The sequence below is a fragment of the Coregonus clupeaformis genome, unplaced genomic scaffold, assembly GCF_020615455.1.
Source record: "Coregonus clupeaformis isolate EN_2021a unplaced genomic scaffold, ASM2061545v1 scaf1697, whole genome shotgun sequence".
Taxonomy (NCBI): Eukaryota; Metazoa; Chordata; class Actinopteri; order Salmoniformes; family Salmonidae; genus Coregonus; species Coregonus clupeaformis.
In genome coordinates, this window is record NW_025535151.1 from 7,516 (window position 1) to 79,324 (window position 71,809).

The 71,809-nt window shown below is 45.3% G+C and overlaps 1 protein-coding gene and 2 long non-coding RNA genes across 4 annotated transcripts; all 3 read right to left on the reverse strand.

Moving 5' to 3' along the window:
* Window positions 1–2,151: 2,151 nt before the first annotated feature.
* LOC121562573 lies at window positions 2,152–4,973 on the reverse strand. Its single transcript, XR_005999571.2, has 4 exons — window positions 4,882–4,973; window positions 4,533–4,669; window positions 4,258–4,367; window positions 2,152–2,238 (listed from the first exon to the last, which is right to left on the reverse strand). It is a non-coding gene; the product is annotated as an uncharacterized LOC121562573 (long non-coding RNA).
* A 2,179-nt stretch (window positions 4,974–7,152) lies between these two features.
* On the reverse strand, window positions 7,153–12,976 carry LOC121562572. The gene is made up of 3 exons (XR_005999570.2): window positions 12,541–12,976; window positions 7,531–7,632; window positions 7,153–7,247 (listed from the first exon to the last, which is right to left on the reverse strand). It is a non-coding gene; the product is annotated as an uncharacterized LOC121562572 (long non-coding RNA).
* Window positions 12,977–26,048: 13,072 nt separating this feature from the next.
* Window positions 26,049–40,389, reverse strand: LOC121561212 (C-type lectin domain family 4 member E). Of its 2 annotated transcripts, none has more exons than XR_006659757.1 (4): window positions 28,051–28,134; window positions 27,711–27,847; window positions 27,348–27,457; window positions 26,049–26,342 (listed from the first exon to the last, which is right to left on the reverse strand). XR_006659757.1 is itself a non-coding variant. In XM_045218628.1 (4 exons), exons 1-4 carry the CDS (start codon window positions 39,910–39,912, stop codon window positions 26,210–26,212), a joined length of 528 nt encoding a protein of 175 aa, XP_045074563.1. In that variant the 5' UTR covers window positions 39,913–40,389; the 3' UTR covers window positions 26,049–26,209. The 2 variants fall into 2 exon arrangements, 1 of the variants encoding a protein (XP_045074563.1); XM_045218628.1 differs by lacking the exon at window positions 28,051–28,134 and adding an exon at window positions 39,765–40,389.
* Window positions 40,390–71,809: the final 31,420 nt, after the last annotated feature.

Consider the following 71,809-nt stretch of genomic DNA (forward strand, 5'->3'; position numbering starts at 1 on the left):
GCACCAAGCCTACGGTGTCGTCGCCAGCCCAGCCCGGCCTGTTCCTGCTCCACGCACCAAGCCTTGGTGTGCGTCGCCAGCCCAGCCGGCCTGTCCCTGCTCCACGCACTAAACCTACGGTGCGCGTCGCCAGCCCGGTCCGGCCTGTTCCTGCCACCCGCACCAAGTCTCGGTGCGCGTCGCCAGCCCGACCCGGCCTGTTCCTGCCACCCGCACCAAGTCTACGGTGCGCGTCGCCAGCCCGACCCAGCCTGTTCCTGCCACTGCACCAAACCTATGGTGCGCGCCGCCAGCCCGGTCCGGCCTGTTCCTGCCACTCGCACTAAGCCAGGGGTGCGAGAAGTCAGCCTGGTAAGGCCCGTTCCTCCTCCACGCACCAAGCCAGGGGTGCAAGTCGACAGACTGGACCAGGGGCACTATGGGGGGTGTATTGAGGGTGGTGGTCAAGGCCGGAGCCAGGAACCGCCGCCGAGGAGGTATGCCCGCCCAGCCCTCCCCTGTTTTGTTTAGTTGAGGCGCGGTCGCAGTCCGCGCCTTTAGGGGGTACTGTCACACCTTGGCTCTGGGACTCATTATGTTGAGCCAGGGTGTGTTCATTCTATGTGTTCTGTTTCTATGTTGGGTGTTCTAGTTCGTCATTTTCTATGTTTGACTGAGTGACTCCCAATCAGAGGCAACGAGTGTCAGCTGTTTGCTGGTTGTCTCTGATTGGGAGACATATTTAACTGTCTGTGTTTCACTTTGGGTTTGTGGGTTTTTGTTCCGTGTTCGGTCAGTGTCACCGTGGACTTCACAAGTCGTGTTTTGTTTTGTTTAGAAACTTTAACTAATTAAAGTCATGTTTGTTTCTCACGCTGCGCCTTGGTCTACTCATTACTACGACGATCGTGACAATATGTTCTGAATTACAGCACATACAATATTTTACTGGCACGGACAAATAATGAATGGAGTTCAGGGATTTTGGTGTGAATTCAGGTATTACATTTATTGTACAATTTCAAATAAATATCATGTAAGAATGCACTCATATATATATAAATTTTGTTATTGTATCATGTACTTGTATTTTTTTTTTAAATAAAGAAAATGATATTTCAGTCACCTCTGTTGTTTCATGAATTACTGTGTTGTCTTGTTCTCTTGCATATTTCAACAAGTGTGTCAGTGAGGGGGGTTAGTTTATCTGGCCCGGGTTACCACGTTGGGAGGAGTTTGAACCGGGTGAAAAGTGATTGCATTCCTTTTGGAGCCGGGCTGCCTCCCAGGCATGAATCAGGTGCTCTGCTCTGGCCGACCGCAAAGTCGGCTCAAATTAGTAGCATTCTGTGTTTTCACATGCAAATGAAGTGATTGCTTTTGATAAAAAGGCTTTAAATGCCTTCCAAAGTAAATCTAGTTTGAAAATTCAAACGTTTATTTAATGGAAAAAGAGATGTTGTATGTTTCTTGACGATGCAGTATGCTGCCTTGTTGACAACATGACCGTGGGGTGCAGATTACTGTTTGATTTGAGAAAGGTGCTCCTCCCTCCCCGCTTTAGCCCGATGACGTGACGGCCCATTGTCCAGTTCAACCCGGGCCAGCGTAATAGAAGTCACCTCAATAGCAGGATACCCTGTTTCGCATGTTATTTTGGCATTAATTCATGTCACATATCAGTTTGCAAACAATTAATAAAGCCGCATGCAAACATGTTCTCTTTCTTGCGTAAGGCAGCTCCTAAATGCAGGTGTTTCAGCCTCACTCAGTGCTTTCTGGGGTGGTGGGGCAGCCAGCGGAATATACAGAGCGTATGCTTTGGTAATGTTCTCTAGTTGCGCCGTGATTGGTTCAGTGTTCTGTCACTCACTATATAACCGCAGAATTTGTATTTATTGTTAATTTAACTAGGCAAGTCAGTTAAGAACAAATTATAGATACAAGGTATCGGTGCTCATCGTTACACAACAAGTCGGAAATCACAAATTCAACAATGAGTTGTTTGGAAGGAATCAGTGGCTAACTGCAAGCGTTGCACATCACTCGCTATTTTGTTTGGTCCAAGTCTGGGTTTAAGGATTTAAAACATCTGTCTGAAATGGTATCTAGCAGTACAGAAAATCCTATTTCTCACAGATCCATCTGTATTGATCGGAACAGCCAGAGTCCCACCATGCTCCTTTGTATGATGACCAGGAGTAGAAATACGCACAGTTCTCAGCTACACCACCATTAGGCTCTCCACTCTTCCAGTACCTGTAGAAGAAACAACACATAGAATCAGGCTCTCCACTGTTCCAGTACCTGTAGAAGAAACAACACATAAAATCAGGCTGTCCACTGTTCCAATACCTGTAGAAGAAACAACACATAGAATCAGGCTCTCCACTGTTCCAATACCTGTAGAAGAAACAACACATAGAATCAGGCTGTCCACTGTTCCAATACCTGTAGAAGAAACAACACATAGAATCAGGCTGTCCACTGTTCCAGTACCTGTAGAAGAAACAACACATAGAATCAGGCTGTCCACTGTTCCAATACCTGTAGAAGAAACAAATACATAGAATCAGGCTGTCCACTGTTCCAACACATGTAGAAGAAACAACACATAGAATCAGGCTGTCCACTGTTCCAATACCAGTATAAGAAACAACACATAGAATCAGGCTGTCCACTGTTCCAATACCTGTAGAAGAAACAGCACATATAATCAGGCTGTCCACTGTTCCAATACCCGTTGAAGAAACAACACATAGAATCAGGCTGTCCACTGTTCCAATACATGTAGAAGAAACAACACATAGAATCAGGCTGTCCACTGTTCCAATACCTGTAGAAGAAACAACACATAGAATCAGGCTGTCCACTGTTCCAATACATGTAGAAGAAAAAACACATAGAATCAGGCTTTCCACTGTTCCAATACCTGTAGAAGAAACAACACATAGAATTAGGCTGTCCACTGTTCCAATACCTGTAGAAGAAACAACACATAGAATCAGGCTGTCCACTGTTCCAACACCTGTAGAAGAAACAAAACATAGAATCAGGCTGTCCACTGTTCCAATACCTGTAGAAGAAACAACACATAGAATCAGGCTGTCCACTTTTCCAGTACCTGTAGAAGAAACAACACATAGAATCAGGCTGTCCACTGTTCCAATACCTGTAGAGGAAACAACACATAGAATCAGGCTGTCCACTGTTCCAATACCTTTAGAAGAAACAACACATAGAATCAGGCTGTCCACTGTTCCAATACCTGTAGAAGAAACAACACATAGAATCAGGCTGTCCACTGTTCCAGTACCTGTAGAAGAAACAACACATATAATCAGGCTGTCCACTGTTCCAATACCTGTAGAAGAAAAAACACATAGAATCAGGCTGTCCACTGTTCCAATACCTGTAGAAGAAACAACACATAGAACCAGGCTGTCCACTGTTCCAATACCAGTAGAAGAAACAACACATAGAATCAGGCTGTCCACTGTTCCAATACCTGTAGAGGAAACAACACATAGAATCAGGCTGTCCACTGTTCCAATACCTGTAGAAGAAACAACACATAGAATCAGGCTGTCCACTGTTCCAATACCTGTAGAAGAAACAACACATAGAATCAGGCTGTCCACTGTTCCAGTACCTGTAGAAGAAACAACACATATAATCAGGGTGTCCACTGTTCCAATACCTGTAGAAAAAACAACACATAGAATCAGGCTGTCCACTGTTCCAATACCTGTAGAAGAAACAACACATAGAATCAGGCTGTCCACTGTTCCAGTACCTGTAGAAGAAACAACACATAGAATCAGGCTGTCCACTGTTCCAGTACCAGTAGAAGAAACAACACATAGAATCAGGCTGTCCACTGTTCCAATACCTGTAGAGGAAACAACACATAGAATCAGGCTGTCCACTGTTCCAATACCTGTAGAAGAAACAACACATAGAATCAGGCTGTCCACTGTTCCAATACCTGTAGAAGAAACAACACATAGAATCAGGCTGTCCACTGTTCCAGTACCTGTAGAAGAAACAACACATATAATCAGGCTGTCCACTGTTCCAATACCTGTAGAAGAAACAACACATAGAATCAGGCTGTCCACTGTTCCAATACCTGTAGAAGAAACAAGACATAGAATCAGGCTGTCCACTGTTCCAATACCTGTAGAAGAAACAAGACATAGAATCAGGCTGTCCACTCTGAGTCTAGTACTCCAGACAGTGATTTCATGGTAACACAGAACTCATTAAATGTCTTACCTTGTGGTCAGTGGTGTGTCGTCCACCCATTTCCAGGTCCCCTCAGTAACAGAGTCAGTCAGACCAATCCAGACATATTTCTTTACTCCACATAACCAATTGACAAATGTCTGTAGTTGTGGGAGAGAGACAACATTGTTAATACATAGCCATTACCTCTCTCTCTCTCTCTCTCTCTCTCTCTCTCTCTCTCTCTCTCTCTCTCTCTCTCTCTCTCTCTCTCTCTCTCTCTCTCTCTCTCTCTCTCTCTCTCTTTCTCTCTCTCTCTCACACACCTGTTTGTCTTGGCTGTTGATGATCACCAGGTCTGCTCCTCTATCTCTGCAGTCCTGTCTGCTCCTCTCCCAGGTGTTCTTCTTACTAGAGATGTAGTAACAACGGCTACCAAGCTTCTTCCATCCTTGCGGACACTCTTTAAGTTGAAAATGTCTCGCTTTAGTCACTTTAATATCACATTGAATTAAGTCTCAATCAAACACTTGAGGAAGACAGGGCACTAACTAATGGTCGGTTTGGAAGTCATAGATTTTTCCTTTAATGTAAGTTGAATTGCCTGTTTATAAGTGGCATGTGAACTGATACAGAGACTGTCAAACAGAACAGTCATTAGACAATTTCCCTCACCTTTCTCAACCAAAGATTGTTTCAGACGTTCTGTCTCTTTCTTTAGTTGTTCTCTCTCTTTGGTCAGGGTGTTGTATCTGGTCTGAAGATGGTCTCTCTCTTTGGTCAGGGTGTTGTATCTGGTCTGTTGCTGGTCTCTCTCTTTGGTCAGGGTGTTGTAACTGGTCTGAAGATGGTCTCTCTCTTTGGTCAGGGTGTTGTATCTGGTCTGTTGCTGGTCTCTCTCTTTGGTCAGGGTGTTGGAACTGATCTGCAACTGGTCTCTCTCTTTGGTCAGGGTGTTGTATCTGGTCTGTAGCTGGTCTCTCTCTTTGGTCAGGGTGTTGTATCTGGTCTGTTGCTGGTCTCTCTCTTTGGTCAGGGTGTTGTATCTGGTCTGTTGCTGGTCTCTTTCTTCGGTCAGGGTGTTGGAACTGATCTGCAACTGGTCTCTCTCTTTGGTCAGGGTGTTGTAACTGATCTGCAACTGGTCTCTCTCTTTGGTCAGGGTGTTGTATCTGGTCTGTAGCTGGCCACTCTCTTTGGTCAGAGTGTTGGAACTGATCTGCAACTGGTCTCTCTCTTTGGTCAGGGTGTTGTAACTGATCTGCAACTGGTCTCTCTCTTTGGTCAGGGTGTTGTATCTGGTCTGTGGCTGGTCTCTCACTTTGGTCAGGGTGTTATAGCTGGTCTGTAGCTGGACTCTCTCTTTGGTCAAGGTGTTATAGCTGGTCTGTAACTGGTCTCTCTCTGTAGTCAGGGTGTTGTTTCTGGTCTGTAGCTGTGGTCTCTCTCTTTGGTCAGGGTGTTGTAACTGGTCTGTAGCTGGTCTCTCTCTTTGGTCAGGGTGTTGTAACTGGTCTGTAGCTGGTCTCTCTCTTTGGTCAAGGTGTTATAGCTGGTCTGTAACTGGTCTCTCTCTGTAGTCAGGGTGTTGTTTCTGGTCTGTAGCTGGTCTCTCTCTTTGGTCAGAGTGTTGGATCTGGTCTGTAGCTGGTCTCTTTCTTTGGTCAGAGTTTTGTAACTGGTCTGTAGCTGGTCTCTCTCTTTGGTCAGGGTGTTGTAGCTGGTCTGTAGCTGGTCTCTGTCTGCAGTCAGGGTGTTGTATCTGGTCTGTTGCTGGTCTCTTTCTTCGGTCAGGGTGTTGGAACTGATCTGCAACTGGTCTCTCTCTTTGGTCAGGGTGTTGTAACTGATCTGCAACTGGTCTCTCTCTTTGGTCAGGGTGTTGTATCTGGTCTGTAGCTGGCCACTCTCTTTGGTCAGAGTGTTGGAACTGATCTGCAACTGGTCTCTCTCTTTGGTCAGGGTGTTGTAACTGATCTGCAACTGGTCTCTCTCTTTGGTCAGGGTGTTGTATCTGGTCTGTAGATGGTCTCTCTCTTTGGTCAGGATGTTGTATCTGGTCTGTAGCTGGTCTCTGTCTGCAGTCAGGGTGTTGTATCTGGTCTGTTGCTGGTCTCTTTCTTCGGTCAGGGTGTTGGAACTGATCTGCAACTGGTCTCTCTCTTTGGTCAGGGTGTTGTAACTGATCTGCAACTGGTCTCTCTCTTTGGTCAGGGTGTTGTATCTGGTCTGTAGCTGGCCACTCTCTTTGGTCAGAGTGTTGGAACTGATCTGCAACTGGTCTCTCTCTTTGGTCAGGGTGTTGTAACTGATCTGCAACTGGTCTCTCTCTTTGGTCAGGGTGTTGTATCTGGTCTGTAGCTGGTCTCTCACTTTGGTCAGGGTGTTATAGCTGGTCTGTAGCTGGACTCTCTCTTTGGTCAAGGTGTTATAGCTGGTCTGTAACTGGTCTCTCTCTGTAGTCAGGGTGTTGTTTCTGGTCTGTAGCTGGTCTCTCTCTTTGGTCAGGGTGTTGTAACTGGTCTGTAGATGGTCTCTCTCTTTGGTCAGGGTGTTGTAACTGGTCTGTAGCTGGTCTCTCTCTTTGGTCAAGGTGTTATAGCTGGTCTGTAACTGGTCTCTCTCTGTAGTCAGGGTGTTGTTTCTGGTCTGTAGCTGGTCTCTCTCTTTGGTCAGAGTGTTGGATCTGGTCTGTAGCTGGTCTCTTTCTTTGGTCAGAGTTTTGTAACTGGTCTGTAGCTGGTCTCTCTCTTTGGTCAGGGTGTTGTAGCTGGTCTGTAGCTGGTCTCTCTCTTTGGTCAGGGTGTTGTAGCTTGTCTGTAACTGGTCTCTCTCTTTGGTCAGGGTGTTGTAACTGGTCTGTAGCTGGTCTCTCTCTTTGGTCAGGGTGTTGTAACTGGTCTGTAACTGGTCTCTCTCTGTAGTCAGGGTGTTGTTGCTGGTCTGTAGCTGGTCTCTCTCTTCAGTCAGGTTGTTGCCGCTGGTCTGTAACTGGTCTCTCTCTTTGGTCAGGGTGTTGGATCTGGTTAATTGGTTTCGCTCTGTGAAATAATACCATCAACGACCAAGGTAACAGTGGAAAAGTTAATCTATCATTACCAGGGTTGGGTTCAATTGCATTTCAATTCCAGTCTATTCAGGAAGTACACTGGAATTCCAAGTCCAATTATCTTCAATATTTTTCAATGAGGACAATGTGGAATTGAAATTGGAATTTGGTGTACTTTCTGAATTGAATTGAATGGAGTTTAAATGGAATTGATCCCTGGTCATAACACCACTGATGATTAAGAGAAAGTTTGATTGAGAACATATCAAACTCACGGTAGAGCAACAGGCCTATGATCCCAGCCAATAGGAGAACACACAGCAGCCCCAGACTCACTGCAGCAGCTCCAGAGTATCTCTTCCACCACTGATAAAACACTGAAGCACAAATTATTACCATAAGAACTTGCTCTTTATCAGCGTTGTATTTGCATCGACTTTTGTGTCCATTTGCTCTTTGAAGCACCGAGGAAAAAACACAAACTTGACAAGGGACAGAACACCAGAACTGAGTTCCAGCACCTCACACTTTATACTGCTTGACTTCCAGAACCTCTTATAGAACACTGGCTTAAACATATTGCAGAGTTCAGGCACCCAAAATGAGTACTGGCACCTATTTCAGTCCAAATCAAATCAAATTTTCATTTTTCACATGCTTCATAAACAACAGGTGCAGACTAAAAGTGAAATGATGACTTATGGGTCCTTTTCCAACAATGCAGAGTAAAAAAGAATAACAAATACACAGTGAATAACGAATAACATGAACAAGTAAAAATAACATGGCTATATACAGTCAGTACCAGTACCGAGTCCATGTGCACGGATACGAGGTCATCAGAAAGTGACTTTTTTCACATTTTGTTGTGTTACAGTCTAAATAAATAAAAATGTGTCACTGGCCTGGTCTGGAGTTATGTTTTTAGAAATGTTTACAAATTAATTAAAAATGAAAAGCTGAAATGTCTCGAGTCAATAAGTATTCAACCCCTTTGTTATGGCGAGCCTTAATACGTTCAGGAGTAAAAAGTTGTTTAACAAGTCACATAATACGTTGCATGGACTCAATCTGTGTGCAATAGTAGTGATTTCTGAATGACCACCTCATCTCTGTACCCCACACATATAATGATCTGTAAGGTCCCTCAATCGAGCAGTGAATTTCAAAACACAGATTCAACCACAAAGACCAGGGTGGTGTTCCAATGCCTCGCAAAGAAGGGCACCAATTGGTAGATGGGTAAACTAAAAAAAACAGAGCTGTACAGAATAAAACTATTCCTAAACATGCATCCTGTTTGCAACAAGGCACTAAAGTAATACTGCAAAACATGTGGCAAAGCAATTAACATTTTGTCCTCAATACAAAGTGTTATGTTTGGGGCAAATCCAATACAACACATTACTGAGTACCACTCTCCATAGTTTTTCAGGATAAAAAAAAGAAACTGACTGGATTTAAACACAGGCAAAATCCTAGACGAAAACCTGGTTCAGTCTGCTTTCCACCAGACACTTGGAGATGAATTCACCATTCAACAAGACAATAACCTAAAACACAAGGCCACAAGAAGTTTGCAGAGTTACAGTTTACTTAAATCTGCTTGAAAATCTATGGCAAGACTTGAAAATGGTTGTCTAGCAATGATCAACAACGAATTTGACAGATGAAAAGAATAAATGGGCAGATATTGTACAATCCAGGTGTGTAAAAGCTCTTAGAGACTTAGACAAGAAGACTCCCAGCTGTAATCGCTGCCAAAGGTGATTCTAACATGTATTGACTCAGGGGTGTGAATACATACAGTGGGGAGAACAAGTATTTGATACACTGCAGATTTTGCAGGTTTTCCTACTTACAAAGCATGTAGAGGTCTGTAATTTTTATCATAGGGACACTTCAACTGTGAGAGACGGAATCTAAAACAAAAATCCAGATAATCACATTGTATGATTTTTGAGTAATTCATTTGCATTTTATTGCATGACATAAGTATTTGATCACCTACCAACCAGTAAGAATCCTGGCTCTCACAGACCTGTTAGTTTTTTTTAAGAAGCCCTCCTGTTCTCCACTCATTACCTGTATTAACTGCACCTGTTTGAACTCGTTACCTGTATAAAAGACACCTGTCCACACACTCAATCAAACAGACTCCAACCTCTCCACAATGGCCAAGACCAGAGAGCTGTGTAAGGACATCAGGGATAAAATTGTAGACCTGCACAAGGCTGGGATGGGCTACAGGACAATAGGCAAGCAGCTTGGTGAGAAGGCAACAACTGTTGGCGCAATTATTAGAAAATGGAAGAAGTTCAAGATGACGGTCAATCACCCTCGGTCTGGGGCTCCATGCAAGATCTCACCTCGTTGGGCATCAATGATCATGAGGAAGGTGAGGGATCAGCCCAGAACTACACGGCAGGACCTGGTCAATGACCTGAAGAGAGCTGTCATGGATTAAAATCCTGCAGCGCACGCAAGGTCCCCCTGCTCAAGCCAGCGCATGTCCAGGCCCGTCTGAAGTTTGCCAATGACCATCTGGATGATCCAGAGGAGGAATGGGAGAAGGTCATGTGGTCTGATGAGACAAAAATAGAGCTTTTTGGTCTAAACTCCACTCGCCGTGTTTGGAGGAAGATGAAGGATGAGTACAACCCCAAGAACACCATCCCAACCGTGAAGAATGGCGGTGGAAACATCATTCTTTGGGGATGCTTTTCTGCAAAGGGGACAGGACGACTGCACCGTATTGAGGGGAGGATGAATGGGGCCATGTATCGCGAGATCTTGGCCATGTATCGCGAGATCCTTCCCTCATTTACATTACATTTACGTCATTTAGCAGACGCTCTTATCCAGGCCAGAGGTGGATGAACGCAATGCCCTCGTTTGGGTGTAGGGACTGATCAGAGCCTGAAGGTACGGAGGTGCCGTTCCCCTCACAGCTCCATAGGCAAGCACCATGGTCTTGTAACAGATGCGAGCTTCAACTGGAAGCCAGTGGAGTGTGCGGAGGAGCGGGGTGACGTGAGAGAACTTGGGAAGGTTGAACACCAGACGGGCTGCGGCATCCCTCAGTAACAGCTTTGAAGATGGGTCGTGGCTGGGTCTTCCAGCATTACAACGACCAGAAACACACAGCCAGGGCAACTAAGGAGTGGCTCTGTAAGAAGCATCTCAAGGTCCTGGAGTGGCCTAGCCAGTCTCCAGACCTGAACCCAATAGAAAATATTTGGAGGGAGCTGAAAGTCCGTATTGCCCAGTGACAGCCCCGAAACCTGAAGGATCTGGAGAAGGTCTGTATGGAGGAGTGGGCCAAAATCCCTGCTGCAGTGTGTGCAAACCTGGTCAAGACCTACAGGAAACGTATGATCTCTGTAATTGCAAACAAAGGTTTCTGTACCAAGTATTAAGTTCTGCTTTTCTGATGTATCAAATACTTATGTCATGCAATAAAATGCAAATTAATTACTTAAAAATCATACAATGTGATTTTCGGGATTTTTGTTTTAGATTCCGTCTCTCACAGTTGAAGTGTACCTATGATAAAAATTACAGACCTCTACATGCTTTGTAAGTAGGAAAACCTGCAAAATCGGCAGTGTATCAAATACTTGTTCTCCCCACTGTATGTAAATTAGATATTTCATTTTCAATAAATGTGCAAAAATGTCTTACATGTTTGCACTGCATCATTATGGGGTTTTGTGGGTAGATTTTGTCCATTTTGAATACCAGTGTTGTAGTACTCATCCGGTCTCGAGACCACACAGTGACTCGTGCTTGGCTCTGTCTTGGACCGTGAGGACTCGTACGTTTCTTCCTGAGACCAGCATAAAACCGCTTCGCCAGGCCAAATATATACACTCCTTTCTTGATACATTAATATCTTAACAGCCTTATCTATTACAGACATGTTTGCGCAAACCTATAGGCCTTCAGTTTGTGACAGGTTCGTGATTCTTAAAGGACAGCAACCGTAACCACTCATGTAAGAGACTTTTTGTAAAACACAAAGGGCCAGTGGTGCAGGGGAGGGGATACTCACTTTTAATCCCTACTGATGCGTATCATGGAGGTATGCGACTTACCAATGATGTAGTACAATAGAGAAATCATTCACAAAGTAGACAACACAATCGTAAAGCACGTGAAATATATTCACACAAGGTGGCTTTCCTTCACTGGGGTGGGCCGTTTGGGAACTTTTGGGCACCAAAAAAATATTGCTATCTGGTTGTAAATCACAGCTGGCCTGGTACATTGTTTGCTGACGACATTCAAGATGCACCGTTTCAGTTTCAATGACTCAATATTCTGGACAAAAAAAACGAATAAATATAACTAAGGCTGGGTATGTCAATACAATCAAACTAGCAAGGGCAATGATCACAAGTCAGTCATAACGTCGCTAATAGGCTAGCGGATCTATTTATGTAGCAAGCAGTACTGAGGATACGAAGAGGCAGGACGCAGGAATCAACAACGTAAAGGTTTACGTAACACTGAGCAAGAGAACAACAACAAGCGAGTACAAGACATGACACTAACAATCACACACAACACAACACTGAACAGCCCAGGGCTATATAGGGGTGGTGATGAGATGGTGAGGTGCCCAGGGCTATATAGGGGTGGTGATGAGATGAACAGCCCAGGGCTATATAGGGGTGGTGATGAGATGGTGAGGTGCCCAGGGCTATATAGGGGTGGTGATGAGATGAACAGCCCAGGGCTATATAGGGGTGGTGAGGAGATGATGAGGTGCTGGGGCGCTGGAGGTGATTAGGGTGCGTTGGATTTCCATTCCTGTGTTTGCCGAGGTGGTGCGCTCAGACCGGTGGCTCAGTAGACCGGCGAATCAGAGCGCCAGGAGGGGAGCAACGGGAGGAGACGTGACAGATGATACTACTATGTATGCTGTGGCCCCGACTGGTGATCTGGTTGTGTCAAAACTACAGTCAGATTTTATAGCTATGCAGGAATCCCTTGCTGATTTTAAAACGTGTGCTTAATACGAGCAAAATGGAGGAGACGTGACACTAACGTTACTTTCTGAAAGAACTGTACATGGAGGTAGGGGTCAAGTAACTAGGCAACAGGATAGATAATAGACAGTAGCAACAGTGTGTGTGTGTGTGTGTGTGTGTGTGTGTGTGTGTGTGTGTGTGTGTGTGTGTGTGTGTGTGTGTGTGTGTGTGTGTGTGTGTGTGTGTGTGTGTGTGTGTTTGGGGTATACGTATGTCAGTATCAAGCACTATACCAGGATAAACTGTTACCTGATGGTTGATCACCAACTCCATCCTTCCTGCAGGGCTTGATGGGTGTTTCGTTGCTGTATATACAATCATCAATATCCATGGTCTTCATTTCATTAGGTGCTTTGCCTTTAAATCCATCTCTGTTTCCATAGTTTGCCTCTGACATCTTTACACACTTGTGCTCAAATGCAGTAACTTCTACTGTTGTAACTTCTACTCTTGTATCTTCTACTCTTGTAACTTCTAATCTTGTAACTTCTACTGTTGTAATTTCTATGGTTGTAACTTCTGCTGTTGTAACTTCTACGGTTGTAACGTCTGCTGTTATCTCAGTTGTAGGTTTGTGTTTCCTCACTTCACCGCTGGATCCTCTGTGTGACTCAGCCTAATGTAAGAGACAGTTTTAACTGTCAACCTCATTAAAGGGGAAACTGTCTAACCAATAGTATGACACTAACCACCACCACGTGACGCCAACCTTATTTTCTTTGTTTTCCACAGTGTAGATTAGTTTGTATATTTAGTTTCTATTAGTTTAGTTTACCACAGTGTAGATTAGTTTTACCATGAGATTAAAGCATTGAAGTGACAATGTGACCCGTTTCAGGAAGCTAAGCCTATGTCGCACATCACCTCTTCACATGAGAGGCATTTGAACGTAATAGTTTTTATTTTATCAACGTATTTTTTTGCAGAAATTGAACTTTAACGTAATAACAAACTTGTAAAAACTGTAAATACGATTAGGTATGATATAGATATATCTATTATATATGTATGTATAAAAAAAATTATGCACTCACTAACTGTAAGCCGCTCTGGATAAGAGCGTCTGCTAAATGACTAAAATGTAAATGTAAATATTATATACGGCTCTATGCCGAAGGTAGAATGTGGTCCCGGTTCCAGGGAGATCACCGGATAGAAGATCCAATATGGCTGCCAACGCAATGCCGTATATGGCCATGTGTGTGTGACGTCAGTAGCTCTACTCTCATTGGTCCAAACAATTTGTTTACTTTTTTTTTTTGCATTTAGCTTGCAACACAGCCGTCAAGACGTCATGGATTAGATCAATGGATCATCAGAAATGAGATTAGATAGACAGATAGATAGATAGATAGATAGATAGATAGATAGATAGATAGATAGATAGATAGATAGATAGATAGATAGATAGATAGATAGATAGATAGATAGATAGATAGATAGATAGATAGATAGATAGATAGATAGATAGATAGATAGATAGATAGATAGATAGATAGATAGATAGATAGATAGATAGATAGATAGATAGATAGATAGATAGATAGATAGATAGATAGATAGATAGATAGATAGATAGATAGATAGATAGATAGATAGATAGATAGATAGATAGATAGATAGATTGATAGATAGATAGATAGATAGTTAGTTTGAACAAATATTTCAAGTAAAAAAAAAATGTGAATGCGATGCAGCTGGCGATTGTTTAGATAACGCTAGACTAGCTAGCTACAAATAGCTAGCATTAGCTACAAATAGCTAGCTAGATGGGTGATGCATATTTAAGGTGTTAAACAGGAACTCTGGAGCTCAGGCCCAGATCAACACTGCATTTATATGGTCTAATGGCCAACACCACAATAACAAGAGACTCTATCTGTGCTATTAAGTATAGTAGGGCTGCCTATACTAGGGTTAGTAGGGATCAGGCTTTCCTGACCTGTCAGGCATGTAGGGCATTGGTCACCAACTCTGTTCCTGGAGAGACACAGGGTGTGCAGGCTTCTGTCCCAGCTAACACTATGAGGACTAATACACTGGAGGGTTTGTAAGTGTTGGGCTTGTCCCCACTGCTTACCCCACGACTCTATCTGGTTGAATAGTGTCTACTCACCTGTTGCAGGTAGGCATGCTATATAATGACTCTACAACATAGCTCCAGGTATCAGACCAGGTATGGGAGGTAGACTATAGGTCTACATATTATAGCCAGGGTTGGATGATGACCACTTAGTACCCACAGAGCAGGTCAGAAGTTACCTTGGAGGGGCGTGGAGAGGAGGGGCGTGGAGAGGAGGAGCGTGGAGAGGAAGGGCGTGGAGAGGGGCGTGGAGAGGAGGGGCGTGGAGAGGAGGGGGCGTGAGAGAGGAGGAGGTGTGAGAGAGGGGGCATGGAGAGGAGCGTGGAGAGGAGGAGTGTGGAGAGGGGGCGTGGAGAGGAGGAGCGTGGAGAGGAGGAGCGTGGAGAGGAGGAGCGTGGAGAGGAGGAGCGTGGAGAGGAGGGGCGTGGAGAGGAGGGGCGTGGAGAGGAGGCGTGGAGACGAGGAACGTGGAGAAGGGGCGTGGAGAGGAGGGGCGTGGAGAGGAGGGGCGTGGAGGGCGTGGAGAGGAGGGCGTGGAGAGAAGGGGCGTGGTGAGGAGGAGCATGGAGAGGAGGGGCGTGGAGAGGAGGTGCTGGAGAGGAGGGTGTGGAGAGAGGGCGTGGAGATGAGGGCGTGGAGAGGAGGGCCAGTGGAGAGGAGGGCGTGGAGAGGAGGGGCGTGGAGAGGAGGGGTGTGGAGAGGAGGGCGTGGAGAGGAGGCGTGGAGAGGAGGGCCAGGGAGAGGAGGGCGTGGAGAGGAGGGCGTGGAGAGGAGGGGTGTGGAGAGGAGGGGTGTGGAGAGGAGGGCGTGGTGAGGAGCGTGGAGAGGAGGGGCGTGGAGAGGAGGGGCGGTGGAGAGGAGGGGCGGTGGAGAGAAAGAGGTACGTTAAGTACCATGTCACCAATCTGAAATGGTGGCAGCATCTCACACTATGCAGTGAGATATCCACCATTCAAAGCACATTGCACAACATGGCCTGGTAGTAGCCTTCACACTGGGAGATTTCATAAGCCGATTGTTTACACTGTGTTAGCTGTAAAAACATTAGGAGAGGATACAGTCCATTCTCCTAACATTGTTGACACTGTCATAGTATGATAGGAAAGGAGCCTTGTCCGCTGGATATGGCGTGTGAATGACAATCTAGGAATGTTAGCGGGATGCTCTGGCTTGTTTCATGGCTATATCTATTAGACATGACTAGGGCTTTGTCAATGTTTTTAATTAAATTTTACAAGTTCAAATAATTTAATTCATTCACATGGCAGAATACAATTGAATTGCATGATAAAACTACAAATCTAACATAAATGCAACATACATTTAGGGAACTATTGTTGTGGATGTTGTTATGAGTTGCCGTTCAATAATGGAGTCATATAGGGGATGGATGGTGTTCAGTTGTGGGTGAAGACTACTGGGAGTTCTGCTAACCTTTATTGTTGAGTGGTAAAATACTTTGAGATTTTGATTGTGTGATTGAGACTGAGTTTAAGCTACACTTTATGAACGGACAAACTTTGCGCGACTGATGTCACTTGAGTTGATTTGAACTCATTTACCGGGCCGGACGGTACTTTTCTCGAGGAACCAGAGATCATTGTGTTGTGACGTTATTATGTGTGTGATCATTTATTTTACAACCGACGCAAAAGAACACAGTGGTTTTGAAGTTATTTGCAATGTTTTAAGGGTTAATGAAAAGTTTTATTTCCATACTGACTTTTACGTGAGTCCTTTGTATTGGTACTTGACGGACCAGACGGGACTCACTCCCTCACAAACAAAAAAGGAGAAATCAATATTTTCTCTGGTAGGCACAACCTACCTGGCATCCATAACAAACAATAACTTTGAAGTCAAAACCGTTACAGGGAAACTGTCAGCCACCTTATCTCCAGAATTCCAGAATTGTTCCAGAGTTCTACAGCTGTAATGCCCCGTAGAACCAATCAGACTGTGTTCAGGATGATTCTTATTCTACTGGATGTTTCTTAATTATATTTACTTCTGTCTACAAGAAACCCGAGTTCCGGACAGATAAAATGAGATCCAGAAACAGCGGAGGTTCCATTTGTCACGCTGGCAGTCTATTGGTCAATGTCATCATGACCATTACTATTCCACAGTAGCCTGGCAAGTACAATATAATGTGTTATTTGACAGATATAGTGACAATATAGGCTAAAATATAATTTGACTTAATCTAACTAAGAACGTTGTTAAATAGAACATATTAGATCACATTGATAAAAAGGACAGGATATCTTGTGGTTCACTAAGCAGTGTCATGTATGTTAGACGACTGCCTCCTCATTCCACAAACCCTCTTCTGCTAAATGATTTTCCCCATAAACCATCTATCCGGGTGCAGAATGCCTGCAATCTTTTCTGGACTACTTGCGAGAGGAAGAGCGACCTGATAACGGTGTTCCAGAAAAGACAGGGGTATGATTTCCTCGTCTCTATAAGGTTTATCAAACCCCCCCCGGGGCCACAAAAAATAACTGGAGCTGGAGTTTATTTGTGAACCTTTATTTTGACAGGGAAGACATATTGAAACCTAGGTCTCTTTTCCAAATGTGCCCTGTATAATACAATATAAAACACACATTAAACATATATACAGCTCCCTCCACTAATATTGGCACCCTTTGGTAAATATGAGCAATAACGGGGTGTGAACAAAAAATGTCTTTATTGTCTATCCTCTTGGTCTTTCCTTCTAAATATTCACCAAAAAAAAAACGAACCTTTAATTCAAGTAAAATTGAAAAAGAAAATGTTTTATCATAAAACAAATTTTTTCTCAAATAAATGTGATGCCACAATTATCGGCACCCCTTCATTCAATACTTTGTGCAACCTCCCTTTGCCAAGATAACAGCTCTGAGTCTTCTCCTATAATGTGTAGTGAGGTTAGAGAACACATGGCAAGGGATCTGAGACCGTTCCTCCGTACAGAATCTCTCCAGATCCTTCAGATTCCGAGGTCCACGCTTGTGGACTCTCCTCTTCAGCTCATCCCACAGGTTTTCTATGGGGATTAGGTCAAGGGGACTGGGAGGGCCATGGCAAAACCCTTGATTCTGTGGTCAGTGAACCGTTTTTGTGTTGATTTTGAGGTGTGCTTTGGATCATTGTCCTGCTGGAAGATCCAACCACGGCCCAGTTTAAGCTTCCTAGCAGAGGCAGTCAGGTTTCTATGTAATATCTGCTGGTACTTGATGGAGTCCATGATACCATGTATCCTATCAAGTTGTCCAGGGCCTTTGGAAGAAAAACAGCCCCACAACATCAAAGATCCACCACCATACATCACAGTGGGGATGAGGTACTTTTCAGCATGGCAGTCTTTCTGTCTACGTCAAACCCACCTCTGGTGTTTGTTTCCAAAAAGCTCTATTTTGGTCTCGTCTGACCATAGAACCCGGTCCCATTGAAAGTTCCAGTAACGTTTTGACAAACTGTAGGCGCTTGAGTTTATTGTTTGATGACAGCAAAGGCTTTTTTATGGCAACCATCCCAAACAACTTGTGGTTATGTAGGTGGCGTCTGATCGTAGTTTTGGAAACTTTCTGACCCCAAGACCCAACTAACGACTGCATTTCTCCAGCTGTGATCCTTGGAGATTTTTTTGGCGACTCGACCCTTCCTCCTCACTGTGCGTGGGGTCAATATAGACACACGTCCTCTTCCAGGCTGATTGCTAACATCTCCAGCTTCTTTAAATGTCTTAATTATTGCCCTGATAGTGGAAATGGGCATTTTCAACCGTTGAGCTATTTTTTTTATAGCCATTTCCAGATTTGTGCAGCTCAACAACCTTTTGTCGCACATCATTACTGTATTCTCGGGTCTTTCCCATAGTGATGGATGACTATGGGAACTTGGCCTGTGTGTCACCTCATATTTATACCCCAGTGAAACAGGAAGTCATGGCTGAGGGGCCAATATTAGTGGAGGGCACTGTATATATTAGAATACAAAAATAGTCATGGTAAGCACAAATAAGACGTCACAAATCACCCAGAAAAAGTTACATTCGTCCACAAATAAATCCCTAATCAATACATTAAATTGCCCAAACGGCACCAGAACTTCAAGATGAAATGTTATTTTTGAATGTTGTTCCAGCAATACGGAGCATTAAAACTAAAAGTCGGGGCCATAGCATACATAATAGTATCCTCTGTCACGTCTCCTCCCGTTGCTCCCCTCCGGCGCTCTGATTCGCCGGTCTACTGAGCCACCGGTCTGAGCCGCACCACCTCGGCAAACACAGGAATGGAAACCCAACGCACCCTAATCACCTCCAGAGCACCTGCAGCTCATCATCTCATCACCACCCCTATATAGCCCTGGGCACCTCATCACCTCATCACCACCCCTATATAGCCCTGGGCACCTCATCATCTCATCACCACCCCTATATAGCCCTGGGCACCTCATCATCTCATCACCACCCCTATATAGCCCTGGGCACCTCATCATCTCATCACCACCCCTATATAGCCCTGGGCACCTCATCATCTCATCACCACCCCTATATAGCCCTGGGCACCTCATCATCTCATCACCACCCCTATATAGCCCTGGGCACCTCATCACCTCATCACCACCCCTATATAGCCCTGGGCACCTCATCATCTCATCACCACCCCTATATAGCCCTGGGCTGTTCAGTCATTGTTGTGTGTAATTGTTTAGCGCCGAGTCGTTTACTCACGCTGTTTTATTCTCAGTGTTTAGTAAACCTTTACCTTGTTCATTCCTGTAGCTGCGTCCTGCCTCTTCGTATCCTCAGGACTCGTAACAATCCTCCACATATAGATGAAGTAAAACAGATTAAACAGATTGACCAATGGTGTTTATATAACTAGTGAAGAGAACAGGTTGCAAAATCGACCCCTGTGGTACACCTTTTATGTACTTCAAGAAAGTCAGACTTCAACCCCATCAATCACGATGGCCTGAGTTCTGTCACTAAGATAATCATGAACAGGCGTCAGAGCTCAGACCTATCGAGCACAACTTATTCAATATAATAGCATGATCAACAGTATCAAAAGCTTTTGACCAATCCAGAAACAAAGCACTTGCAGTCAGGTCCAAAAGGATTGGAACCCTTGATAAAGATGAGCAAAAAAAAACATTTCCTAAAATGTTTTCAGAGATGGGAAAAGTGGATCATTTATGTTAGATTTGTAGTTTTATTTTTGTCATGCAATTCAATTGTATTCTGCCATGTGAAGGAATTACATGAATTTGAACTGGTAATATCTAATAAAAAATGTGGACAAAGTCCTAGTCATGTCTAATAGATATAGCCATGAAACAAGCCAGAGCATCCCGCTAACATTCCTAGATTGTCATTCACACGCCGTATCCAGCAGACAAGCCTCCTTTCCTATCATAGTATGACAGGGTCAACAACGTTAGGAGAATGGGCTGTATCCTCTCCCAATGTTTTTACAGCTAACACAGTTAAAACAATCGGGCATGAAATCTACCAGTGTGAAGGCTACTACCAGGCCATGTTGTGCAATGTGCTTTGAATGGTGGATATCTCACAGCATAGTGTGAGATGCTGCCACCATTTCAGATTGGTGACATGGTACTTAACGTACATCTTTCTCTCCACGCCCCTTCTCTCATCCGGCCTTCCTCTCCACAGCCCCTCCTCTCCAAGCCCCTACTCTCCACGCCCCTCTCTCACGCCCCTCCTCTCCACACCCTCCTCTCCAAGCCCCTCCTCTCCACGCCCTCCTCTCCACGCCCCTTCTCTCCACGCCCCTCCTCTCCACGCCCCCTCCTCTCCACGCCCCTCCTCTCCACGCCCTCCTCTCCACCGGCCCTCCTCTCCACGCCCCTCCTCTCCACGGCCCTCCTCTCCACGCCCCGCCTCTCCACAGGCCCCGCCTCTCACGCCCCTACTCTCCACCCGGTCCTCCTCTCCACAGCCCCTCCTCTCCACAGCCCCTCCCCTCCACAGCCCTCCTCTCCACAGCCCTTCCTCTCCACAGCCCCTCCTCCACAGTCCCTCCTCTCCACAGCCCCTCCTCTCCAAGCCCCTCCTCTCCACAGCCCCTCCTCTCCACAGCCCCTCCTCTCCAAGCCCCTCCTCTCACCGGCCCTCCTCTCCACGCCTCCTCTCAAGGTCCTCCTCTCAAGCCCCTCCTCTCCACCGGCCCTCTCTCCACGCCCCTCCTCTCCAAGGTCCTCCTCTCCAAGCCCCTCCTCTCCACCGGCCCTCCTCTCCACAGCCCCTACCCTCCACAGCCCCTCCTCTCCACACCCCTCCTCTCCACGCCCTCCTCTCCACCAGCCCTCCTCTCCCACGCCTCCTCTCCACGCCCTCCTCTCCACCAGCCCCTCCTCTCCCAGCCCCTCCTCTCCCAGCCCCTCCTCTCCCAGCCCCTCCTCTCCAAGCCCCTCCTCTCCACCAGCCCCTCCTCTCCACGCCCCTCCTCTCCACTGGCCCTCCTCTCCACGCCCCCTCCTCTCCCGCCCCTCCTCTCCCAGCCCCTCCTCTCCCAAGCCCCTCCTCTCCCAGCCCCTCCTCTCCAAGCCCCTCCTCTCCACAGCCCTCCTCTCCACCAGCCCATCCTCTCAAGCCCCTCCTCTCCCGCCCCTCCTCTCCCAGCCCCTCCTCTCCCAAGCCCCTCCTCTCCCAGCCCCTCCTCTCCAAGCCCCTCCTCTCCACGGCCCTCCTCTCCACCAGCCCCCCTCTCCACGCCTCCTCTCCACTGGCCCTCCTCTCCACGCCCCTCCTCTCCAAGCCCCTCCTCTCCACGGCCCTCTTCTCCACCAGCCTCTCCTCTCCACGCCCCTCCTCTCCACGCCCCTCCTCTCCCAGCCCCTCCTCTCCACGCCCCTCCTCTCCTGGCCCTCCTCTCCACGCCCCTCCTCTCCCAGCCCCTCCTCTCCAAGCCCCTCCTCTCCACGCCCCTCCTCTCCACGCCCCTCCTCTCCACGCCCCTCCTCTCCACCGGCCCTCCTCTCCACGCCCCTCCTCTCCAGCGGCCCTCCTCTCACGCCCTCCTCTCCACCAGCCCCCTCCTCTCCACTGGCCCTCCTCTCCACGTCCCTCCTCTCCACGCCCCTCCTCTCCAAGGCCCTCCTCCCCACGGCCCTCCTCTCCACCAGCCCTCCTATCCACGCCCCTCCTCTCCACGGCACTCCTCACAACGCGCATCCTCTCTCCTTGGCTCCTGAACTATTCCATATAGAAATATTATTAGATACTGTCGTAACTTGACAAGGAATGCCCACACGATTTCAATATTACTTTCCTTTACTTTCAACCTAAGAAATAAAATGTGTACAGCCATGTACAAACGGTACAAATACAGCAAAGCGATACAGCCCACTCAACATGTGGTAGTGTCGCATTGTACAGATCCGACTCCGGGTGATGACATCATAAATAGGGAAAGGTCACTGTCAATTCCAATAATGACCTTGCACACATGAATAGTAATCATACTATACTGCAGGTAAGTACAACACATATTAAATGTAATTATTTAAATACTGTCCACACTATAACAGATACATACGTAATTGATCAGATACATCATGCAACATATTTACAATTAAACATTTTAGGTTTTAATGCAGTTATTAACCTCTTAAGGATCAGAACCTTTTTTTCAATTTTCGCCTAAATGACATACCCAAATCTAACTGCCTGTAGCTCAGGACCTGAAGCAAGGACATGCATAGACTTTGTGGAAATGTGAAATTAATGTAGGAGAATATAACACATTAGATCTGGTAAAAGATAATACAAACAAAAAAACATGCATTTTCTATATATGTTTTAGCCATCATCTTTGAAAAACAAGAGAAAGGCCACAATATAATATTGCAGTTTAGACGCAATTTAGATTGTGGCCACTAGATGGCAGCAGTGTGTGTGCAAAGTTTCAGATTGATCCAGTGAAGCATTGCAATACTGGACTATTTTGTATGAAGTCTGCCCAAATGTGCCAATTGGTCAATTGATACATTTTCAAGTACATAACTATAGACAACATACAAAAATTATATGGTAATACACAATGTAAGTTTACACACTCCCAGGAATGTCATACATGATGGATCATTAGCTTATACACTAACTTTCACACATCTAGATGGCCTGGCGGGGTGGGTGTGGAGCCAGAGACAACAGGGGTTCAAACTGTAGAACCCAGTTCCTACATTTGAATATAAAAATTGATTTGATCAAACAAAATGATGCTACATTTTATCTCTGGGACCCTTAGGATGACAAATCAGAGCAAGATTACTGAATGTAAGTACCTTATTTACCTTCAGAGGTGACTGTATCAAACCAGTTGCCGTGACACGTTTTTTGTTGTTGTGCACTCTCCTCAAACAACAGCATGGTCTTTTTTCACCGTAATAGCTACTTTAAATTGGACAGTGCAGTTAGATTAACAAGAATGTAAGCTTTCTGCCCATATAAGACATGTCTATGTCCTGGAAAGTTTGCTGTTACTTACAACAGTCATGCTAATCACATTAGTGCACGTTAGCTCAACCGTCCCGTATACGGGACACCGATCCCATAGAGGTGAACGCTAACACTTACACTGAAGAATCAGTCTTAATTTACGATGACGTTGCAAGTGAAGGTATTGCCCCTCCCCTTAAATCCAAGGTAACTTCTGACCTGCTCTGTGGATACTAAGTGGTCATCATCCAACCCTGGCTATAATATGTAGACCTATAGTCTACCTCCCATACCTGGTCTGATACCTGGAGCTATGTTGTAGAGTCATTATATAGCATGCCTACCTGCAACAGGTGAGTAGACACTATTCAACCAGATAGAGTCGTGGGGTAAGCAGTGGGGTTATCAAGCCCAACACTTACAAACCCTCCAGTGTATTAGTCCTCATAGTGTTAGCTGGGACAGAAGCCTGCACACCCTGTGTCTCTCCAGGAACAGAGTTGGTGACCAATGCCCTTCATGCCATGACACGTCAGGAAAGCCTGATCCCTACTAACCCTAGTATAGGCAGCCCTACTATACTTAATAGCGCAGATAGAGTCTCTTGTTATTGTGTTGTTGGTCATTAGACCATATAAATGCAGTGTTGATCTGGGCCTGAGCTCCAGAGTTCCTGTTTAACACCTTAAATACGCATCACCCATCTAGCTAGCTATTTGTAGCTAATGCTAGCTATTTGTAGCTAGCTAATTAGCATTAGCTAAACAGTCGCCAGCTGAGCGTTTTGTGAATAGAACTCTTGTGCATCGCATTCAGATTAGTTTTTTTTATTTGAAAAAAACTTTACATGTATTTTCAAACTAACTAGCCAATCTAACTGTAACCATTTCTGATGATCAATTCATCTCATCTATGACGCCTTGATGGCTGTGTAGCAAGCTAAAAAAAAAAAGCTAACAAATCGTTTGGACCAATGAGAGGAGAGCTACTGAGTTCGGACGTCACAAACACATGTCCATATATGGCATTGCGTTGGCAGCCATATTGGCTTTTCTATCCAGTGATGTCCCTGGAACCGGGACCACGTTATACCTCGAAGGTCGGCATAGAGCCCACGGAAAAAGACAGGAACCTTCCCGCTAGCCATGATTGGCTGAGATAATGGATGGGCCGGACGTGCGAGAGATGAGTTCGGATTGGTCTGCCATGTAGCATGCTTCTGTCTATAACATGAGCTGCTCAGTATACTTAGATAATCCTTGCTACCGCTGCTTTTTTGAAAGATATAGCGTTAGCCATTGGAGAACTGCTAAAGTGTTTCTACTGCTCTCACCAACATGGCTGCCCTGAATTTAGCAGGCGCTATCGACAAAGATCAGTGGGGGAAAAAGTTATGACGGACTACTTTCTGCACACGGTTAGTGTGATCCGGAGTGACTTGACACAACTCGGGTCCAACAAGCTATACAAACAAAACGAAGGTTTACATGTGTAACCACGGTTACGTTAGCTATCGGATTACTCCAATATAGTATCCTTCCGCTTGGCAGGATACATTCCGAGGAAGGATTTCAGATTAGTCCCATGTTCCCATGGTAATGATGAGCAATGTTCCCTCAAAAAAAATATGGCACTGAGCAAATTTCAGGTCTGCTGACCGCAAACTTCAACGTTGTGAAAATTCTGTGCAACTCAGGGCGCTCATTTCATGTAAGAATGCACTCATATATACATTTTGTTATTTTATCAGGTATTTTTTTTTTTTTTTTTAATAAAGAAAATGAAATTTCAGTCACCTCTGAATTACTGTGTTGTCTTGTTCTCTTGCATAATTCAACAAGTGTGTCAGTGAGGGGGTTGGTTTATCTGGCCCGGGTTACCACGTTGGGAGGAGTTTGAACCGGGTGAAAAGTGATTGCATTCCTTTTGGAGCCGGGCTGCCTCCCAGGCATGAATCAGGTGCTCCGCTCTGGCCGACGGCAAAGTCGGCTCAAAACAAAAGTGACGTAAATAAGCACATGGAGAAATGAGTAGCATTCTGTGTTTTCACATGCAAATTAAGTGATTGCTTTTGATAAAAAGGCTTTAAATGCCTTCCAAAGTAAATCTAGTTTGAAAATTCAAACGTTTATTTAATGGAAAAGAGATGTTGTATGTTTCTTGACGATGCATGATGCTGCTTTGTTGACAACATGACCGTGGGGTGCAGATAACTGTTTGATTTGAGAAGGGTGCTCCTCCCTCCCCGCTTTAGCCCAATGACGTGACGGCCCATTGTCCAGTTCAACCCGGGCCAGCGTAATAGAACTCCCTCAATAGCAGGATACCCTCGGATTAAAAATCAACAAGCCTGGCTCTAGGTTATATCTCTAAACACACTTTACATTGTTTGCGAGATGAGACATAATATCACTATAATCCAAGTGTTCATTGTCAGAAGTTGCTTTCATTTCAGCGCATCTAGTTTGTAAACATTTCAACCGTATTAAACGCTAACTTTTTTCAATTCCACAAGAAATGAACACAATTCAGGGCCTCACCTGTTTAGATTTTTTTTTAAATACACACATATATATATAATAATAATCATTTATTTAATATTTTTGCCTGTTTTGTATGTTATTTTGGCATTAATTCATGTCACATATCAGTTAGCAAACAATGTAAAAATATATATATTTGAGTTAATGAAGCCGCATACATTTTTACATTTCAGTCATTTAGCAGACGCTCTTATCCAGAGGCGACTTACAGTTAGTGAGTCCATACATAATTTTTTTATTTTTCATATTGGCCCCCCATGGGAATCGAACCCACAACCCTGGCGTTGCAAACGCCGTGCTCTACCAACTGAGCTACATCCCTGCCAGCCATTCTTTCCCTGGACGACACTGGGCCAATTGTGCGCCGCCCCATGGGTCTCCCGGTCGCGGCCAGCTACGACATGTTCTCTTTCTTGAGTAAGGCAGCTCCTAAATGCAGGTGTTTCAGCCTCGCTCAGTGCTTTCTGGGGTGGTGGGGCAGCCAGCGGAATATACAGAGCATACGCTTTGGTAATGTTCTCTAGTTGCGCCATGATTGGTTCACTGTTCTGTCACTCACTATATAACCGCAGAATTTGTATTTATTGTTAATTTAACTAGGCAAGTCAGTTAAGAACAAATTATAGATACAAGGTATCGGTGCTCATCGTCATTGGACATAAACATTACACAACAAGTCGGAAATGACAAATTCAACAATGAGTGGTTTGGAAGGAATCAATGGTTAACTGCAAGCGTTGCACATCACTCGCTATTTTGTTTGGTCCAAGTCTGGGTTTAAGGATTTAAAACATATGTCTGAAATGGTCTCTAGCAGTACAGAGAATCCTATTTCTCACAGATCCATCTGTATTGATCGGAACAGCCAGAGTCCCACCATGCTCCTGTGTCTGATGACCAGGAGTAGAAATACGCACAGTTCTCAGCTACACCACCATTAGGCTCTCTACTGTTCCAATATCTGTAGAAGAAACAACACATAGAATCAGGCTGTCCACTGTTCCAATACCTGTAGAAGAAAAAACACATAGAATCAGGCTGTCCACTGTTCCAATACCTGTAGAAGAAACAACACATAGAATCAGGCTCTCTACTGTTCCAATACCTGTAGAAGAAACAACACATAGAATCAGGCTGTCCACTGTTCCAATACCTGTAGAAGAAACAACACATAGAATCAGGCTGTCCACTGTTCCAGTACCTGTAGAAGAAACACATAGAATCAGGCTGCCCATTGTTCCAATACCTGTAGAAGAAACAACACATAGAATCAGGCTGTCCACTGTTCCAATACCTGTAGTAGAAACAACACATAGAATCAGGCTGTCCACTGTTCCAATACCTGTAGAAGAAACAACACATAGAATCAGGCTGTCCACTGTTCCAATACCTGTAGAAGAAACAACACATAGAATCAGGCTTTCCACTGTTCCAATACCTGTAGAAGAAACAACACATAGAATCAGGCTGTCCACTGTTCCAATACCTGTGAAGAAACAACACATAGAATCAGGCTGTCTACTGTTCCAATACCTGTAGAAGAAACAACACATAGAATCAGGCTGTCCACTGTTCCAGTACCTGTAGAAGAAACAACACATAGAATCAGGCTGTCCACTGTTCCAATACATGTAGAAGAAACAACACATAGAATCAGGCTGTCCACTGTTCCAGTACATGTAGAAGAAACACATAGAATCAGGCTGTCCACTGTTCCAGTACCTGTAGAAGAAACAACACATAGAATCAGGCTGTCCACTGTTCCAATACCTGTAGAAGAAACAAGACATAGAATCAGGCTGTCCACTGTACCAGTACCTGTAGAAGAAACAACACATAGAATCAGGCTGTCCACTGTTCCAATACCTGTAGTAGAAACAAGACATAGAATCAGGCTGTCCACTCTCAGAGCCTACTACTCCAGACAGTGATTTCATGGTAACACAGAACTCATTAAATGTCTTACGTTGTGGTCAGTGGTGTGTCGTCCACCCATTTCCAGGTCCCCTCAGTAACAGAGTCAGTCAGACCAATCCAGACATATTTCTTTACTCCACATAACCAATTGACAAATGTCTGTAGTTGTGGGATAGAGACAACATTATTAATACTTAGCCATTACCTCTCTCTCTCTCTCTGTGATCGCCACTTACGCCGCACACACACAACACACACACACACACACACACACACACACACACACACACACACACACACACACACACACACACACACACACACACACACACACACACACACACACACACACACACACACACACACACACACACACACACACACACACACACACACACACACACACACACACCTGTTTGTCTTGGCTGTTGATGATCACCAGGTCTGCTCCTCTATCTCTGCAGTCCTGTCTGCTCTTCTCCCAGGTGTTCTTCTTAGTAGAGATGTAGTAACAACGGCTACCAAGCTTCTTCCATCCTTGCGGACACTCTTTAAGTTGAAAATGTCTCGCTTTAGTCACCTTAATATCACGTTGAATTAAGTCTCAATCAAACACTTGAGGCACTAACTAATGGTCGGTTTGGAAGTCATAGATTTTTCCTTTAATGTAAGTTGAATTGCCTGTTTATAAGTGGCATGTGAACGGATACAGAGACTGTCAAACAGAACAGTCATTAGACAATTTCCCTCACCTTTCTCAACCAAAGATTGTTTCAGACGTTCTGTCTCTTTCTTTAGTTGTTCTCTCTCTTTGGTCAGGGTGTTGTATCTGGTCTGTAGCTGGTCTCTCTCTTTGGTCAGGGTGTTGTATCTGGTCTGTAGATGGTCTCTCTCTTTGGTCAGGGTGTTGTATCTGGTCTGTTGCTGGTCTCTCTCTGCAGTCAGGGTGTTGTATCTGGTCTGTTGCTGGTCTCTTTCTTCGGTCAGGGTGTTGTAACTGGTCTGTAGCTGGTCTCTCTCTTTGGTCAGGGTGTTGTATCTGGTCTGTAGCTGGTCTCTCTCTTTGGTCAGGGTGTTGTATCTGGTCTGTAGATGGTCTCTCTCTTTGGTCAGGGTGTTGTATCTGGTCTGTAGATGGTCTCTCTCTTTGGTCAGGGTGTTGTATCTGGTCTGTTGCTGGTCTCTCTCTGCAGTCAGGGTGTTGTATCTGGTCTGTTGCTGGTCTCTTTCTTCGGTCAGGGTGTTGTAACTGGTCTGTAGCTGGTCTCTCTCTTTGGTCAGGGTGTTGTATCTGGTCTGTAGCTGGTCTCTCTCTTTGGTCAGGGTGTTGTATCTGGTCAGTAGATGGTCTCTCTCTTTGGTCAGGGTGTTGTATCTGGTCTGTTGCTGGTCTCTTTCTTCGGTCAGGGTGTTGGAACTGATCTGCAACTGGTCTCTCTCTTTGGTCAGGGTGTTGTATCTGGTCTGTAGATGGTCTCTCTCTTTAGTCAGGGTGTGGTATCTGGTCTGTTGCTGGTCTCTCTCTGCAGTCAGGGTGTTGTATCTGGTCTGTTGCTGGTCTCTTTCTTCGGTCAGGGTGTTGTAACTGGTCTGTAGCTGGTCTCTCTCTTTGGTCAGGGTGTTGTAGCTGGTTTGTAGCTGGTCTCTCTCTTTGGTCAGGGTGTTGGAACTGATCTGCAACTGGTCTCTCTCTTTGGTCAAGGTCTTGTAACTGGTCTGTAGCTGGTCTCTCTCTTTGGTCAGGGTGTTGTATCTGGTCTGTAGATGGTCTCTCTCTTTGGTCAGGGTGTTGTATCTGGTCTGTTGCTGGTCTCTTTCTTCGGTCAGGGTGTTGGAACTGATCTGCAACTGGTCTCTCTCTTTGGTCAGGGTGTTGTAGATGGTCTGTAGCTGGTCTCTCTCTTTGGTCAGGGTGTTGGAAGTGATCTGCAACTGGTCTCTCTCTTTGGTCAGGGGTGTTGTAACTGATCTGCAACTGGTCTCTCTCTTTGGTCAGGGTGTTGTATCTGGTCTGTAGATGGTCTCTCTCTTTGGTCAGGATGTTGTATCTGGTCTGTTGCTGGTCTCTCTCTGCAGTCAGGGTGTTGTATCTGGTCTGTTGCTGGTCTCTTTCTTCGGTCAGGGTGTTGTAACTGGTCTGTAGCTGGTCTCTCTCTTTGGTCAGGGTGTTGTAGCTGGTTTGTAGCTGGTCTCTCTCTTTGGTCAGGGTGTTGGAACTGATCTGCAACTGGTCTCTCTCTTTGGTCAAGGTCTTGTAACTGGTCTCTAGCTGGTCTCTCTCTTTGGTCAGGGTGTTGTATCTGGTCTGTAGATTGTCTCTCTCTTTGGTCAGGGTGTTGTATCTGGTCTGTTGCTGGTCTCTTTCTTCGGTCAGGGTGTTGGAACTGATCTGCAACTGGTCTCTCTCTTTAGTCAGGGTGTTGTAACTGATCTGCAACTGGTCTCTCTCTTTGGTCAGGGTGTTGTATCTGGTCTGTAGATGGTCTCTCTCTTTGGTCAGGGTGTTGTATCTGGTCTGTTGCTGGTCTCTCTCTGCAGTCAGGGTGTTGTATCTGGTCTGTTGCTGGTCTCTTTCTTCGGTCAGGGTGTTGTAACTGGTTTGTAGCTGGTCTCTCTCTTTGGTCAGGGTGTTGTAGATGGTCTGTAGCTGGTCTCTCTCTTTGGTCAGGGTGTTGGAAGTGATCTGCAACTGGTCTCTCTCTTTGGTCAGGGTGTTGGAACTGATCTGCAACTGGTCTCTCTCTTTGGTCAGGGTGTTGTATCTGGTCTGTAGATGATCTCTCTCTTTGGTCAGGGTGTTGTATCTGGTCTGTTGCTGGTCTCTCTCTGCAGTCAGGGTGTTGTATCTGGTCTGTTGCTGGTCTCTTTCTTTGGTCAGGGTGTTGTAACTGGTCTGTAGCTGGTCTCTCTCTTTGGTCAGTGTGTTATAGCTGGTCTGTAACCGGTCTCTCTCTGTAGTCAGGGTGTTGTTTCTGGTCTGTTGCTGGTCTCTTTCTTCGGTCAGGGTGTTGTAACTGGTCTGTAGCTGGTCTCTCTCTTTGGTCAGGGTGTTGTATCTGGTCTGTAGCTGGTCTCTCTCTTTGGTCAGGGTGTTGTATCTGGTCTGTAGATGGTCTCTCTCTTTGGTCAGGGTGTTGTATCTGGTCTGTAGATGGTCTCTCTCTTTGGTCAGGGTGTTGTATCTGGTCTGTTGCTGGTCTCTCTCTGCAGTCAGGGTGTTGTATCTGGTCTGTTGCTGGTCTCTTTCTTCGGTCAGGGTGTTGTAACTGGTCTGTAGCTGGTCTCTCTCTTTGGTCAGGGTGTTGTATCTGGTCTGTAGCTGGTCTCTCTCTTTGGTCAGGGTGTTGTATCTGGTCAGTAGATGGTCTCTCTCTTTGGTCAGGGTGTTGTATCTGGTCTGTTGCTGGTCTCTCTCTTCGGTCAGGGTGTTGGAACTGATCTGCAACTGGTCTCTCTCTTTGGTCAGGGTGTTGTATCTGGTCTGTAGATGGTCTCTCTCTTTAGTCAGGGTGTGGTATCTGGTCTGTTGCTGGTCTCTCTCTGCAGTCAGGGTGTTGTATCTGGTCTGTTGCTGGTCTCTTTCTTCGGTCAGGGTGTTGTAACTGGTCTGTAGCTGGTCTCTCTCTTTGGTCAGGGTGTTGTAGCTGGTTTGTAGCTGGTCTCTCTCTTTGGTCAGGGTGTTGGAACTGATCTGCAACTGGTCTCTCTCTTTGGTCAAGGTCTTGTAACTGGTCTGTAGCTGGTCTCTCTCTTTGGTCAGGGTGTTGTATCTGGTCTGTAGATGGTCTCTCTCTTTGGTCAGGGTGTTGTATCTGGTCTGTTGCTGGTCTCTTTCTTCGGTCAGGGTGTTGGAACTGATCTGCAACTGGTCTCTCTCTTTGGTCAGGGTGTTGTAGATGGTCTGTAGCTGGTCTCTCTCTTTGGTCAGGGTGTTGGAAGTGATCTGCAACTGGTCTCTCTCTTTGGTCAGGGTGTTGTAACTGATCTGCAACTGGTCTCTCTCTTTGGTCAGGGTGTTGTATCTGGTCTGTAGATGGTCTCTCTCTTTGGTCAGGATGTTGTATCTGGTCTGTTGCTGGTCTCTCTCTGCAGTCAGGGTGTTGTATCTGGTCTGTTGCTGGTCTCTTTCTTCGGTCAGGGTGTTGTAACTGGTCTGTAGCTGGTCTCTCTCTTTGGTCAGGGTGTTGTAGCTGGTTTGTAGCTGGTCTCTCTCTTTGGTCAGGGTGTTGGAACTGATCTGCAACTGGTCTCTCTCTTTGGTCAAGGTCTTGTAACTGGTCTCTAGCTGGTCTCTCTCTTTGGTCAGGGTGTTGTATCTGGTCTGTAGATTGTCTCTCTCTTTGGTCAGGGTGTTGTATCTGGTCTGTTGCTGGTCTCTTTCTTCGGTCAGGTGTTGGAACTGATCTGCAACTGGTTCTCTCTTTAGTCAGGGTGTTGTAACTGATCTGCAACTGGTCTCTCTCTTTGGTCAGGGTGTTGTATCTGGTCTGTAGATGGTCTCTCTCTTTGGTCAGGGTGTTGTATCTGGTCTGTTGCTGGTCTCTCTCTGCAGTCAGGGTGTTGTATCTGGTCTGTTGCTGGTCTCTTTCTTCGGTCAGGGTGTTGTAACTGGTTTGTAGCTGGTCTCTCTCTTTGGTCAGGGTGTTGTAGATGGTCTGTAGCTGGTCTCTCTCTTTGGTCAGGGTGTTGGAAGTGATCTGCAACTGGTCTCTCTCTTTGGTCAGGGTGTTGGAACTGATCTGCAACTGGTCTCTCTCTTTGGTCAGGGTGTTGTATCTGGTCTGTAGATGATCTCTCTCTTTGGTCAGGGTGTTGTATCTGGTCTGTTGCTGGTCTCTCTCTGCAGTCAGGGTGTTGTATCTGGTCTGTTGCTGGTCTCTTTCTTTGGTCAGGGTGTTGTAACTGGTCTGTAGCTGGTCTCTCTCTTTGGTCAGTGTGTTATAGCTGGTCTGTAACCGGTCTCTCTCTGTAGTCAGGGTGTTGTTTCTGGTCTGTAGCTGGTCTCACTCTTTGGTCAGAGTGTTGGATCTGGTCTGTAGCTGGTCTCTCTCTTTGGTCAGAGTGTTGTTTCTGGTCTGTAGCTGGTCTCTCTATTTGGTCAGAGTGTTGGATCTGGTCTGTAGCTGGTCACTCTCTTTGGTCAGAGTGTTGGATCTGGTCTGTAGCTGGTCTCTCTCTTTGGTCAGAGTGTTGTAACTGGTCTGTAGCTGGTCTCTCTCTTTGGTGAGGGTCTTGTAACTGGTCTGTAGCTGGTCTCTCTCTTTGGTCAGGGTGTTGTAACTGATCTGCAACTGGTCTCTCTCTTTGGTCAGGTTGTTGTATCTGATCTGTAGATGGTCTCTCTCTTTGGTCAGGGTGTTGTATCTGGTCTGTTGCTTGTCTCTGTCTGCAGTCAGGGTGTTGTATCTGGTCTTTTGCTGGTCTCTTTCTTTGGTCAGGGTGTTGTAACTGATCTGCAACTGGTCTCTCTCTTTGGTCAGGGTGTTGTATCTGGTCTGTAGCTGGCCACTCTCTTTGGTCAGAGTGTTGGAACTGATCTGCAACTGGTCTCTCTCTTTGGTCAGGGTCTTGTAACTGGTCTGTAGCTGGTCTCTCTCTTTGGTCAGGGTCTTGTAACTGGTCTGTAGCTGGTCTCTCACTTTGGTCAGGGTGTTGTATCTGGTCTGTAAGTGGTCTCTCTCTTTGGTCAGAGTGTTGGAACTGGTCTGTAGCTGGTCTCTCTCTTTGGTCAGGGTCTTGTAACTGGTCTGTAGCTGCTCTCTCTCTTTGGTCAAGGTGTTATAGCTGGTCTGTAACTGGTCTCTCTCTGTAGTCAGGGTGTTGTTTCTGGTCTGTAGCTGGTCTCTCTCTTTGGTCACAGTGTTGGATCTGGTCTGTAGCTGGTCTCTTTCTTTGGTCAGAGTGTTGTAACTGGTCTGTAGCTGGTCTCTCTCTTTGGTCAGAGTGTTGTAACTGGTCTGTAGCTGGTCTCTCTCTTTGGTCAGGGTGTTGTAGCTGGTCTGTAACTGGTCTCTCTTTGGTCAGGGTGTTGTTGCTGGTCTGTAGCTGGTCTCTCTCTTTTGTCAGGTTCTTGTAACTGGTCTGCAACTGGTCTCTCTCTTTGGTCATGGTGTTGTAGCTGGTCTGTAACTGGTCTCTCTCTGTAGTCAGGGTGTTGTATCTGGTCTGTTGCTGGTCTCTTTCTTCGGTCAGGGTGTTGTAACTGGTCTGTAGCTGGTCTCTCTCTTTGGTCAGGGTGTTGTAGCTGGTCTGTAACTGGTCTCTCTCTGTAGTCAGGGTGTTGTTGCTGGTCTGTAGCTGGTCTCTCTCTTCAGTCAGGTTGTTGCCTCTGGTCTGTAACTGGTCTCTCTCTTTGGTCAGGGTGTTGGATCTGGTTAATTGGTTTCGCTCTGTGAAATAATACCATCAACGACCAAGGTAACAGTGGAAAAGTTAATCTATCATTACCAGGGTTGGGTTCAATTGCATTTCAATTCCAGTCTATTCAGGAAGTACACTGGAATTCCAAGTCCAATTCTCTTCAATATTTTTCAATGAGGAAAATGTTGAATTGGAATTTTGTGTACTTTCTGAATTGAATTGAATGGAGTTTAAATGGAATTGATCCCTGATCATTACACCACTGATGATTAAGAGAAAGTTTGATTGAGAACATATCAAACTCACGGTAGAGCAACAGGCCTATGATCCCAGCCAATAGGAGAACACACAGCAGACCCAGACAAACTGCAGCAGCTCCAGAGGATCTCTTCCACCACTGAATAAACACTGAAGCACAAATTATTACCATAAGAACTTGCTCTTTATCAGCGTTGTGTTTGAGTCTACTTTTGTGTCCATTTGCTCTTTGAAGCACCGAGGAAAAAACACAAACTTGACAAGGGACAGAACACTAGAACTGAGTTCCAGAACCTCCCACTTTATACTGCTTGACTTCCAGAACCTCTTATAGAACACTGGCTTAAACATATTGCAGAGTTCAGGCACCCAAAATGAGTACTGGCACCTATTTCAGTCCAAATCAAATCAAATTTTCATTTTTCACATGCTTCATAAACAACAGGTGCAGACTAAAAGTGAAATGATGACTTATGGGTCCTTTTCCAACAATGCAGAGTAAAAAAGAATAACAAATAAACAGTGAATAACGAATAACATGAACAAGTAAAAATTACATGGCTATATACAGTCAGTACCAGTACCGAGTCCATGTGCACGGATACGAGGTCATCAGAAAGTGACTTTTTTCACATTTTGTTGTGTTACAGTCTAAATAAATAAAAAATGTGTCACTGGCCTGGTCTGGAGTTATGTTTTTTAGAAATGTTTACAAATTAATTAAAAATGAAAAGCTGAAATGTCTCGAGTCAATAAGTATTCAACCCCTTTGTTATGGCGAGCCTTAATACGTTCAGGAGTAAAAAGTTGTTTAACAAGTCACATAATACGTTGCATGGACTCAATCTGTGTGCAATAGTAGTGATTTTTGAATGACTACCTCATCTCTGTACCCCACACCTACAATTATCTGTAAGGTCCCTCCTCAGTCGAGCAGTGAATTTCAAACACAGATTCAACCACAAAGTCCAGGGTGGTGTTCCAATGCCTCGCAAAGAAGGGCACCTATTGGTAGATGGGTAAAAAATAAAAAAGCTGAAATTGAATATCCCTTTGAGCATGGTGAAGTTATTAATAACACTTTGGATGGTGTGTCAATACACCCAGTCACTACAAAGATACAGTATACTGTACAGAATAAAAATATTCCTAAACATGTTTGCAACAAGGCACTTGTAGTGTCTGAACAATTTACAATTTTGCTGACGTTTGCAAATGGTCTTAGAAGATGTTGACTCAGCTTGAGGAATCATCTGGAGAGCATTTCTATAGGGGCACCCTAAAACAGAGGGAGTCTGTTGAGGTGGAGTCCTGGGATTGGTCTGTAGGGGGAAAACACCCATATCAGGTTACATAGGATATAGACTATGGTTTTGGGACAAAGGAGGGGAGAATAACACATTAGAGATTGGGGCCGGTTATTCTCCAGATGTCTGCAGGAGTCTGTAAATTGGCGCTGAGATCTTAAATGTAATAAATAATTATAATCGAGGACAGTGTCAGCGGATTTCTTGTTCTCACATCATCTCAGCATCGTTTTCTCGACACTACACACTAAAGTAATACTGCAAAACATGTGGCAAAGCAATTAAAATTTTGTCCTCAATACAAAGTGTTATGTTTGGGGCAAATCCAATATAACACATTAAGGAGTACCACTCTCCATAGTTTTTCAGGATAAAAAAAGAAACTGACTGGATTTAAACACAGGCAAAATCCTAGAGAAAAACCTGGTTCAGTCTGCTTTCCACCAGACACTTGGAGATGAATTCACCATTCAACAAGACAATAACCTAAAACACAAGGCCACAAGAAGTTTGCAGAGTTACAGTTTACTTAAATCTGCTTGAAAATCTATGGCAAAGACTTGAAAATGGTTGTCTAGCAATGATCAACAACGAATTTGACAGATGAAAAGAATAAATGGGCAGATATTGTCCAATCCAGGTGTGTAAAAGCTCTTAGAGACTTACCCAGAGACTCACAGCTGTAATCGCTGCCAAAGGTGATTCTAACATGTATTGACTCAGGGGTGTGAATACATATGTAAATTAGATATTTCATTTTCAATACATTTGCAAAAATGTCTTACATGTTTGCACTGCGTCATTATGGGGCATTGTGGGTAGATTTTGTTTATTTTGAATACCAGTGTTGTAGTACTCATCCGGTCTCGAGACCACACAGTGTCTCGTGCTTGGCTCAATGTTGGATACATTTGTACTTTTGGTCTTGACTCTGTCTTGGACAGTGAGGACTCGTACTTTTCTTCCTGAGACCAGCATAAAACCGCTTCGACAGGCCAAATTCAGTGGGGAGAACAAGTATTTGATACCCTGCCGATTTTGCAGGTTTTCCTACTTACAAAGCATGTAGAGGTCTGTAATTTTTATCATAGGTACACTTCAACTGTGAGAGACGGAATCTAAAACAAAAATCCAGAAAATCACATTGTATGATTTTTAAGTAATTAATTTGCATTTTATTTTATGACATAAGTATTTGATACAACAGAAAAGCAGACCTTAATATTTGGTACAGAAACCTTTGTTTGCAATTACAGAGATCATACGTTTCTGTAGGTCTTGACCAGGTTCGACACACACTGCAGCAGGGATTTTGGCCACTCCTCCATACAGACCTTCTCCAGATCCTTCAGGTTTCAGGGCTGTCGCTGGGCAATACGGACTTTCAGCTCCCTCCAAAGATGTTCGATTGGGTTCAGGTCTGGAGACTGGCTAGGCCACTCCAGGACCTTGAGATGCTTCTTGCGGAGCCACTCCTTAGTTGCCCCTGGCTGTGTGTTTCGGGTCATTGTCATGCTGGAAGAACCAGCCACGACCCATCTTCAATGCTCTTACTGAGGGAAGGAGGTTGTTGGCCAAGATCTCGCGATACATGGCCCCCATCCATCCTCCCCCTCAATATGGTGCAGTCGTCCTGTCCCCTTGGCAGAAAAGCATCCCCAAAGAATGATGTTTCCACCTCCATGCTTCACGGTTGGGATGGTGTTCTTGGGGTTGTACTCATCCTTCTTCTTCCTCCAAACACGGTGAGTGGAGTTTAGACCAAAAGCTCTATTTTGTCTCATCAGACCACATGACCTTCTCCCATTCCTCCTCTGGATCATCCAGATGGTCATTGGCAAACTTCAGACGGGCCTGGACATGCGCTGGCTTGAGCAGGGGGACTCTGCGTGCGCTGCAGGATTTTAATCCATGACGGCGTAGTGTGTTACTAATGGTTTTCTTTGAGACTGTGGTCCCAGCTCTCTTCAGGTCATTGACCAGGTCCTGCCGTGTAGTTCTGGGCTGATCCCTCACCTTCCTCATGATCATTGATGCCCCACGAGGTGAGATCTTGCATGGAGCCCCAGACCGAGGGTGATTGATGGTCATCTTGAACTTTTCCATTTTCTAATAATTGCGCCAACAGTTGTTGCCTTCTCACCAAGCTGCTTGCCTATTGTCCTGTAGCCCATCCCAGCCCTGTAAGTCGCTCTGGATAAGAGCGTCTGCTAAATGACTAAAAATAAAAAATAAAAATAAAAATTGTGCAGGTCTACAATTTTATCCCTGATGTCCTTACACAGCTCTCTGGTCTTGGCCATTGTGGAGAGGTTGGAGTCTGCTTGATTGAGTGTGTGGACAGGTGTCTTTTATACAGGTAACGAGTTCAAACAGGTGCAGTTAATACAGGTAATGAGTGGAGAACAGGAGGGCTTCTTAAAAAAAACTAACAGGTCTGTGAGAGCCGGAATTCTTACTGGTTGGTAGGTGATCAAATACTTATGTCATGCAATAAAATGCAAATGAATTACTTAAAAATCATACAATGAGATTTTCTGGATTTTTGTTTTAGATTCTGTCTCTCACAGTTGCACTGTACCTATGATAAAAATTACAGACCTCTACATGCTTTGTAAGTAGGAAAACCTGCAAAATCGGCAGTGTATCAAATACTTGTTCTCCCCACTGTATATACACTCCGTTCTTGATACATTAATATCTTAACAGCCTTATCTATTACAGACATGTTTGCGCAAACCTATAGGCCTTCAGTTTGTGACAGGTTCGTGATTCTTAAAGGACAGCAACCGTAACCACTCATGTAAGAGACTTTTTGTAAAACACAAAGGGCCAGTGGTGTAGTGGAGGGTACACTCACTTTTAATCCCTACTGATGCGTATCATGGAGGTATGCGACTTATCAATGATGTAGTACAATAGAGAAATCATTCACAAAGTAGACAACACAATCGTAAAGCACGTGAAATATATTCACACAGGGTGGCTTTCCTTCACTGGGGTGGGCCGTTTGGGAACTTTTGGCAAATATATTCACACTAGGTGGCTTTCCTTCACTGGGGTGGGCCGTTTGGGAACTTTTGGGCACCAAAAAAAATATTGCTATCTGGTTGTAAATCACAGCTGGCCTGGTACATTGTTTGCCGACTTAATTCAAGATGCACCGTTTCAGTTTCAATGACTCAATATTCTGGACAAAAAAAACGAATAAATATAACTAAGGCTGGGTATGTCAATACAATCAAACTAGCAAGGGCAATGATCACAAGACAGCCATAACGTCGCTAATAGGCTAGCGTATCTATTTATGTAGCAAGCAGTACTGAGGATACGAAGAGGCAGGACGCAGGAATCAACAATGTAAAGGTTTGCTTTAACACTGAGCAAGAGAACAACAACGAGCGAGCACAAGACATGACACTAACAATCACACACAACACGACACTGAACAGCCCAGGGCTATATAGGGGTGGTGATGAGATGATGAGGTGCCCAGGGCTATATAGGGGTGGTGATGAGATGATGAGGTGCCCAGGGCTATATAGGGGTGGTGATGAGATGATGAGGTGCCCAGGGCTATATAGGGGTGGTGATGAGATGATGAGGTGCCCAGGGCTATATAGGGGTGGTGATGAGATGATGAGGTGCCCAGGGCTATATAGGGGGTGGTGATGAGATGATGAGGTGCCCAGGGCTATATAGGGGTGGTGATGAGATGATGAGGTACCCAGGGCTATATAGGGGTGGTGATGAGATGATGAGGTGCCCAGGGCTATATAGGGGTGGTGATGAGATGATGAGGTGCCCAGGGCTATATAGGGGTGGTGATGAGATGATGAGGTGCCCAGGGGCTATATAGGGGTGGTGAGGAGATGGTGAGGTGCCCAGGGCTATATAGGGGTGGTGATGAGATGATGAGGTGCCCAGGGCTATATAGGGGTGGTGATGAGATGATGAGGTGCCCAGGGCTATATAGGGGTGGTGATGAGATGATGAGGTGCAGGTGCGCTGGAGGTGATTAGGGTGCGTTGGGTTTCCATTCCTGTGTTTGCCGAGGTGGTGCGCTCAGACCGGTGGCTCAGTAGGACCGGCGAATCAGAGCGCCAGGAGGGGAGCAACGGGAGGAGACGTGACAGAGGATATTACTATGTATGCTATGGCCCCGACTGGTGATCTGGCTGTGTCAAAACTACAGTCAGATTTTATAGCTATGCAGGAATCCCTTGCTGATTTTAAAACGTGTGTATACTGAGCAAAATGGGAGAGACGTGACACTAACGTTAATTTCTGAAAGAACTGTACATGGAGGTAGGGGTCAAGTAACTAGGCAACAGGATAGATAATAGACAGTAGCAACAGTGTGTGTGTGTGTGTATATGTGTGTGTGTGTGTGTGTGTGTGTGTGTGTGTGTGTGTGTGGTGTGTGTGTGTGTGTGTGTGTGTGTGTGTGTGTGTGTGTGTGTGTGTGTGTGTGTGTGTGTGTGTGTGTTGGGGTGTAAGTATGTGTCAGTATCAAGCACTATACCAGGATAAACTGTTACCTGATGGTTGATCACCAACTCCATCCTTCCTGCAGGGCTTGATGGGTGTTTCGTTGCTGTATATACAATCATCAATATCCAGGGTCTTTATTTCATTAGGTGCTTTGCCTTTAAATCCATCTCTGTTGTCATAGTTTGCCTCTGACATCTTTACAGACTTGTGCTAAAATGCAGTAACTTCTACGGTTGTAACTTCTACTGTTGTAACTTCTACTGTTGTAACTTCTACTGTTGTAACTTCTACTGTTGTAACTTCTACTCTTGTAACTTCTACTGTTGTAACTTCTACTGTTGTAATTTATACGGTTCTAACTTCTACTGTCGTAACTTCAACTGTTGTAACTTCTGCTGTTGTAACTTCTACTCTTGTAACTTCTACTGTTGTAACTTCTACTGTTGTAATTTATACGGTTCTAACTTCTACTGTTGTAACTTCAACTGTTGTAACTTCTACTGTTGTAACTTCTACGGTTGTAACGTCTGCTGTTATCTCAGTTGTAGGTTTGTGTCTGTTCACTTCACCGCTGGATCCTCTGTGTGACTCAGCCTAATGTAAGAGACAGTTTTAACTGTCAACCTCATTAAAGGGGAAACTGTCTAACCAATAGTATGACACTAACCACCACCACGTGACTCCAACCTTATTTTCTTTGTTTTCCACAGTGTAGATTAGTTTGTAAATTTTGTTTCTATTAGTTTAGTTTACCACAGTGTAGATTAGTTTGTATATTTAGTTTCTATTAGTTTAGTTTACCACAGTGTAGATTAGTTTGTATATTTAGTTTCTATTAGTTTAGTTTACCACAGTGTAGATTAGTTTTACCATCTGATTAAAGCGTTGAAGTGACAATGTGACCCGTTTCAGGAAGCTGTGGATGGATGGATGGATGGATGGATGGATGGATGGATGGATGGATGGATGGATGGATGGATGGATGGATGGATGGATGGATGGATGGATGGATGGATGGATGGATGGATGGATGGATGGATGGATGGATGATAGATAGATAGATAGATAGATAGATAGATAGATAGATAGATAGATAGATAGATAGATAGATAGATAGATAGATAGATAGATAGATAGATAGATAGATATATAGATATATAGACAGATAGATAGATAGGATAGGATAGTTAGTTTGAACAAATATTTCAAGGGAAAAAAAATGTGAATGTGATGCAGCTGGCGATTGTTTAGATAACGCTAGACTAGCTAGCTACAAATAGCTAACGTTAGCTACAAATAGCTAACTAGATCGGTGATGCATATTTAAGGTGTTAAACAGAACAAATAGTGTTAGAAAGTGTTATATTATATTTACCTGCATGTATACCTAACTACCTGCATGTATCTACAGTGCATTTCGGAAAGAATTCAGACCCCCTTGACTTTTTCCACATTTTGTTAAGTTACAGCCTTATTCTAAAATTGATTAAATAAATAAAAATCCTCAGCAATCTACACACAATACCACATAATGACAAAGCAAAAATAGGTTTTCGGAAATGTTTGCAAATGTATTAACAATTAAAAACAGAAATACCTTCTTTACATAAGTATTATCTATATTGCAGAGATAACCAGTGTCTTGCAGAGTCCAGATCAGATATGTCCCCCAAAAAAAGTGTGTACTAAATCCAATTTCAAATACAAAAACAACACTCCATAACAGGACATTTTCTTAATCCCAATCAGAGGTCAAGATTGAGCTGCCAGCATATTGCTTACACCTATCCAACACTTTCAGATCTACACAACAAGTTTCTAACAGCTACGGGTTTATTTGGGTTGCAGGGATTAGTGCCAACGGACCAAGACCCTGGGCTCTGAGTCCAGGTCCAGATCAACACTGCATTTATATAGTATAATGGCCAACACCACAATAACAAGAGACTCTATCTGCGCTATTAAGTATAGTAGGGCTGCCTATACTAGGGTTAGTAGGGATCAGGCTTTCCTGACCTGTCAGGCATGAAGGGCGTTGGTCACCAACTCTGTTCCTGGAGAGACACAGGGTGTGCAGGCTTCTGTCCCAGCTAACACTATGAGGACTAATACACTGGAGGGTTTGTAAGTGTTGGGCTTGACCCCACTGCTTACCCCACGACTCTATCTGGTTGAATAGTGTCTACTCACCTGTTGCAGGTAGGCATGCTATATAATGACTCTACAACATAGCTCCAGGTATCAGACCAGGTATGGTAGGTAGACTATAGGTCTACATATTATAGCCAGGGTTGGATGATGACCACTTAGTATCCACAGAGCAGGTCAGAAGTTACCTTGGAGGGGCGTGGAGAGGAGGGGCGTGGAGAGGAGGGGCGTGGAGAGGAGGAGCGTGGAGAGGAGAGGGCGTGGAGAGGAGGAGCATGGAGAGGAGGGTTGTGGAGAGGAGGGGCGTGGAGAGGAGGGTTGTGGAGAGGAGGGGCGTGGAGAGAAGGGGCGTGGAGAGGAGGGGCGTGGGAGGAGGGGCGTGAGGGGCGTGGTGAGGGAGGAGCATGGAGAGGAGGCGTGGAGAGGAGGGGCTGGAGAGAAGGGCGTGAGAGGAGGGGGAGGAGAGGAGGAGGCGTGGAGAGGAGGGGCGTGGAGAGGAGGGTTGTGGAGAGGAGGGGCGGAGAGAAGGGGCGTGGAGAGGAGGGGGCGTGGAGAGGAGGGGCGTGGAGAGGAGGGGCGTGGAGAGGAGGGTTGTGGAGAGAAGGGGCGTAGAGGCGTGGAGAGGAGGGGCGTGGAGAGAGGGCGTGAGAGGAGGGGCGTGGGAGGAGGGGCGGGCGTGGAGAGGAGGGCGTGGGAGAGGAGGGGCGGGAGAGGAGGGGCGTGGAGAGGAGGGGCGTGAGAGGAGGCGTGGAGAGGAGGGGCGTGGAGAGGAGGAGCATGGAGAGGAGGGTGTGAGAGAGGAGGGGCGGAGAGGAGGGTTGTGGAGAGGGAGGGGCGTGGAGAAGGGGCGTGGGAGAGGAGGGGCGGGAGAGGTGGAGAGGAGGGCGTGGAGGCGTGGAGAGGAGGGGCGTGGAGAGGAGGGGCGTGGAGAGGAGGGGCGTGAGAGAGGCGTGGAGAGGAGGGGCGTGGAGAGGAGGGGCGTGGGGGGGGTTGGAGAGGAGGGGCGTGGAGAGGAGGGGCTGGAGAGAGGGGGTGGGAGAGGAGGGCGTGGAGAGGAGGGGTTGGAGAGGAGGGGCGTGGGAGAGGAGGGGCGTGGAGAGGAGGGCGGGAGAGGAGGGTTGTGGAGGAGGAGGGGCGGGGAGAGGAGGGGCGTGGAGAGGAGGGCGTGGAGAGGAGGGGCGGGAGAGGAGGGCGGGTGAGGAGGAGCGTGGAGAGGAGGGGCGTGAGAGGAGGGGCGGAGAGGAGGGCGTGGGAGGGGGCGTGGAGAGGAGGGGCTTGGGAGAGGAGGGGCGTGGAGAGGAGGAGCGTGGAGAGGAGGGGGCGTGGAGAGGAGGAGCATGGAGAGGGAGGGTTGTGGAGAGGAGGGGCGTGGAGAGGGAGGGGCGTGGAGAGGAGGCGGGAGAGGAGTGGTGAGAGGAGGAGCGTGGAGAGGAGGGCGTGGAGAGGAGGGGCGCGTGGGAGAGAAGGGGCGTGGGAGAGGAGGGCGTGAGAGGAGGGGGCTGAGAGGAGGGGCGGGAGAGGAGGGCGTGGGAGAGGAGGTTGTGGAGAGGGGGCGTGGAGAGGAGGGGCGTGGAGAGGAGGGGGCGTGGAGAGGAGGGGCGTGGAGGGGGCGGGAGAGGAGGGTGTGAGAGAAGGGGCGTGGAGAGGAGGGGCGGGAGAGGAGGGGGCGTGGAGAGGAGGCGTGGGAGAGGAGGGGCGTGGAGAGGAGGGGCGTGGTGAGAGGAGGGTTGTGGGAAGAAGGGGCGTGGAGAGAGGAGGCGTGGAGAGGAGGGGGCGTGGAGAGGAGGGTTGTGGAGAGGAGGGGCGTGGAGAGGAGGGGCGTGGAGAGGAGGGGCGTGGAGAGGAGGGGCGGGAGAGGGGGGCTGGTGGAGAGGAGGTGCGTGGAGAGGAGGGCCGGTGGAAAGGAGGGGCGTGGAGAGGAGGGCTGGTGGAGAGGAGGGGCGTGGAGAGGAGGGGCGTGGAGAGGAGGGGCGTGGAGAGGAGGAGCGTGGAGAGGAGGGGCGTGGAGAGGAGGGGCGTGGAGAGGAGGGTTGTGGAGAGGAGGGCCGTGGAGAGAAAGATGTACGTTAAGTACCATGTCACCAATCTGAAATGGTGGCAGCATCTCACACTATGCAGTGAGATATCCACCATTCAAAGCACATTGCACAACATGGCCTGGTAGTAGCCTTCACACTGGGAGATTTCATGAGCCAATTGTTTACACTGTGTTAGCTGTAAAAACATTGGGAGAGGAGCCTTGTCCGCTGGATATGGCGTGTGAATGACAATCTAGGAATGTTAGCGGGATGTTCTGGCTTGTTTCATGGCTAAATCTATTAGACATGACTAGGGCTTTGTCAATTTTTTAAATTAAATATTAAAAGTTCAAATAATTTAATTCATTCACATGGCAGAATACAAATGAATTGCATGATAAAACTACAAATCTAACATAAATGCAACATACATTTAGGGAATTATTGTTGTGGATGTTGTTATGAGTTGCTGTTCAATAAAGGAGTCATGTAGGGGATGGATGGTGTTCAGTTGGGGGTGAAGACTACTGGGAGTTCTGGTAACCTTTATTGTTGAGTGGTAAAAGACTTTGAGATTTGATTGTGTGATTGAGACTGAGTTTAAGCTACACTTTATGAATGGACAAACTTTGCGTGACTGATGTGACTTGAGTTGATTTGAACTCATTTACCGGGCTGGACGGGACTTTTCTCGAGGAACCAGAGATCATTGTGTTGTGATCATTTCTTTACAACCGATGCAAAAGAACACAGTGGTTTTGAAGTTATTTGCAATGTTTTAAGGGTTAATGAAAAGTTTTATTTCCACACTGACTTTTACGTGAGTCCTTTGTATTGATGTAGACTTGAAGGACCAGACGGGACTCACTCCCTCACAAACAAAAAAGGAGAAATCAATATTTTCTCTGGTAGGCACAACCTACCTGGCATCCATAACAAACAATAACTTTGAAGTCAAAACCGTTACAGCGAAACTGTCAGCCACCTTATCTCCAGTATTCCAGAATTGTTCCAGAGTTCTACAGCTGTAATGCCCCGTAGAACCAATCAGACTGTGTTCAGGATGATTCTTATTCTACTGGATGTTTCTTAATTATATTTACTTCTGTCTACAAGAAACCCGAGTTCGGACAGATAAAATGAGAGCCAGAAACGAGCGGAGGTTCCAGTCACGCTGGCAGTCTATCGGTTAATGTCATCATGACCATTACAATTCACAGTAGCTCTGGCAAGTACAATATAATGTGTTATTTGGACGGATATAGTGACAATATAGGCTAAAATATAATTTTACTTAATCTAACTAAGAACGTTGTCAAATAGAACATATTAGATCACATTGATAAAAAGGACAGGATGTCTTGTGGTTCACTAAGCAGTGTCATGTATGTTAGACGAATGCCCTCTGTTCCACAAACCCTCTTCTGCTAAATGATTTTCCCCATAAACCATCTATCCGGTGCAGAATGCCTGCAATCTTTTTTGGACTACATGCGAGAGGAAGAGCGACCTGATAACGGTGTTCCAGAAAAGACAGGGGTATGATTTTCTCATCTCTATAAGGTTTTTCAAAAAACCCGGGCCACAAAAAATAACTGGAGCTGGAGTTTATTTATGAACCTTTATTTAGACAGGGAAGACATATTGAAACCTAGGTCTTTTCCAAATGTGCCCGTATAATACAATATAAAACACACATTAAACATATATACAGCTCCATCCACTAATATTGGCACCTTTTGTAAATATGAGCAAAACGGGGTGTGAAACAAAAACTTCTTTATTGTTTATCCTCTTGGTCTTTCGTTCTAAATATTCACAAAAAACTAACCTTTAATTCAAGTAAAATTGAAAAAGAAAATGTTTATTCTTATCATAAACAAATAATTTTTTTCTCAAATAAATGTGATGCCACAATTATCGGCACTCTTCATTCAATACTTTGTGCAACCTCCCTTTGCAAGATAACAGCTCTGAGTCTTCTCCTATTAATGCGTAGTGAGGTTAGAGAACACATGGCAAGGGATCTGAGACCGTTCCTCCGTACAGAATCTCTCCAGATCCTTCAGATTCCGAGGTCCACGCTTGTGGACTCTCCTCTTCAGCTCATCCCACAGGTTTTCTATGGGGATTAGGTCAAGGGGACTGGGAGGGCCATGGCAAAACCCTTGATTCTGTGGTCAGTGAACCGTTTTTGTGTTGATTTTGAGGTGTGCTTTGGATCATTGTCCTGCTGGAAGATCCAACCACGGCCCAGTTAGCTTCCTAGAGAGGCAGTCAGGTTTCCATGTAATATCTGCTGGTACTTGATGGAGTCCACGATACCATGTATCCTATCAAGTTGTCCAGGGCCTTTGGAAGAAAAACAGCCCCACAACATCAAAGATCCACCACCATACATCACAGTGGGGATGAGGTACTTTCAGCATGGCAGTCTTTCTGTCTCACGCCAAACCCACCTCTGGTGTTTGTTTCCAAAGCTCTATTTTGGTCTCGTCTGACCATAGAACCCGTCCCCATTGAAAGTTCCAAACGCTTTGACAAACTGTAGGCGCTTGAGTTTATTGTTTGATGACAGCAAAGGCTTTTTTATGGCAACCCTCCCAAACAACTTGTGGTTATGTAGGTAGCGCCTGATCGTAGTTTGAAACTTTCTGACCCCAAGACCAACTAACGACTGCATTTCTCCAGCTGTGATCCTTGGAGATTTTTTTGGCGACGACCCTTCCCTCCTCACTGTAGCGTGGGGTCAATATAGACACACGTTCTCTTCCAGGCTGATTGCTAACATCTCCAGCTTCTTTAAATGTCTTAATTTATTGCCCTGATAGTGGAAATGGGCATTTTCAACCGTTGAGCTATTTTTTTATAGCCATTTCCAGATTTGTGCAGCTCTCAACAACCTTTTGTCGCACATCATTACTGTATTCTCGGTCTCCATAGTGATGGATGACTATGGGAACTTGGCCTGTGTGTCACCCTCATATTACCCCAGTGAAACAGGAAGTCATGGCTGAGGGGCCAATATTAGTGGAGGGCACTGTATATATTAGAATACAAAAATAGTCATGGTAAGCACAAATAAGACGCTACAAATCACCCAGAAAAAGTTACATTCGTCCACAATAAATCCCTAATCAATACATTAAATTGCTCAAACGGCACCAGAACTTCAAGATGAAATGTTATTTTGAATGTTGTTCCAGCAATACGGAGCATTAAAACTAAAAGTGGGGCCAAGCAGACATAATAGTATCCTCTGTCACGTCTCCTCCCGTGCTCCCCTCCGGCGCTCTGATTCGCCGGTCTACTGAGCCACCGGTCTGAGCCGCACCACCTCGGCAAACACAGGAATGGAAACCCAACGCACCCTAATCACCTCCAGAGCACCTGCAGCTCATCATCTCATCACCACCCCTATATAGCCCTGGGCACCTCATCACCACCCCTATATAGCCCTGGGCACCTCATCATCTCATCACCACCCCTATATAGCCCTGGGCACCTCATCATCTCATCACCACCCCTATATAGCCCTGGGCACCTCATCATCTCATCACCACCCCTATATAGCCCTGGGCACCTCATCATCTCATCACCACCCCTATATAGCCCTGGGCACCTCATCATCTCATCACCACCCCTATATAGCCCTGGGCACCTCATCACCTCATCACCACCCCTATATAGCCCTGGGCACCTCATCATCTCATCACCACCCCTATATAGCCCTGGGCTGTTCAGTCATTGTTGTGTGTAATTGTTTAGCGCCGAGTCGTTTACTCACGCTGTGTTATTCTCAGTGTTTAGTAAACCTTTACCTTGTTCATTCCTGTAGCTGCGTCCTGCCTCTTCGTATCCTCAGGACTCGTAACAATCCTCCACATATAGATGAAGTAAAACAGATTAAACAGATTGACCAATGGTGTTTATATAACTAGTGAAGAGAACAGGTTGCAAAATCGACCCCTGTGGTACACCTTTTATGTACTTCAAGAAAGTCAGACTTCAACCCCATCAATCACGATGGCCTGAGTTCTGTCACTAAGATAATCATGAACAGGCGTCAGAGCTCAGACCTATCGAGCACAACTTATTCAATATAATAGCATGATCAACAGTATCAAAAGCTTTTGACCAATCCAGAAACAAAGCACTTGCAGTCAGGTCCAAAAGGATTGGAACCCTTGATAAAGATGAGCAAAAAAAAACATTTCCTAAAATGTTTTCAGAGATGGGAAAAGTGGATCATTTATGTTAGATTTGTAGTTTTATTTTTGTCATGCAATTCAATTGTATTCTGCCATGTGAAGGAATTACATGAATTTGAACTTGTAATATCTAATAAAAAATGTGGACAAAGTCCTAGTCATGTCTAATAGATATAGCCATGAAACAAGCCAGAGCATCCCGCTAACATTCCTAGATTGTCATTCACACGCCGTATCCAGCAGACAAGCCTCCTTTCCTATCATAGTATGACAGGGTCAACAACGTTAGGAGAATGGGCTGTATCCTCTCCCAATGTTTTTACAGCTAACACAGTTAAAACAATCGGCTTATGAAATCTACCAGTGTGAAGGCTACTACCAGGCCATGTTGTGCAATGTGCTTTGAATGGTGGATATCTCACAGCATAGTGTGAGATGCTGCCACCATTTCAGATTGGTGACATGGTACTTAACGTACATCTTTCTCTCCACGCCCCTTCTCTCATCCGGCCTTCCTCTCCACAGCCCCTCCTCTCCAAGCCCCTACTCTCCACGCCCCTCCTCTCCACGCCCCTCCTCTCCACACCCCTCCTCTCCAAGCCCCTCCTCTCCACGCCCCTCCTCTCCACGCCCCTTCTCTCCACGCCCCTCCTCTCCACGCCCCTCCTCTCCACGCCCCTCCTCTCCACCGGCCCTCCTCTCCACGCCCCTCCTCTCCACGGCCCTCCTCTCCACGCCCCGCCTCTCCACAGGCCCCGCCTCTCCACGCCCCTACTCTCCACCGGTCCTCCTCTCCCCACAGCCCCTCCTCTCCACAGCCCCTCCTCCACAGCCCCTCCTCTCCACAGCCCTTCCTCTCCACAGCCCCTCCCCTCCACAGTCCCTCCCTCTCCACAGCCCCTCCTCTCCAAGCCCCTCCTCTCCACAGCCCCCTCCTCTCCACAGCCCCTCCTCTCCAAGCCCCTCCTCTCCACCGGCCCTCCTCTCCACGCCCCTCCTCTCCAAGGTCCTCCTCTCCAAGCCCCTCCTCTCCACCGGCCCTCCTCTCCACGCCCCTCCTCTCCAAGGTCCTCCTCTCAGCCCCTCCTCTCCACCGGCCCTCCTCTCCACAGCCCCTACCCTCCACAGCCCCTCCTCTCCACACCCCTCCTCTCCACGCCCCCCTCTCCACCAGCCCTCCTCTCCACGCCCCTCCTCTCCACGCCCCTCCTCTCCACCAGCCCCTCCTCTCCCAGCCCCTCCTCTCCCAGCCCCTCCTCTCCCAGCCCTCCTCTCCAAGCCCCTCCTCTCCACCAGCCCCTCCTCTCCACGCCCCTCCTCTCCACTGGCCCTCCTCTCCACGCCCTCCTCTCCACGCCCCTCCTCTCCCAGCCCCTCCTCTCCAAGCCCCCTCCTCTCCCAGCCCCTCCTCTCCCAGCCCCCTCCTCTCCAAGCCCCTCCCTCCACAGCCTCCTCTCCACCAGCCCATCCTCCCAAGCCCCCTCCTCTCCAAGCCCCTCCTCTCCAGCCCCTCCTCTCCACCCTCCTCTCCCAGCCCCTCCTCTCCAAGCCCCTCCTCTCCCAGCCCCTCCTCTCCAAGCCCCTCCTCTCCACGGCCTCCTCTCCACCAGCCCCCCCTCTCCACGCCCCTCCTCTCCACTGGCCCTCCTCTCCACGCCCCCTCCTCTCCAAGCCCCTCCTCTCCACGGCCCTTCTCCACCAGCTCCTCTCCACGCCCTCCCCACGCCCCTCTCCCAGCCCCCTCCTCTCCACCCCTCCTCTCCACTGGCCCTCCTCTCCCACGCCTCCTCTCCCAGCCCCTCCTCTCCAAGCCCCTCCTCTCCACGCCCCTCCTCTCCACGCCCCTCCTCCACGCCTCCTCTCCACCGGGCCTCCTCTCCACGCCCCTCCTCTCCAGCGGCCCTCCTCTCCACGCACCTCCTCTCCACCAGCCCCTCCTCTCCACTGGCCCTCCTCTCCACGTCCCTCCTCTCCACGCCCCTCCTCTCCAAGGCCCTCCTCCCCACGGCCCTCCTCTCCACCAGCCCTCCTATCCACGCCCCTCCTCTCCACGGCACTCCTCACAACGCGCATCCTCTCTCCTTGGCTCCTGAACTATTCCATATAGAAATATTATTAGATACTGTCGTAACTTGACAAGGAATGCCCACACGCATTTCAATATTACTTTCCTTTACTTTCAACCTAAGAAATAAAATGTGTACAGCCATGTACAAACGGTACAAATACAGCAAAGCGATACAGCCCACTCAACATGTGGTAGTGTCGCATTGTACAGATCCGACTCCGGGTGATGACATCATAAATAGGGAAAGGTCACTGTCAATTCCAATAATGACCTTGCACACATGAATAGTAATCATACTATACTGCAGGTAAGTACAACACATATTAAATGTAATTATTTAAATACTGTCCACACTATAACAGATACATACGTAATTGATCAGATACATCATGCAACATATTTACAATTAAACATTTTAGGTTTTAATGCAGTTATTAACCTCTTAAGGATCAGAACCTTTTTTTCAATTTTCGCCTAAATGACATACCCAAATCTAACTGCCTGTAGCTCAGGACCTGAAGCAAGGACATGCATAGACTTTGTGGAAATGTGAAATTAATGTAGGAGAATATAACACATTAGATCTGGTAAAAGATAATACAAACAAAAAAACATGCATTTTCTATATATGTTTTATTCCATCATCTTTGAAAAACAAGAGAAAGGCCACAATATAATATTGCAGTTTAGACGCAATTTAGATTGTAGCCACTAGACTGGCAGCAGTGTGTGTGCAAAGTTTCAGATTGATCCAGTGAAGCATTGCAATACTGGACTATTTTGTATGAAGTCTGCCCAAATGTGCCAATTGGTCAATTGATACATTTTCAAGTACATAACTATAGACAACATACAAAAAATTATATGGTAATACACAATGTAAGTTTACACACTCCCAGGAATGTCATACATGATGGATCATTAGCTTATACACTAACCCTTTCACACATCTAGATGGCCTGGCGGGGTGGGTGTGGAGCCAGAGATAACAGGGGTTCAAACTGTAGAACCCAGTTCCTACATTTGAATATAAAAATTGATTTGATCAAACAAAATGATGCTACATTTTATCTCTGGGACCCTTAGGATGACAAATCAGAGCAAGATTACTGAATGTAAGTACCTTATTTACCTTCAGAGGGTGACTGTATCAAACCAGTTGCCGTGACACGTTTTTTGTTGTTGTGCACTCTCCTCAAACAACAGCATGGTCTTTTTTCACCGTAATAGCTACTTTAAATTGGACAGTGCAGTTAGATTAACAAGAATGTAAGCTTTCTGCCCATATAAGACATGTCTATGTCCTGGAAAGTTTGCTGTTACTTACAACAGTCTTGCTAATCACATTAGTGCACGTTAGCTCAACCGTCCCGTATACGGGACACCGATCCCATAGAGGTGAACGCTAACACACACTGAAGAATCAGTCTTAATTTACGATGACGTTGCAAGTGAAGGTATTGCCCTCCCCTTAAATCCAAGGTAACTTCTGACCTGCTCTGTGGATACTAAGTGGTCATCATCCAACCCTGGCTATAATATGTAGACCTATAGTCTACCTCCCATACCTGGTCTGATACCTGGAGCTATGTTGTAGAGTCATTATATAGCATGCCTACCTGCAACAGGTGAGTAGACACTATTCAACCAGATAGAGTCGTGGGGTAAGCAGTGGGGTTATCAAGCCCAACACTTACAAACCCTCCAGTGTATTAGTCCTCATAGTGTTAGCTGGGACAGAAGCCTGCACACCCTGTGTCTCTCCAGGAACAGAGTTGGTGACCAATGCCCTTCATGCCATGACAGGTCAGGAAAGCCTGATCCCTACTAACCTAGTATAGGCAGCCCTACTATACTTAATAGCTTAGATAGAGTCTCTTGTTATTGTGTTGTTGGTCATTAGACCATATAAATGCAGTGTTGATCTGGGCCTGAGCTCCAGAGTTCCTGTTTAACACCTTAAATACGCATCACCCATCTAGCTAGCTATTTGTAGCTAATGCTAGCTATTTGTAGCTAGCTAATTAGCATTAGCTAAACAGTCGCCAGCTGAGCGTTTTGTGAATAGAACTCTTGTGCATCGCATTCAGATTAGTTTTTTTTATTTGAAAAAAACTTTACATGTATTTTCAAACTAACTAGCCAATCTAACTGTAACCATTTCTGATGATCAATTCATCTCATCTATGACGCCTTGATGGCTGTGTTGCAAGCTAAAAAAAAAAAGCTAACAAATCGTTTGGACCAATGAGAGGAGAGCTACTGAGTTCGGACGTCACAAACACATGTCCATATATGGCATTGCGTTGGCAGCCATATTGGCTTTTCTATCCAGTGATGTCCCTGGAACCGGGACCACGTTATACCTCGAAGGTCGGCATAGAGCCCACGGAAAAAGACAGGAACCTTCCCGCTAGCCATGATTGGCTGAGATAATGGATGGGCCGGACGTGCCGAGAGATGAGTTCGGATTGGTCTGCCATGTAGCATGCTTCTGTCTATAACATGAGCTGCTCAGTATACTTAGATAATCCTTGCTACCGCTGCTTTTTTGAAAGATATAGCGTTAGCCATTGGAGAACTGCTAAAGTGTTTCTACTGCTCTCACCAACATGGCTGCCCTGAATTTAGCAGGCGCTATCGACAAAGATCAGTGGGGAAAAAGTTATGACGGACTACTTTCTGCACACGGTTAGTGTGATCCGGAGTGACTTGACACAACTCGGGTCCAACAAGCTATACAAACAAAACGAAGGTTTACATGTGTAACCACGGTTACGTTAGCTATCGGATTACTCCAATATAGTATCCTTCCGCTTGGCAGGATACATTCCGAGGAAGGATTTCAGATTAGTCCCATGTTCCCATGGTAATGATGAGCAATGTTCCCTCAAAAAAAATATGGCACTGAGCAAATTTCAGGTCTGCTGACCGCAAACTTCAACGTTGTGAAAATTCTGTGCAACTTCGGGCGCTCATTTCATGTAAGAATGCACTCATATATACATTTTGTTATTTTATCAGGTATTTTTTTTTTTTTTTTTTTATAAAGAAAATGAAATTTCAGTCACCTCTGAATTACTGTGTTGTCTTGTTCTCTTGCATAATTCAACAAGTGTGTCAGTGAGGGGGTTGGTTTATCTGGCCCGGGTTACCACGTTGGGAGGAGTTTGAACCGGGTGAAAAGTGATTGCATTCCTTTTGGAGCCGGGCTGCCTCCCAGGCATGAATCAGGTGCTCCGCTCTGGCCGACGGCAAAAGTCGGCTCAAAACAAAAGTGACGTAAATAAGCACATGGAGAAATGAGTAGCATTCTGTGTTTTCACATGCAAATTAAGTGATTGCTTTTGATAAAAGGCTTTAAATGCCTTCCAAAGTAAATCTAGTTTGAAAATTCAAACGTTTATTTAATGGAAAAGAGATGTTGTATGTTTCTTGACGATGCATGATGCTGCTTTGTTGACAACATGACCGTGGGGTGCAGATAACTGTTTGATTTGAGAAGGGTGCTCCTCCCTCCCCGCTTTAGCCCAATGACGTGACGGCCCATTGTCCAGTTCAACCCGGGCCAGCGTAATAGAACTCCCTCAATAGCAGGATACCCTCGGATTAAAAATCAACAAGCCTGGCTCTAGGTTATATCTCTAAACACACTTTACATTGTTTGCGAGATGAGACATAATATCACTATAATCCAAGTGTTCATTGTCAGAAGTTGCTTTCATTTCAGCGCATCTAGTTTGTAAACATTTCAACCGTATTAAACGCTAACTTTTTTCAATTCCACAAGAAATGAACACAATTCAGGGCCTCACCTGTTTAGATTTTTTTTTTAAATACACACATATATATATATAATAATAATCATTTATTTAATATTTTTGCCTGTTTTGCATGTTATTTTGGCATTAATTCATGTCACATATCAGTTAGCAAACAATGTAAAAAATATATATATTTGAGTTAATGAAGCCGCATACATTTTTACATTTCAGTCATTTAGCAGACGCTCTTATCCAGAGCGACTTACAGTTAGTGAGTCCATACATAATTTTTTTATTTTTCATATTGGCCCCCCATGGGAATCGAACCCACAACCCTGGCGTTGCAAACGCCGTGCTCTACCAACTGAGCTACATCCCTGCCAGCCATTCTTTCCCTGGACGACACTGGGCCAATTGTGCGCCGCCCCATGGGTCTCCCGGTCGCGGCCAGCTACGACATGTTCTCTTTCTTGAGTAAGGCAGCTCCTAAATGCAGGTGTTTCAGCCTCGCTCAGTGCTTTCTGGGGTGGTGGGGCAGCCAGCGGAATATACAGAGCGTATGCTTTGGTAATGTTCTCTAGTTGCGCCGTGATTGGTTCAGTGTTCTGTCACTCACTATATCACCGCAGAATTTGTATTTATTTTTAATTTAACTAGGCAAGTCAGTTAAGAACAAATTATAGATACAAGGTATCGGTGCTCATCGTCATTGGACATAAACATTACACATCAAGTAGGAAATCAGAAATTCAACAATGAGTGGTTTGGAAGGAATCAATGGTTAACTACAAGCGTTGCAAATCAATCGCTATTTTGTTTGGTCCAAGTCTGGGTTTAAGGATTTAAAACATCTGTCTGAAATGGTCTCTAGCAGTACAGAGAATCCTATTTCTCACAGATCCATCTGTATCGATAAGAACAGTCATAGTCCCACCATGCTCCTGTGTCTGATGACCGGGAGTAGAAATACGCACAGCTCTCGTACACACCACCATTAGGCTCTCCACTGTACCAGTACCTGTAGAAGAAACAACACATAGAATCAGGCTGTCCACTGTTCCAATACCTGTAGAAGAAACAACACATAGAATCAGGCTGTCCACTGTTCCAATACCTGTAGAAGAAACAACACATAGAATCAGGCTGTCCACTGTTCCAGTACCTGTAGAAGAAACAACACATAGAATAAGGCTGTCCACTGTTCCAATACCTGTAGAAGAAACAACATATAGAATCAGGCTGTCCACTGTTCCAATACCTGTAGAAGAATCAACACATAGAATCAGGCTGTCTACTGTTCCAATACCTGTAGAAGAAACAACATATAGAATCAGGCTGTCCACTGTTCCAATACCTGTAGAAGAAACAACACATAGAATCAGGCTGTCCACTGTACCAGTACCTGTAGAAGAAACAACACATAGAATCAGGCTGTCCACTGTTCCAGTACCTGTAGAAGAAACAACACATAGAATCAGGCTGTCCACTGTTCCAATACCTGTAGAAGAAACAACACATAGAATCAGGCTGTCCACTGTTCCAGTACCTGTAGAAGAAACAACACATAGAATCAGGCTCTCCACTGTTCCAATACCTGTAGAAGAAACAACACATAGAATCAGGCTGTCCACTGTTCCTGTACCTGTAGAAGAAACAACACATAGAATCAGGCTGTCCACTGTTCCAATACCTGTAGAGGAAACAACACATAGAATCAGGCTGTCCACTGTTCCAATACCTGTAGAAGAAACAACACATAGAATCAGGCTGTCCACTGTTCCAATACCTGTAGTAGAAACAACACATAGAATCAGGCTGTCCATTCTCAGAGCCTACTACTCCAGACAGTGATTTCATGGTAACACAGAACTCATTAAATGTCTTACGTTGTGGTCAGTGGTGTGTCGTCCACCCATTTCCAGGTCCCCTCAGTAACAGAGTCAGTCAGACCAATCCAGACATAGTTCTTCACTCCACATAACCAATTGACAAATGTCTGTAGTTGTGGGAGAGAGACAACATTATTAATACTTAGCCATTACCTCTCTCTCTCTCTCTCTCTCTCTCTCTCTCTCTGTATCTCTCTCTTACGCCCACACACACACACACACACACACACACACACACACACACACACACACACACACACACACACACACACACACACACACACACACACACACACACACACACACACACACACCTGTTTGTCTTGGCTGTTGATGATCACCAGGTCTGCTCCGTTATCTCTGCAGTCCTGTCTGCTCTTCTCCCAGGTGTTCTTCTTAGTAGAGATGCAGTAACAACGGCTACCAAGCTTCTTCCATCCTTGCGGACACTCTTTAAGTTGAAAATGTCTCGCTTTAGTCACTTTAATATCACATTGAATTAAGTCTCAATCAAACACTTGAGGAAGACAGGGCACTAACTAATGGTCGGTTTGGAAGTCATAGATTTTTCCTTTAATGTAAGTTGAATTGCCTGTTTGTAAGTGGCATGTGAACGGATACAGAGACTGTCAAATCATTAGATAATTTCCCTCACCTTTCTCAACCAAAGATTGTTTCAGACGTTCTGTCTCTTTCTTTAGTTGTTCTCTCTCTTTGGTCAGGGTGTTGTATCTGGTCTGTATCTGGTCTCTCTCTTTAGTCAGAGTGTTGTATCTGGTCTGTAACTGGTCTCTCTCTTTGGTCAGGGAGTTGTATCTGGTCTGTTGCTTGTCTCTTTCTTCGGTCAGGGTGTTGTATCTGGTCTGAAGATGGTCTCTCTCTTTGGTCAGGGTGTTGTATCTGGTCTGTAGCTGGTCTCTTTCTTCGGTCAGGGTGTTGGAACTGATCTGCAACTGGTCTCTCTCTTTGGTCAAGGTCTTGTAACTGGTCTGTAGCTGGTCTCTCTCTTTGGTCAGGGTGTTGTAGCTGGTCTGTAGCTGGTCTCTCTCTTTGGTCAGGGTGTTGGAACTGATCTGCAACTGGTCTCTCTCTTTTGTCAAGGTCTTGTAACTGGTCTGTAGCTCTTCTCTCTCTTTGGTCAGGGTGTTGTATCTGGTCTGTAGATGGTCTCTCTCTTTGGTCAGGGTGTTGTATGTGGTCTGTTGCTGGTCTCTTTCTTCGGTCTGGGTGTTGGACCTGATCTGCAACTGGTCTCTCTCTTTGGTCAGGGTGTTGTATCTGGTCTGTTGCTGGTCTCTCTCTGCAGTCAGGGTGTTGTATCTGGTCTGTTGCTGGTCTCTTTCTTCGGTCAGGGTGTTGTAACTGGTCTGTAGCTGGTCTCTCTCTTTGGTCAGGGTGTTGTAGATGGTCTGTAGCTGGTCTCTCTCTTTGGTCAGGGTGTTGGAAGTGATCTGCAACTGGTCTCTCTCTTTGGTCAGGGTGTTGTAACTGATCTGCAACTGGTCTCTCTCTTTGGTCAGGGTGTTGTATCTGGTCTGTAGATGATCTCTCTCTTTGGTCAGGGTGTTGTATCTGGTCTGTTGCTGGTCTCTCTCTGCAGTCAGGATGTGGTATCTGGTCTGTTGCTGGTCTCTTTCTTCGGTCAGGGTGTTGTAACTGGTCTGTAGCTGGTCTCTCTCTTTGGTCAGGGTCTTGTAATTTGTCTGTAGCTGGTCTCTCTCTTTGGTCAGGGTGTTATAGCTGGTCTGTAACTGGTCTCTCTCTGTAGTCAGGGTGTTGTTTCTGGTCTGTAGATGGTCTCTCTCTTTGGTCAGGGTGCTGTATCTGGTCTGTAGCTGGTCTCTCTCTTTGGTCAGGGTGTTGTATCTGGTCTGTAGATGGTCTCTCTCTTTGGTCAGGGTGTTGTATCTGGTCTGTTGCTGGTCTCTTTCTTCGGTCAGGGTGTTGGAACTGATCTGCAACTGGTCTCTCTCTTTGGTCAGGGTGTTGTATCTGGTCTGTAGATGGTCTCTCTCTTTGGTCAGGGTGTTGTATCTGGTCTGTTGCTGGTCTCTCTCTGCAGTCAGGGTGTTGTATCTGGTCTGTTGCTGGTCTCTTTCTTTGGTCAGGGTGTTGTAACTGGTCTGTAGCTGGTCTCTCTCTTTGGTCAGGGTGTTAAAGCTGGTCTGTAGCTGGTCTCTCTCTTTGGTCAGGGTGTTGTTACTGATCTGCAACTGGTCTCTCTCTTTGGTCAAGGTCTTGTAACTGGTCTGTAGCTGGTCCCTCTCTTTGGTCAGGGTGTTGTATCTGGTCTGTAGATGGTCTCTCTCTTTGGTCAGGGTGTTGTATCTGGTCTGTTGCTGGTCTCTTTCTTCGGTCAGGGTGTTGGAACTGATCTGCAACTGGTCTCTCTCTTTGGTCAGGGTGTTGTAACTGATCTGCAACTGGTCTCTCTCTTTGGTCAGGGTGTTGTATCTGGTCTGTAGCTGGTCTCTGTCTTTGGTCAGGGTGTTGTATCTGGTCTGTTGCTGGTCTCTTTCTTCGGTCAGGGTGTTGTAACTGGTCTGTAGCTGGTCTCTCTCTTTGGTCAGGGTCTTGTAACTGGTCTGTAGCTGGTCTCTCTCTTTGGTCAGGTGTTATAGCTGGTCTGTAACTGGTCTCTCTCTGTAGTCAGGGTGTTGTTTCTGGTCTGGAGCTGGTCTCTCTCTTTGGTCAGAGTGTTGGATCTGGTCTGTAGCTGGTCTCTCTCTTTGGTCAGAGTGTTGTTTCTGGTCTGTAGCTGGTCTCTCTCTTTGGTCAGAGTGTTGGATCTGGTCTGTAGCTGGTCTCTCTCTTTGGTCAGAGTGTTGGATCTGGTCTGTAGCTGGTCTCTCTCTTTGGTCAGGGTCTTGTAACTGGTCTGTAGCTGGTCTCTCTCTTTGGTCAGGGTGTTATAGCTGGTCTGTAACTGGTCTCTCTCTTTGGTCAGGGTGTTATTTCTGGTCTGTAGCTGGTCTCTCTCTTTGGTCAGGGTGTTATAGCTGGTCTGTAGCTGGTCTCTCTCTTTGGTCAGGGTGTTGTAACTGATCTGCAACTGGTCTCTCTCTTTGGTCAGGGTGTTGTATCTGGTCTGTAGATGGTCTCTCTCTTTGGTCATGGTGTTGTATCTGGTCTGTTGCTGGTCTCTGTCTGCAGTCAGGGTGTTGTATCTGGTCTGTTGCTGGTCTCTTTCTTCGGTCAGGGTGTTGTAACTGGTCTGTAGCTTGTCTCTCTCTTTGGTCAGGGTGTTGTAGCTGGTCTGTAGCTGGTCTCTCTCTTTGGTCAGGGTGTTGGAACTGATCTGCAACTGGTCTCTCTCTTTGGTCAGGGTGTTGTAACTGATCTGCAACTGGTCTCTCTCTTTGGTCAGGGTGTTATAACTGATCTGCAACTGGTCTCTCTCTTTGGTCAGGGTGTTGTATCTGGTCTGTAGCTGGCCAATCTCTTTGGTCAGAGTGTTGGAACTGATCTGCAAATGGTCTCTCTCTTTGGTCAGGGTCTTGTAACTGGTCTGTAGTTGGTCTCTCTCTTTGGTCAGGGTCTTGTAACTGGTCTGTAGCTGGTCTCTCACTTTGGTCAGGGTGTTGTAACTGGTCTGTAAGTGGTCTCTCTCTTTGGACAGAGTGTTGGAACTGGTCTGTAGCTGGTCTCTCTCTTTGGTCAGGGTCTTGTAACTGGTCTGTAGCTGGTTCTCTCTCTGTAGTCAGGGTGTTGTTTCTCGTCTGTAGCTGGTCTCTCTCTTTGGTCAGAGTGTTGGATCTGGTCTGTAGCTGGTCTCTCTCTTTGGTCAGGGTGTTGTGGCTGGTCTGTAACTGGTCTCTCTCTTTGGTCAGAGTGTTGTAACTGGTCTGTAACTGGTCTCTCTCTGTAGTCAGGGTGTTGTTGCTTGTCTGTAGCTGGTCTCTCTCTTCAGTCAGGTTGTTGCCGCTGGTCTGTAACTGGTCTCTCTCTTTGGTCAGGGTGTTGGATCTGGTTAATTGGTTTTGCTCTGTGAAATAATACCATCAACGAAGAAGGTAACAGTGGAAAAGTTAATCTATCATTACCAGGGTTGGGTTCAATTGCATTTCAATTCCAGTCTATTCAGGAGGTACACTGGAATTCCAAGTCCAATTCTCTTCAATATTTTTCAATGAGGACAATGTGGAATTGGAATTGGAATTTGGTGTACTTTCTGAATTGAATTGAATGGAGTTGAAATGGAATTGAACCCTGGTCATAACACCACTGATGATTAAGAGAAAGTTTGATTGAGAACATATCAAACTCACGGTAGAGCAACAGGCCTATGATCCCAGCCAATAGGAGAACACACAGCAGACCCAGACTCACTGCAGCAGCCCCAGAGTATCTCTTCCACCACTGATAAAACACTGAAGCACAAATTATTACCATAAGAACTTGCTCTTTATCAGCGTAGTATTTGCATCGACTTTTGTGTCCATTTGCTCTTTGAAGCACCGAGGAAAAAACACAAACTTGACAAGGGACAGAACACCAGAACTGAGTTCCAGCACCTCACACTTTATACTGCTTGAGTTCCAGAACCTCTTATAGAACACTGGCTTAAACATATTGCAGAGTTCAGGCACCCAAAATGAGTACTGGCACCTATTTCAGTCCAAATCAAATCACATTTTCATTTTTCACATGCTTCATAAACAACAGGTGCAGACTAAAAGTGAAATGATGACTTATGGGTCCTTTTCCAACAATGCAGAGTAAAAAAGAATAACAAATACACAGTGAATAACGAATAACATGAACAAGTAAAAATGACATGGCTATATACAGTCAGTACCAGTACCGAGTCCATGTGCACGGATACGAGGTCATCAGAAAGTGACTTTTTTCACATTTTGTTGTGTTACAGTCTAAATAAATAAAAATGTGTCACTGGCCTGGTCTGGAGTTATGTTTTTAGAAATGTTTACAAATTAATTAAAAATGAAAAGCTGAAATGTCTCGAGTCAATAAGTATTCAACCCCTTTGTTATGGCGAGCCTTAATACGTTCAGGAGTAAAAAAGTTGTTTAACAAGTCACATAATACGTTGCATGGACTCAATCTGTGTGCAATAGTAGTGATTTTTGAATGACTACCTCATCTCTGTACCCCACACCTACAATTATCTGTAAGGTCCCTCCTCAGTCGAGCAGTGAATTTCAAACACAGATTCAACCACAAAGTCCAGGGTGGTGTTCCAATGCCTCGCAAAGAAGGGCACCTATTGGTAGATGGGTAAAAAATAAAAAAGCTGACATTGAATATCCCTTTGAGCATGGTGAAGTTATTAATAATACTTTGGATGGTGTGTCAATACACCCAGTCACTACAAAGATACAGTATACTGTACAGAATAAAAATATTCCTAAACATGTTTGCAACAAGGCACTTGTAGTGTCTGAACAATTTACAATTTTGCTGACGTTTGCAAATGGTCTTAGAAGATGTTGACTCAGCTTGAGGAATCATCTGGAGAGCATTTCTATAGGGGCACCCTAAAACAGAGGGAGTCTGTTAGGTGGAGTCCTGGGATTGGTTTGTAGGGGAAAACACCCATATCAGGTTACATAGGATATATAGACTATGGTTTGGGACAAAGGAGGGGAGAATAACACATTAGAGATTGGGGCCGGTTATTCTCCAGATGTCTGCAGGAGTCTGTAAATTGGCGCTGAGATCTTAAATGTAATAAATAATTATAATCGAGGACAGTGTCAGCGGATTTCTTGTTCTCACATCATCTCAGCATCGTTTTCTCGACACTACACACTAAAGTAATACTGCAAAACATGTGGCAAAGCAATTAACATTTTGTCCTCAATACAAAGTGTTATGTTTGGGGCAAATCCAATATAACACATTAAGGAGTACCACTCTCCATAGTTTTTCAGGATAAAAAAAGAAACTGGCTGGATTTAAACACAGGCAAAATCCTAGAGGAAAACCTGGTTCAGTTTGCTTTCCACCAGACACTTGGAGATGAATTCACCATTCAACAAGACAATAACCTAAAACACAAGGCCACAAGAAGTTTGCAGAGTTACAGTTTACTTAAATCTGCTTGAAAATCTATGGCAAAGACTTGAAAATGGTTGTCTAGCAATGATCAACAACGAATTTGACAGATGAAAATAATAAATGGGCAGATATTGTCCAATCCAGGTGTGTAAAAGCTCTTAGAGACTTACCCAGAGACTCACAGCTGTAATCGCTGCCAAAGGTGATTCTAACATGTATTGACTCAGGGGTGTGAATACATATGTAAATTAGATATTTCATTTTCAATACATTTGCAAAAATGTCTTACATGTTTGCACTGCGTCATTATGGGGCATTGTGGGTAGATTTTGTCCATTTTGAATACCAGTGTTGTAGGACTCATCCGGTCTCGAGACCACACAGTGTCTCGTGCTTGGCTCGATGTTGGATACATTTGTACTTTTGGTCTTGACTCTGTCTTGGACAGTGAGGACTCGTACTTTTCAACCTGAGACCAGCATAAAACCGCTTCGCCAGGCCAAATTCAGTGGGGAGAACAAGTATTTGATAACCTGCCGATTTTGCAGGTTTTCCTACTTACAAAGCATGTAGAGGTCTGTAATTTTTATCATAGGTACACTTCAACTGTGAGAGACGGAATCTAAAACAAAAATCCAGAAAATCACATTGTATGATTTTTAAGTAATTAATTTGCATTTTATTTTATGACATAAGTATTTGATACAACAGAAAAGCAGACCTTAATATTTGGTACAGAAACTTTGTTTGCAATTACAGAGATCATACGTTTCCTGTAGGTCTTGACCAGGTTTGCACACACTGCAGCAGGGATTTTGGCCCACTCCTCCATACAGACCTTCTCCAGATCCTTCAGGTTTCAGGGCTGTCGCTGGGCAATACGGACTTTCAGCTCCCTCCAAAGATGTTCGATTGGGTTCAGGTCTGGAGACTGGCTAGGCCACTCCAGGACCTTGAGATGCTTCTTACGGAGCCACTCCTTAGTTGCCCTGGCTGTGTGTTTCGGGTCATTGTCATGCTGGAAGACCCAGCCACGACCCATCTTCAATGCTCTTACTGAGGGAAGGAGGTTGTTGGCCAAGATCTCGCGATACATGGCCCCATCCATCCTCCCCTCAATACGGTGCAGTCGTCCTGTCCCCTTGGCAGAAAAGCATCCCCCAAAGAATGATGTTTCCACCTCCATGCTTCACGGTTGGGATGGTGTTCTTGGGGTTGTACTCATCCTTCTTCTTCCTCCAAACACGGTGAGTGGAGTTTAGACCAAAAGCTCTATTTTTGTCTCATCAGACCACATGACCTTCTCCCATTCCTCCTCTGGATCATCCAGATGGTCATTGGCAAACTTCAGACGGGCCTGGACATGCGCTGGCTTGAGCAGGGGGACCTTGCGTGCGCTGCAGGATTTTTAATCCATGACGGCGTAGTGTGTTACTAATGGTTTTCTTTGAGACTGTGGTCCCAGCTCTCTTCAGGTCATTGACCAGGTCCTGCCGTGTAGTTCTGGGCTGATCCCTCACCTTCCTCATGATCATTGATGCCCCACGAGGTGAGATCTTGCATGGAGCCCCAGACCGAGGGTGATTGATGGTCATCTTGAACTTTTCCATTTTCTAATAATTGCGCCAACAGTTGTTGCCTTCTCACCAAGCTGCTTGCCTATTGTCCTGTAGCCCATCCCAGCCTTGTGCAGGTCTACAATTTTATCCCTGATGTCCTTACACAGCTCTCTGGTCTTGGCCATTGTGGAGAGGTTGGAGTCTGCTTGATTGAGTGTGTGGACAGGTGTCTTTTATACAGGTAACGAGTTCAAACAGGTGCAGTTAATACAGGTAATGACTGGAGAACAGGAGGGCTTCTTAAAAAAAACTAACAGGTCTGTGAGAGCCGGAATTCTTACTGGTTGGTAGGTGATCAAATACTTATGTCATGCAATAAATGCAAATTAATTACTTAAAAATCATACAATGAGATTTTCTGGATTTTTGTTTTAGATTCTGTCTCTCACAGTTGCAGTGTACCTATGATAAAAATTACAGACCTCTACATGCTTTGTAAGTAGGGAAAACCTGCAAAATCGGCAGTGTATCAAATACTTGTTCTCCCCACTGTATATACACTCCGTTCTTGATACATTAATATCTTAACAGCCTTATCTATTACAGACATGTTTGCGCAAACCTATAGGCCTTCAGTTTGTGACAGGTTCGTGATTCTTAAAGGACAGCAACCGTAACCACTCATGTAAGAGACTTTTTGTAAAACACAAAGGGCCAGTGGTGCAGTGGAGGGTACACTCACTTTTAATCCCTACTGATGCGTACCATGGAGGTATGCGACTTATCAATTATGTAGTACAATAGAGAAATCATTCACAAAGTAGACAACACAATCGTAAAGCACGTGAAATATATTCACACAAGGTGGCTTTCCTTCACTGGGGTGGGCCGTTTGGGAACTTTTGAGCACCAAAAAAAATATTGCTATCTGGTTGTAAATCACAGCTGGCCTGGTACATTGTTTGCTGACTACATTCAAGATGCACCGTTTCAGTTTCAATGACTCAATATTCTGGACAAAAAACGAATAAATATAACTAAGGCTGGGTATGTCAATACAATCAAACTAGCAAGGGCAATGATCACAAGTCAGTCATAACGTCGCTAATAGGCTAGCGTATCTATTTATGTAGCAAGCACAGACTGGAATGTGTTCCGGGATTCATCCAATGGCATTGAGGAGTATACCACCTCAGTCACCGGCTTCATCAATAAGTGCATTGACGACGTCGTCCCCACAGTGACCGTACATACATATCCCAACCAGAAGCAAAATGATTACAGGCAACATCCGCATCGAGCTAAAGGCTAGAGCTGCCGCTTTCAAGGAGCGGAACACTAATCCGGACGCTTATAAGAAATCCCGCTACGCCCTCCGACGGACCATCAAACAGGCAAAGCGTCAATACAAGACTAAGATTGAATCCTACTACACCGGCTCTGACGCTCGTCGGATGTGGCAGGGCTTGAAAACTGTTACGGACTACAAAGGGAAACCCAGTCTTCACTGACATTTTCAACCTCTCACTGACCAAGTCTGTAATACCTACATGGTTCAAGCAGTCCACCATAGTCCCTGTGCCCAAGGAAGCGACGGTAACCTGCCTAAATGATTACCGCCCCGTAGCACTCACGTCGGTAGCCATGAAGTGCTTTGAAAGGCTGGTTATGGCTCACATCAACACCATCATCCCGGGAAACCCTAGACCCACTCCAAATCGCATACCATAATGTTCCTTCATTAGATTTTAGCTCATCTTGTTCTGGCTAGCGGCAGGTAGCTTAGTGGTTAAGAGCGTTGTGCCAGTAACCGAAAGGTCGCTGGTTCTAATCCCCGAGCTGACTAGGTGAAAAATCTGTCGATGTGCCCTTGAGCAAGGCACTTAACCCTAATTGCTCCTGTAAGTCGCTCTGGATAAGAGCGTCTGCTAAATGACTAAAATGTAAATGTAAATGTTGTTGATGTGCATAACTGACGGAGAGAGGGCCTACCTTTTCATGGTTGTTTGATCAATAGGACTGAAAAGTTCCCAAATGTGGTGTTTACGTATTTGCAGGAATCCATTCAGGTGTATTTTCTGGCTTTTGGCGAATGCGTTCCAATGATCTAAAGTCGCGCTGTTGCAACAGCCTGTAAACACACAGTCCAGGTCAAAGTGAATGATGGCAGGCTCATGTGGCAAATGGCTTGTTTGTATAAAGGTCTACTGTAGCTCTGATCGGCTATAGCACACCGGTCTGTGTAGACTCCGGTCCTGGAACAGACAGATGTTTTTATTCGGTTTTATTTACTGCAGTGTCTATTAATTGTCCAAACGCACGGCCGCTTTTCCACTCTATGTAATTCCCAAACATTCTAAGAACTTTTGTTTTTTTTAAGTGTCATATTCTTCCTATTTGAACAGATTTTAATAAGAAGTCATGTTGCTAAGATGCTGTCAGTTCCACGTTAAATGCAACAATGTTTCACAGACATAAGTTATTTTCAAAGAGATGGCAAACAATGGGTTTCCATTCCTGTGTTTGCCGAGGTGGTGGCTCAGTAGACCGGCGAATCAGAGCGCCGGAGGGGAGCAACGGGAGGAGAAGTGACAGATGATACTACTATGTATGCTGTGGCCCCGACTGGTGATCTGGCTGTGTCAAAACTACAGTCAGATTTTATAGCTATGCAGGAATCCCTTGCTGATTTTAAAACGTGTGCTTAATACGAGCAAAATGGAGAAGACGTGACACTAACGTTACTTTCTGAAAGAACTGTACATGGAGGTAGGGGTCAAGTAACTAGGCAACAGGATAGATAATAGACAGTAGCAACAGTGTGTGTGTGTGTGTGTGTATGTGTGTGTGTGTGTGTGTGTGTGTGTGTGTGTGTGTGTGTGTGTGTGTGTGTGTGTGTGTGTGTGTGTGTGTGTGTTTTGGGGTATACGTATGTGTCAGTATCAAGCACTATACCAGGATAAACTGTTACCTGATGGTTGATCACCAACTCCATCCTTCCTGCAGGGCTTGATGGGTGTTTCGTTGCTGTATATACAATCATCAATATCCATGGTCTTTATTTCATTAGGTGTTTTGCCTTTAAATCCATCTCTGTTGTCATAGTTTGCCTCTGACATCTTTACAGACTTGTGCTCAAATGCAGTAACTTCTACTGTTGTAACTTCTACAGTTGTAACTTCTACTGTTGTAACTTCTACAGTTGTAACTTCTACTGTTGTAACTTCTACGGTTGTAACTTCTACTGTTGTAACTTCTACGGTTGTAACGTCTGCTGTTATCTCAGTTGTAGGTTTGTGTCTGTTCACTTCACCACTGGATCCTCTGTGTGACTCAGCCTGATGTAAGAGACAGTTTTAACTGTCAACCTCATTAAAGGGGAAACTGTCTAACCAATAGTATGACACTAACCACCACCACGTGACTCCAACCTTATTTTCTTTGTTTTCCACAGTGTAGATTAGTTTTACCATGAGATTAAAGCATTGAAGTGACAATATGACCCGTTTCAGGAAGCTAAGCGTATGTAGCACATCACCTCTTCACATGAGAGGCATTTGAATGTAATAGTTTTTTTATGTTATCAAAGTTTTTTTTTGCAGAAATTGAACTTTAACAAACGTAATAACAAACTTGTAAAAACTGTAAATACGATTAGGCTCTATGATATAGATATATCTATTATATATGTATGTAGGAAAATGTATGCACTCACTAACTGTAAGCCGCTCTGGATAAGAGCGTCTGCTAAATGACTAAAATGTAAATATAAATATTATATACTGCTCTATGCCGAAGGTAGAACGTGGTCCCGGTTCCAGGGAGATCACCGGATAGAAGATCCAATATGGCTGCCAACTCAATGCCGTATATGGCCATGTGTGTGTGACGCCAGTAGCTCTACTCTCATTGGTCCAAATAATTTGTTTACTTTTTTTTTGTAGCATTTAGCTTGCAACACAGCCGTCAAGACGTCATGGATTAGATCAATGGATCATCAGAAATGAGTGGATGGATGGATGGATGGATGGATGGATGGATGGATGGATAGATGGATAGATAGATAGATAGATAGATAGATAGATAGATAGATAGATAGATAGATAGATAGATAGATAGATAGATAGATAGATAGATAGATAGATAGATAGATAGGATAGTTAGTTTGAACAAATATTTCACGTTTTTAAAAAAATGTGAATGCGATGCAGCTGGCGATTGTTTAGATAACGCTAGACTAGCTAGCTACAAATAGCTAACGTTAGCTACAAATAGCTAACTAGATGGGTGATGCATATTTAAGGTGTTAAACAGAGCAAATAGTGTTAGAAAGTGTTATATTATATTTACCTGCACGTATACCTAACTACCTGCATGTATCTATAGTGCATTTCGGAAAGTATTCAGACCCCCTTGACTTTTTCCACATTTTGTTAAGTTACAGCCTTATTCTAAAAGTGATGAAATAAATAAAAATCCTCATCAATCTACACAGAATACCCCATAATGACAAAGCAAAAATAGGTTTTTGGAAATGTTTGCAAATGTATTAAGAATTAAAAACAGAAATACCTTATTTACATAAGTATTATCTATGTTGCAGAGATAAGCAGTGTCTTGCAGAGTCCAGATCAGATCAGACCCCCCCCCCCCCAAAAAAAAATATGTGTGTACCAAATCCAATTTCAAATACAAAAACAACACTCCATAACAGGACATTTCCTTAATCCCAATCAGAGGTCAAGATTGAGCTGCCAGCATATTGCTTACACCTATCCAACACTTTCAGATCTAGACAACAAGTTTCTAACAGCTACGGGTTTATTTGGGTTGCAGGGATTAGTGCCAACGGACCAAGACCCTGGGCTCTGAGTCCAGGCCCAGATCAACACTGCATTTATATGGTCTAATGACCAACACCACAATAACAAGAGACTCTATCTGTGCTATTAAGTATAGTAGGGCTGCCTATACTAGGGTTAGTAGGGATCAGGCTTTCCTGACCTGTCAGGCATGAAGGGCATTGGTCACCAACTCTGTTCCTGGAGAGACACAGGGTGTGCAGGCTTCTGTCCCAGCTAACACTATGAGGACTAATACACTGGAGGGTTTGTAAGTGTTGGGCTTGTCCCCACTGCTTACCCCACGATTCTATCTGGTTAAATAGTGTCTACTCACCTGTTGCAGGTAGGCATGCTATATAATGACTCTACAACATAGCTCCAGGTATCAGACCAGGTATGGGAGGTAGACTATAGGTCTACATATTATAGCCAGGGTTGGATGATGACCACTTAGTATCCACAGGGTAGGTCAGAAGTTACCTTGGAGGGGAGTGGAGAGGAGGGGCGTGGTGAGGAGGAGCATGGAGAGGAGGGGCGTGGAGAGGAGGAGCGTGGAGAAGGGGCGTGGAGAGGAGGGGGTGTGGAGAGGAGGGGCGTGGAGAGGAGGGGCGTGGAGAGGAGGGGCGTGGAGAGAAGGGGCGTGGAGAGGAGGGGCGTGGAGAGGAGGGGCGTGGAGAGGAGGGGCGTGGAGAGAAGGGGCGTGGAGAGGAGGGGTGTGGAGAGGAGGGGCGTGGAGAGGAGGGGGTGTGGAGAGAAGGGGTGTGGAGAGGAGGAGCGTGGAGTGGAGGGGCGTGGAGAGGAGGGCCGGTGGAGAGGAGGGGCGTGGAGAGGAGGGCCGGTGGAGAGAAGGGGCGTGGAGAGGAGGGGCGTGGAGAGGAGGGGCGTGGAGAGAAAGATGTACGTTAAGTACCATGTCACAAATCTGAAATGGTGGCAGCATCTCACACTATACAGTGAGATATCCACCATTCAAAGCACATTGCACAACATGGCCTAATAGTAGCCTTCACGCTGGGAGATTTCATAAGCCGATTGTTTACACTGTTAGCTGTAAAAACATTGGGAGAGGATACAGCCCATTCTCCTAACGTTGTTGACACTGTCATACTATGATAGGAAAGGAGCCTTGTCCGCTGGATATGGCGTGTGAATGACAATCTAGGAATGTTAGCGGGATGCTCTGGCTTGTTTCATGGCTATATCTATTAGACATGACTAGGGCTTTGTCAATGTTTTTAATTAAATATTACAAGTTCAAATAATTTAATTCATTCACATGGCAGAATACAATTGAATTGCATGCAGAATACAATTGAATTGCATGATAAAACTACAAATCTAACATAAATGCAACATACTGTCGTATCGAGTGAGTGGTGGCAATTATTGCTGATAAACAAAGGAGTCCGCTCATACTGAATCTTTGATCATAAGGTTTATTCAGATCACAAGCTTTAGCATAAGTGACAGGTGACATGACACCCGGAGAGCGACGCCTCAGAATGGCCGCTCTGCCTCCTCCTTCGTTTTTCCCCCTATTTATAAACAATGCAAAAAGATGCTCCCTCTTCTGGCCAATCACCAGTCTCCCCTGTCTACAACACACTTCCTGTCTGTTGTATGTGGCGTTACACTAAAACATTCCCTCTTGATACTAAAATCAACATTCTCTCTGATTCCACTTAAAACATTAACAACGTCATAATCTCAATACACTACAATACATTTAGGGAACTATTGTTGTGGATGTTGTTATGAGTTGCCGTTCAATAATGGAGTCATATAGGGGATGGATGGTGTTCAGTTGGGGGTGAAGACTACTGGGAATTCTGGTAACCTTTATTGTTGAGTGGTAAAAGACTTTGAGATTTTGATTGTATGATTGAGACTGAGTTTAAGCTACACTTTATGAACGGACAAACTTTGCGTGACTGATGTCACTTGAGTTGATTTGAACTCATTTACCGGGCTGGACGGTACTTTTCTCGAGGAACCAGAGATCATTGTGTTGTGACGTTATTATGTAAGTGATCATTTATTTTACAACCGACGCAAAAGAACACAGTGGTTTTGAAGTTATTTGCAATGTTTTAAGGGTTAATGAAAAGTTTTATTTCCATACTGACTTTTACGTGAGTCCTTTGTATTGGTGTAGACTTGACGGACCAGACGGGACTCACTCCCTCACAAACAAAAAAGGAGAAATCAATATTTTCTCTGGTAGGCACAACCTACCTGGCATCCATAACAAACAATAACTTTGAAGTCAAAACCGTTACAGCGAAACTGTCAGCCACCTTATCTCCAGAATTCCAGAATTGTTCCAGAGTTCTACAGCTGTAATGCCCCGTAGAACCAATCAGACTGTGTTCATGATGATTCTTATTCTACTGGATGTTTCTTATTATATTTACTTCTGTCTACAAGAAACCCGAGTTCCGGACAGATAAAATGAGATCCAGAAACAACGGAGGTTCAATTTGTCACGCTGGCAGTCTATTGGTCAATGTCATTATGACCATTACAATTCCACAGTAGCCTGGCAAGTACAATATAATGTGTTATTTGACGGATATAGTGACAATATAGTCTAAAATCTAATTTGACTTAATCTAACTAAGAATGTTGTCAAATAGAACATATTAGATCACATTGATAAAAAGGACAGGATATCTTGTGGTTCACTAAGCAGTGTCATGTATGTTAGATGACTGCATCCTCGTTCCACAAACCCTCTTCTGCTAAATGATTTTCCCCATAAACCATCTATCCGGGTGCAGAATGCCTGCAATCTTTTCTGGACTACATGCGAGAGGAAGAGCGACCTGATAACGGTGTTCCAGAAAAGACAGGGGTATGATTTCCTCATCTCCATAAGGTTTATCAACAACCCCCCCGGGGCCACTAAAAATAACTGGAGCTGGAGTTTATTTATGAACCTTTATTTTGACAGGGAAGACATATTGAAACCTAGGTCTCTTTTCCAAATGTGCCCTGTATAATACAATATAAAACACACATTAAACATATATACAGCTCCCTCCACTAATATTGGCACCCTTTGGTAAATATGAGCAAAACGGGGTGTGAACAAAAATGTCTTTATTGTTTATCCTCCTGGTCTTTCGTTCTAAATATTCACAAAAAACTAACCTTTAATTCAAGTAAAATTAAAAAAGAAAATGTTTATTCTTATCATAAAACAAATAATTTTTTTCTCAAATAAATGTGATGCCACAATTATCGGCACCCCTTCATTCAATACTTTGTGCAACCTCCCTTTGCCAAGATAACAGCTCTGAGTCTTCTCCTATTAATGCGTAGTGAGGTTAGAGAACACATGGCAAGGGATCTGAGACCGTTCCTCCGTACAGAATCTCTCCAGATCCTTCAGATTCCGAGGTCCACGCTTGTGGACTCTCCTCTTCAGCTCATCCCACAGGTTTTCTATGGGGTTTAGGTCCAGGGAACTGGGATGGCCCTGGCAAAACCTTGATTCTGTGGTCAGTGAACCATGTTTTTGTGTTGATTTTGAGGTGTGCTTTTGGATCATTTTCCTGGTGGAAGATC

Coding starts and splice junctions, on each gene's coding strand:
- LOC121561212 (XM_045218628.1), bottom strand. CDS start 39,912: ATGTCAGAGGCAAACTATGACAACAGAGATGGATTTAAAGGCAAAGCA. Junction 27,848..39,764: donor AGTTGGTGATCAACCATCAG/GTAACAGTTTAT, acceptor TTCAACTTAAAG/AGTGTCCGCAAGGATGGAAG. Junction 26,343..27,347: donor GACACACCACTGACCACAAC/GTAAGACATTTA, acceptor TTTCTTCTACAG/ATATTGGAACAGTAGAGAGC.